Source organism: Raphanus sativus, chromosome 2 (genome assembly GCF_000801105.2).
Source record: "Raphanus sativus cultivar WK10039 chromosome 2, ASM80110v3, whole genome shotgun sequence".
Classification (NCBI taxonomy): domain Eukaryota; kingdom Viridiplantae; phylum Streptophyta; class Magnoliopsida; order Brassicales; family Brassicaceae; genus Raphanus; species Raphanus sativus.
The window spans coordinates 6963784-7035872 of record NC_079512.1 but is presented as its reverse complement, the minus strand read 5'-3'; the positions used below and the strand labels follow the sequence as shown (position 1 = coordinate 7035872).

At 31.6% G+C, this 72089-nt stretch overlaps 4 protein-coding genes, 2 long non-coding RNA genes and 4 pseudogenes across 10 annotated transcripts; 6 read left to right on the top strand and 4 right to left on the bottom strand.

Annotated features, from left to right (window-relative positions):
- Nucleotides 1–13939: 13939 nt before the first annotated feature.
- On the top strand, nucleotides 13940–14965 carry LOC108827788 (sufE-like protein 2, chloroplastic). Its single transcript, XM_018601274.2, is given in 2 exon segments — nucleotides 13940–14296; nucleotides 14299–14965. Coding segments are annotated over 2 exon segments (816 nt in total). The 5' UTR covers nucleotides 13940–14077; the 3' UTR covers nucleotides 14896–14965.
- Nucleotides 14966–16680: 1715 nt separating this feature from the next.
- Nucleotides 16681–17414, top strand: LOC108832480 (uncharacterized). Its single transcript, XM_018605962.2, has 2 exons — nucleotides 16681–16694; nucleotides 16886–17414. Exons 1-2 carry the CDS (start codon nucleotides 16681–16683, stop codon nucleotides 17412–17414), a joined length of 543 nt encoding a protein of 180 aa, XP_018461464.2.
- Nucleotides 17415–38603: 21189 nt separating this feature from the next.
- LOC108840201 (agamous-like MADS-box protein AGL18) lies at nucleotides 38604–40239 on the bottom strand (annotated as a pseudogene).
- A 497-nt stretch (nucleotides 40240–40736) lies between these two features.
- Nucleotides 40737–42335, top strand: LOC130500471 (uncharacterized). Its single transcript, XR_008939101.1, has 5 exons — nucleotides 40737–40920; nucleotides 41009–41228; nucleotides 41443–41509; nucleotides 41801–41872; nucleotides 42049–42335. It is a non-coding gene; the product is annotated as an uncharacterized LOC130500471 (long non-coding RNA).
- Nucleotides 42336–45733: 3398 nt separating this feature from the next.
- On the top strand, nucleotides 45734–47270 carry LOC108840385 (transcription initiation factor IIB-1-like; annotated as a pseudogene).
- A 38-nt stretch (nucleotides 47271–47308) lies between these two features.
- On the bottom strand, nucleotides 47309–48594 carry LOC108840386 (uncharacterized; annotated as a pseudogene).
- A 3522-nt stretch (nucleotides 48595–52116) lies between these two features.
- LOC108835410 (uncharacterized) lies at nucleotides 52117–54871 on the top strand. Of its 5 annotated transcripts, none has more exons than XR_008937720.1 (8): nucleotides 52117–52298; nucleotides 52552–52667; nucleotides 52848–52963; nucleotides 53263–53492; nucleotides 53566–53701; nucleotides 53777–54130; nucleotides 54306–54451; nucleotides 54557–54871. It is a non-coding gene; the product is annotated as an uncharacterized LOC108835410 (long non-coding RNA). The 5 variants fall into 5 exon arrangements; XR_008937721.1 differs by lacking the exon at nucleotides 52117–52298 and adding an exon at nucleotides 52308–52479; XR_008937722.1 differs by lacking the exon at nucleotides 52117–52298 and having other exon boundaries at nucleotides 52308–52667; nucleotides 52854–52963.
- Nucleotides 54872–56150: 1279 nt separating this feature from the next.
- Nucleotides 56151–58048, bottom strand: LOC108839657 (WEB family protein At3g56270-like; annotated as a pseudogene).
- A 971-nt stretch (nucleotides 58049–59019) lies between these two features.
- LOC108843342 (probable protein phosphatase 2C 14) lies at nucleotides 59020–60536 on the top strand. The gene is made up of 3 exons (XM_018616520.2): nucleotides 59020–59386; nucleotides 59459–59620; nucleotides 59694–60536. The coding sequence occupies exons 1-3, from the start codon at nucleotides 59141–59143 to the stop codon at nucleotides 60453–60455; spliced, it is 1170 nt and encodes a 389-aa protein (XP_018472022.2). The 5' UTR covers nucleotides 59020–59140; the 3' UTR covers nucleotides 60456–60536.
- Nucleotides 60537–60639: 103 nt separating this feature from the next.
- LOC108843343 (alpha-L-fucosidase 3) lies at nucleotides 60640–67691 on the bottom strand. Its single transcript, XM_056996402.1, has 4 exons — nucleotides 67408–67691; nucleotides 67106–67315; nucleotides 61434–61606; nucleotides 60640–61342 (listed from the first exon to the last, which is right to left on the bottom strand). Exons 1-4 carry the CDS (start codon nucleotides 67628–67630, stop codon nucleotides 60836–60838), a joined length of 1113 nt encoding a protein of 370 aa, XP_056852382.1. The 5' UTR covers nucleotides 67631–67691; the 3' UTR covers nucleotides 60640–60835.
- Nucleotides 67692–72089: the final 4398 nt, after the last annotated feature.

Below are 72089 nucleotides of genomic sequence, written 5' to 3'. Positions count from 1 at the left end.
TGTAAATATACTATTATATTTTATTTAATATATAATCAACTATGTGAAAATAATTAAAAATAAAATTCTATTGGTTATTTAAATAGAAAATTAGAAATTAAATATATAAAATCACATTAGAAATATATAATGATATTCTATATGAAACAAAAAATAAAATCATAAAATAATACTCTTTATAAAACAGAAAGAATGTATGTTAGTAGTATATGTATTTTTAACAAAACATTATTATAGAATAAATGTATATATTTTTATCTACATCATAAACACTTTTATATAAATAAAAAATTACAAAAAATAATTTACAGCAAAAAAGTAATGAGAATTATTTAGGCGTCCTTTTCCGCTTTGCCATGACTGAAAATCCTAAAAAAATAAGTTGATATATTAATTATGTTCTATGATAATGTATCAAAGGTAAACACTTCATCATGAAGTAAATTAAGATTTTTCAAGTTTTTTCCGCGTATTTTGGTGTTACTCTTGCATTTTTTTCATCTTCTTTTTTTAATGCTATAACTTTGTTTATAAGAACATTTGAGTATTTGAGAGAAGTCCTTACAAAAGATAGATAGTTTTAGAATTGGTTCTTTCTTTCCAAGAATATTTGATGTATCCATTTATCTCTACTTATTTTAAAACCTAAAGCAACAATGATTTTTTAATTACAAGAACCTACTCCAGTAACAACACCGAAAAACCATGTTGACTTCTCTATAATACTAAATACGAATATATGTATATATGCATAATGTACCTAACGTACTTTCAAGAAATATCTTAACATACACTGTGCCTATATTGAGATATATAATAGTAAATAGCGAAATGGTCATAGAAAGTATCAATTCAAGATTTTAAGATCTAACTGAGTGAATTTTGTCAACTATCAAAAACTATTATCACTCAAAATAACTATTAAATAATATAGCAAGATAGATTTGAAATATAATACATTTATAATAAATATTAATATGTTTATCTAAAATGAAGTTTGTTTAACTATTCTTCAAAGGAATAATCTAAGGTAAAGTGATATGTATATAAATAATAAATGCATAAAATACAATATAGTTAAAACAAAGTGAAGTTCATCAACTTAAAGAATTATTAAAAATATTTTAGTATTGTCAATTGTTTGTTGTCTTCCACATTCATAATATTAAATTTCCAAAAAAAAATATGCTCTCCAACCTCTTTTTGTTTCTTTGTTCGTGTATCCCGCAAGTTGTTGTATTATGCCTTCAGATATAATAAGTGTACCCAAATCTATCTTCATAGATTCATTCACGAATTTCATCTCCCCAACTAGGAAAAAAAGTTATACAACATCCAATCAAATCTTAATTCAACTTAGCAATTACATTTTCAATATTTTAGGAGATTTTCATTTTTAAATTAATATGTTTATATAGATTTTCCGCGCGTAGCGCGGACAAAAACTCTAGATCAACATAATAATGTGTTAAGGTTGCTGAGAAAGGACATGTTAAACCTTCAAACTATGGTTATAAACTAATATATTTACCCATATCGATATGGTTATATTTTATTATTTTCAAGACTAAAATTTTCTTTTTTAAGAGCTGATAAATTTGGTATACATATGTTTTTCACATTATTTCAATATTCAATGTAAATAGTATATATATTGGTTTGTAATAAATATTATAATATAATTTATAGTTAGTTATTGAGATAATACAATTTATTTAGTTTGAAATATAATAACATATATAAGACTACCACAAACATGTATATTTCTAAATAATTCTGGAGGTTTTCATGTTGTTTACTTAACTTAAAGTAATTTTTAGTTATAGTTAATAGATTATCTCTTTTGTATTATTTATAACACTAACTATAAGAAATTATATAAGATAAATACCACTTTCAAAAAATAAACACATGAAAATGGGAACTAATTATTTTTAAATATCCTGATAAGGTCACCTTTTCTAAATAAAATGGTAACAAGTCTGGTTTAATTTCAATTATTGCATATAATAAAACTGAAATTCATATTTTTGTGAAAATCATGTAAATATATTAAATAACCAAAAATATGTCATATAAATATAAAATCAAAATTAAAATCAATATAAACTTACTAAAATCAATATTAAAATATGTAGAAAGAGATGAATATTTTTGGAAAAAAATCTATTAAAAATTATATCACAATTATGAGAGGTGCCAAATTATAAAACCAAAGGGCTAAACTGTAAACAACAATAGCTAACTCCAAGTATATAAGTAAACATATAGTAAAGACAAGAGAAATACAATCAAAAAATGAAGACAACATCAACTAAAAACTAAATACAATTAAACATACAGAAGATGACTAAAAGCATATAAACGGTAAAATATAAATCATACAAGAAATAAACTTTCAAAATCGAGGGATAAATGTCAGGGTGGACTAAAGCTTATACCAAAGCAGATATACAATAGAAAATATACGATATAAAAATAAAATTTAATAAATAAAGTCTTTAATAGATCCACATTTGTAAGCTTAATTATATAGGATAAAATAATACTTTCATAAAGTATCGGACATTAAAGAGTAAAATAAAAATTATGTTGATAACGAACATTAATATTAAAATATATAAAGATTCAAAATTCACATTAATTAATCATATTTGTTATATTTTAAAATTAATTTAAAATATATAGAATTCGCCATAGCACCATTACAATATTTTATTTTAACTATTCCACAAACATTACTCAAAGTTTTAAATATAATTTAGCTTACCAAATATGTTATTAATACTTTTATAAAAGATAAATCATTCTTTACACTATCATTCTCACGTCCGGACTTCAAAATAAAATCAAACTAAAAAGATCAACAATGAGCAGATATTGTCGGGCAAATACGCATGATCCAAGATTTAAATCCCCACAATCCACAATCCAAATCAAAACTCATAATTGGTGTACAGCTGAACAGGTAATTTTAACCCCAAAAATTACCTTTCACCTTATTAACATCTAATTATAATTACAATTCTGTTTTAGGTCCACAATAGTTAAGCTCATACTATAAAACAAACAAGCATCAGATTTTAGGTCTCTACAAAGCAAGAAAAATTGGAAATTTCAATTCGCTATCGTCACAAAATAGGAAATTTTAAAGATTCACACCAGTTCAAGGTGAAAAACATTGTCTACAAAGAGATCTTCAAAGATCTTCTATCCCACACATATATTATAATTTAAATTATAATGCTTTCATTTCAACAATATCAAAATGTCTTCTCATAAAAATGAAAAAATCCAACAGATTTATAAAGCACAATGGGGCATTCATTTGAAGATATACAAAGAATTCTTATTCAGCTATATCAAGTATGTATCTTTAACCTATGATAGCAATTGTTTCGTACCCATTTAAATAAAATTAACTGACTTAATTTTTGTCCATTTGAGGCTGTTTTATTATGGATCACATTACAGACTTTATTCTTTAGGATAATTGAAGTCTTTTTTTACATTATTTACGTTACTATAAGCAACCATTTTACTCTTTTTAATTAGTTACATGCATTTAATAACTATCAGATTTCATCTAATTTAGGGAAATATATTACTCTAATCCGAGACAAAATCTAAACTTATGATCTAAAGAAAAATTAACAATTTCAACACTTATCCGCGCGTAGCGCGGAGATTGAATCTAGTTCATATTAAAAACTAAGTATATACAATCAAATAAAAATGTTGATAAATTTTAACTAAATGAAAATAGAAAACATAAGTTATCGAAAGACAGAAAAATTAAAATAAATGATTGCTCATAAACTAATAAACGTTACATATAGTAAGTTATGAAAATGCTTGATAACATTTTCAAGGGTTGCCTTCATGCAACACAGTTATATTTCTTAACTATAAAAAATATTATTGAAAGTTAAGAGCATAAATAAATTATAGACCAAATAAGAAAACAGTTAAATAACTGTTATATAAGTTATTTTATAGTTTATAAATTATATTAAGTAATTATATACACACGATAGCAAAAATTCAATATTTTTACAATATAACTAAATTGAAAATAACATTTAAACAGAATAATTATATTAACAAAAAAATTATTTAAAAAATAATATTAATAATTAAGTTAATATATTTTTACTTGAGTTATTAAATTTATATATCAGTTATATTATTTGATTATATGGTGGATAAGATTGTGGTTCATGTTTTAATAATATTTGCAGTTTTGCGTGTTATCTATAAAATATGCAATAAAATTATCTGAGATGAATTTAAGGAACATATTATCTCATTTCTATTATAAAGTAAAGTTAAATTAAACCAGTGTGAAATGACTTGGGTTTCATATTTTAATTTAAAGTATATTTTGACCGCACTTTAATAGCGCAGAATATTTTATAGTGAAAATTTTACTAATAACTTTACAAATATTTTGTTAATTTGTAAAAAAAATTTCTATTTAAAATATTTTGCATTTATATGAACATTTTTAAATCTGATCCGGACTTGTGATCAAAATGGTTAATTCGGTGATTGGATATGCAATTCAGTTTGGATTTTTAAAAAATATTCATATTTAAAAATCCAATATAAATATCCAATCACCGAGTTAACCATTAAAATATTCTACAAAATTGTATTTCTATATAAAGGTTTCATATGATTAATAATAAACAGGTTTCTAAGAATTAACTTAATCTCTAAAAGAGATTAGGTTAAAAGGAAGTAAACTTTTTGGTTCATATCAAGTTGTGATAACCGCCTTAAGAAGGACTTCTTTTTCAGTGGGATGAGAGAAATTTTCGTGTACCAATTATCCAATTTGGTTTTCACTCTTTGAACTGAAAATCCTCTTTTCTTCTTTTCCCTATATGTTCAGGCAGTCCGAACCCTCCACTTTTGTAATACCAAAGATGTTGGATATGTTTGTATGTGTTGAACAGGGTGATCTGATACGAATTGTCAAAATAAATATGATGGAAATACAGAAAAATAATAAATAATAGAACTATTTTTGGCGGGGACACTTGAGTAAAAGAGTGTAACCATCAGGCGTCAGCTATGACGAAAGAAAACAACTTTCCCAAGTCCCTTTCCGACATCATGGGACCTAAAAAATCAGTATTCAAGTCGAATATGCTTTTGATTTTTTTTCCTAGAAAATCATATTTAATTTAACTTTAATAGAAACTAAAAAGAGTTTGTCATCGTGAAAACTGGAGGAGGTAGGTCGAAAGAGAAAGCGATGCACGTGCCAATTAGATTGGTCACTCTAGAGGTGGCCTCAAACTTGGTTCATCGTATCTTCTCTATTCGATCAACGATCAATAAAGTTGCAATATATTTCGTTAACCAATTTTGAGGCCAACTATCTTTGAAAATGGTTCTTCAGTTGACTAGGTCGTGTTTGAATCATTGACTAAACTCACTTTGGCACTCTTTTAAATCAGTCCACTATATCAGCACCTATTATTTGTTTATGCACACTTAGAATTCAAGTAATTAGAGTGAGTATTCTAGTTAAGTTTTATGGAGTGGTTGGTAAATCCCTATTCAGTAATATGCAAGGCGTAACGCGTATACTCGATCTGATCCTAGCGAGTTATGAAAAAAGTATACGCAGGGTGTTGTAAAACTAAGTGGGGAAACTTGTTTCTATTATTAATCTCGACCAGGGGTCTTACATATATATATACATCAGGTCGTGTTTATCCTAAGTGGATAAGTACAACAGTCGATAAGCATTATCTCCTGCGGTCGGTACGGTCCTGGTCGGTCCGGTTATGTCGATCACAATCTGGTACATAACACTCCCCCTTGATCGACACATCCGGTACTGGTTCGTTGCATGCTTAATGTTGCCTCATTAAAACCTCTCCTGGAAAACCTCAAAACCAATGTGGCAAAATGGGAAACCATGGACAGGAAAAAGAGTACAACACATGAACTCCCCCTGATGAATGCATCACTGTAGTAGACACATTCCATCTGGTATCCGAGTCTTCCTGAACGTTGAAGCTGCATGTGACTTGGTGAAGATGATCAACTGGATTCTCCTTGAATGAACTAGTGAATGTTGGACGTCTTGATGTCTTTGGAACTCCATAAAGATGTGGTCAGGATGTACATCTTTGATGCTGATCACTCCATGTCTTGGTCGGACTGATGGCGCTTCGAACGATGCTCGGATGGACTTTATAGTCTGCAATAAAGCTTTACTTGCAGGTCCTTTTAATGTCCAACGGATATACTTTGGTTATATGGCTTTATCAAAACGTGGACATTCAATATATATTGAGTCTTCTGACCCAAACACATACGAACCACTTCTCTTTATATCTTTTGCCCATTTGGATTTATTTCTCTTCGTATGTGCCAATTGTTTTATCCATTGTAGCCAGTCTTTCTTTATTTCCTTTTGTCGATCAATGTTATGTTATAGACCTTGTCTATACACGTCCATTACCATGAGTGTCTAAGGTAAAACCATAAATAATTATTTGCTGCAATGGAACTCATCAAACTATGAATTCGCAGTCAAATGCACTCATGTCTTTTATACATAGCTATCGATCTTTTCTTGCCTTTAGCAATACTATACTTATTAAGCCACGACCAGGTATGCTTCTGGTCACTATCTTAGATTATGGTTCTCACTTTAGGCGTGCTGACTTAATCATTCACACACTCACACGGCTATGATAATTTCTGCAGTTTTACCATATGTAAGACATAGCCTGTTTAATCAATTGATAACTTGTATCATTGAAATCATTGAACCTCTCTTTAGGTTGGTTTGTTATAAACATAACACAAGGAATTATAATATCCTCTATAGGGATATATGGACTGGTTGTACTAATTATTTTCTTAGTCTATCATTCGCAGCTGCCTTGTTTCAGTCCATGAATAGCTTAGGAACAAAACTATTCTATGAGAATTTCTTCTCATCTTTTTGATACTTTTATCATTTCTTTATCCAGTGATCAATATGCTACTTACTACATTTCTTTCTACTTATATCCAGACCTTTTCGAATTTGTAGTAGCATCCACCACATAGGAGTATATCTCCTTATAATCTGTTCCTTTGGTCTCTGTGAGCATCCTTGTGTAATCAAGCCATTCCTTGATACTTTAAATAGGAATATGAACACCTTAGTCCATGTCTCACGATTTCTTTTCCTTTCCCACACAAAACCTATTTTCACTGGTTTTATCTTATCAGATGATGTTTCTATATATGGCCAATACACCCATCTCTTTTATAGATTCTTTGAATCTTTCTTTGAACCCCCACGGTTTTCTTTAGTCTATGAATGCATTCTTGTATTCTCGTGGGTTCTGATCCTCGCTTATATCTTTTAAACTCAAGTGCTATTTCCTTATGCATATTTATCTTTTATGTGTCGACACTTCTTTTATAGTGTTCCATTGTGTTCCAGACATGAACTAATCGATTAGAGATTTCATTCTTACTAAGAACCTTCATTTACCTTGCAGTTTGGCGTCCCAAACTACATGGTCTGGTATCTTAGATGTTTAGCTGCGCAGCCTTATCTCAATGTCTGGTCTGGTTTCTCTTATGACCTCAGATATGTCATTTCTATGCACCTTTCTTTTCATTTCTGAGGTTCCTTATCTTATGGAACATATTGGTCTATCTTTAGACTCTATAGCAACTTGATTATGTCTCTTCTAGGACATTAATTTCGTGGTGCTTAAGCTGGTATGACTTAGTCATTCTTTTTCTTTTCTTTTCGGGTCTAATCTGTCTGGCATTCTTTTAGCTAGCTTTGTATGATCTTTCTTTGGACGTCTTAAATCATATTCTCTGGTCCGAGGATCTTGCCAAGACAAGGATGGAATTAATATCATTCCATTTCTTTATACTTGTACCAGCTTATTTCTTTCTCCCCCTGATGTTGGATAGTCGGATTTAATCATACAATCCGTGAACCTTGCCTTAATCTGATCACCCATATTTGGCTCAAGGTTTCTTATAAAATCGTGGGAGAAAGCTTTCTCATATCCAACATATATTCCCAATCTTATCTCATCTTCTTATGAGGTTCCATCCTAGACGGCACATATTATTGTGGTGGTCTAAACATAATCTCTTAGGATGGTCTATGTCTGGATCATGACCCTTTATCATCTTTAGATGGGAATATCTATGCTCACTTTATATGGCCTGATGCATATTTTTATTACATGTAAATCCATGTGTTCCCAAGCATTAGCTAGTGATCTTTGTATCACAAAGAATTCGGCCAAGTTCTATCATGGTCATAGACCATATCACTCGGATTTTTAGTGTTGTTCATGTACCACGGGAGTGTCATTTCTCCCCCTCATGAACATGCTTATAAATCTTTTAGATACTTGGAACATTATAGCCTATTGAGTTTCCCTTGTGTACATGTTACACAACGTGAGATTCTATGGGATAACTCTTTTGTGCCTTTTCTCGATATCAATCTTTGCATCAATTTTAAAGACCTGGATGGCTAGTCCAGTCATGCCATAAAGTGTATAAAATTTCGTGGTCAACCTATCTGGTTACCTAGGCCTTTTGCCTTTATCATACTGATATTTTAGCATAGTTTAGATCAGTTGGGAGTACAGTCTCGACCATTTTTATGCCTTGGGCAATTTTTACTTTCTTTATAATCTTAAGGAACTTATATTTCCTTTGCCCATTGGTTCAATGTGGAAACCATTCACTTTTCAAAATTTTATAACTCAAATGGGACTTTTATTTGGGTGAATAATTCATGTCCCTTTTAGGCAATGCCTTTGGTCGGATGATTTTTAATTACTATACTCATTTTCTAAATTTTCATTTGTCATTTATCAATCAAGGAATTATCAAGCCAATCAAGCAAGATAATATAAGACCAGAATCAACTTTTATTATTGCTATATATTTTATAAATGACAAGCAAATCAAATCAAAACATAAAACATGAAATCAGAATGTCTGAATCTTTGATTCTTTAATCAATGTGTAAGCCAACCTCACAATTTATATTTTCCATACGGCTTCCTCAGGTTTTTCTTATATATCATTTTCATCCTCAATGTTTTCAGGAGGTTTCATATCATTGTCTTGTTTCTCAATGTATGTTTACTGAATTTTATCAATCAGTTGATGGTATCTCGAATTTTCTGCTTTCTTTGCTCGGCTGCCAATAGGCATGATAATAAGTCTTTATAGGTCGTGAAACCTTTTAGACTTATGTGATAACAACATATCCTTTGAATGAAATGTGGAATAGTTCATATAAAATAAGTCCTCTTCTGTTACCACTTCAGCACATAGTTTAAAAACTATAGGTGATTCTCATTTGAGCAGAATGATATTTGTCCACGGATTCAAAATCCTAGAACCTGAGAATCTTTCATTCATCTATGGCCTTTTGCCATAATACCATTGAGAATCTGAAGTTTTGTTTTGACCAGAGGTCATAAGGATCCCTAGTATTTTCATACTGCTCTCTCTCAGATCCTTAGTGAGATGATAGCACATAATTGTTATGGCTTTATTTTTTTTCACTTTCAGTTACATAATTACCTTGATTAATACACTGTCTGAGTCCTCTTGACATCAAGACTACTGAAGTGTTCATTTGCCATTTTCAATCAATTATCTCCATAAAGATTTTAGGGTAGTATAATCTGAAGTTTCGAAATTCGACATCTGAAATCACATTATCCAAAACAGGTCTTAATTTATGTTAAGTAATCTTTTTAGAAAATTTTATTATTCATATCAATACTTCTTATCACACGCACCAAAAAAATAATTTTTTTTTTTTTGTTTTTTTTTTAAGTATTGATGCAAGCAAAATAATCGAAGTTATGATGCAATCTTAGAAAACATTTCTAGATGATCAATGAATCAGAGAAGTTTCCCATAAAATTCTATAAAAAGAAATTTCTATAAAAGGAAACTTTCTAAAAATGGAAACTTTCTAAAAATGGAAACTTTATATTTTCGAAACTTTCTATAAATGGAAACTTTCTATTTTCGAAACTTTCTATAAATGGAAATTTTATATTTTCGAAATTTTCTATTAAACAATCAAGTAGACAATCGAATTTCAAGTTGATGAAATCGATCAGATTTAGATTTTAAAGGGGATTGATCGATTTCTAGGTTTTATCGATTTGATCATTAAGATCAAAGAGGTTTTGAGATTCAGAAACCATTGTGGTTTTGATTTTAATTGTAAAACAATCTCATATCGAACTTTTGGTTTAAGAGTTTCGATTTACTCATGGAAGGGTTTGGACCTATTAATCTTTGCTAGGGTTTGATTTGGGGTTTTGCAAAATTTTAATGGTCATTCCTTTATCAATCAACCATGTTCGATTATGAGTTCTTTTAGGTTTCAAAGTTTACCTTTAGAACTTTGAAGTGTAGATTTGGACCACCGAGAGCTGGAACAAGTCGGATCGCGAACTGCATGACCGGAACGGATCAGGAGCTGGTCGCGTGTCTTAGGTTGAGCAAAAACCTCTTGTATCTTTAGAAACCTTAATCAAAAATGAATCAAAACAAATTAGTATAGATAGATGAAGTAAATCGCAGAAAATAACAAAGTATAAAGAGAGGCTGCGGTTTAGGCTTTTGATTAGGGTTTTAGGGTAGTTGACGGCGCGGGTTAGAACGGAGCTTGAGGGCGCGGGTTGGAACAGACCTTGAGGGCGCGTTTGAGATCGGATTGATACGAGGTTTGCGGCGATGGATTCTTCACGTCAAGAGCTTCAATTTGATATATTACACGTCGTCTGGTTTCTTACGGTTTGAGAGAACGAACGGTTTGAAGTCGTCGAATGAGTTTTAGAATTTCAGGGTTTTAGGTCACTTGACGGCGCGTCTTAGAATAGAGCGTGAGGACGCGTCCGGAGTCAGATAGAGGCGAGGCCGACGGCGTTAGATTCGTCTCGTCAAGAGCTTTAATTTGATATATTACTCGTCGTCTGGTTCCTCATGGTTGAAGAGATCGATCGATTTGAAGTTGTGCCGAAATTAGGGTTTTTAGGGTTACTGGCGGCGCGTATTGAAACAGAGCGTGAGGGAGCGTCTGAGATCAGATTGACACGAGGTTCACGGCGTTGGTTTGGTTTCGTCGAGAGCTTCGATTTGATATGTGGCTCGTCGTCTGGATCCTTACGGTTGGAGAGATAGAGCGATTTTAAGATGCGCCGTTTTTAGGGTTTTTGGTGGTTTTGGGTAGCTCGGGTTTTAGAGAACGTATCGTGCTGATAACGTGTTGTAAAACTAAGTGGGGAAACTTGTTTCTATTATTAATCTCGACCAGGGGTCTTACATATATATATATATACATCAGGTCGTGTTTATCCTAAGTGGATAAGTACAACAGTCGATAAGCATTATCTCCTGCGGTCGGTACGGTCCTGGTCGGTCCGGTTATGTCGATCACAATCTGGTACATAACACAGGGATTATTTTTATGTTTTTAAAGTTCATTGTAGTCTATGGGTTAGTGTATAGGTTGTTCAGGTTTCATGTTCAAGAGCTAAAGAGAATGATTTTTGTTTTCTGTCATTAATAACTGTGAAATTACTGTAGTGTATTCATCTTCTTCCTAGGTACTGTCGACAAAATCTTAATCTATGCTCCTCTTTAATTAAATTTTGAATTATTAAACCTAAATGAATATTTTTCTGTTTGTGTTTAGTTTTTTCTTGACTTTTCATTTTATGAAAATGTTGATAAAAAAGTGGAAAAACTAATATTTTGAACTATATCTTTTATATATTATTTGAGAAACATTATAACATTTGAATTATGATGTGTGTTATCCACTGTTCGAAAACTCGCTAGGCGTTACGCGTGCGGCACACTGGGGCCTAGCGAGTTATTAGAAAAGCGGGATAAAATCGGGGAGTAGGCGGGGCGTAATTTTCATAAATTATTTAAATTTTTAATTATTTTACACAACATATACACTTAATAAATGTTTATATCACTTTAGACAATAAATGTCTTGCGGTCCAGTGGTCAGTTAGACCTTCCCAAACGCCCAAACCCAGGTTCAAAGCCCAAGTATGCTGTTTTTTTTTGTTTTTTTATTAATGTAGGGGTAAAATCGTAGTTTTCTTATCATCTTCTTCCTCGAGTCTGAACCCTAATTTTGCAGCCGTTTTTATTTTTTTCAACCTAAATCACCATTTTAAGCTATTTGGTTCAATTAAACTCAGTTTCTCTTGTTCTTACATCTTATACACAATAATTATACTGATTTCGAGTACAAAATCTTCATAACCCAAACTTTTTTTTTCTGAGCCGAGTTTTCAAGCGATTATACCAAAATCGCGGCGGTGAAGCTCGGCCAAGCGGTTTTCCGGGGAGTACTCGGCGCTCCGGCCGCATTTTCGAACAGGGGTGTTATCATTACTTCATTAGAATGATTCTTAGAATCCTTACAAAATAGATTGGTCCATGTAGACATTTAATATATTTTTTATTAAATTAACCATAAGTTATTATTAATGTTAGTTTTTACTTAAATAAAATCTAAAAATTAATCTACTGTGGTTAAAATATATATTACAATAAACGATTTTAAATAAGAAAGATTTGATGAAAGTTTGTGTGGCTTCTATTCTTTTTAATTGTATATTGTGAAAATAAACGAAACAATAACATTAACTATATAATAAAAATTATATTTTGTATATTTTATAATTTGAATTTAAAAAGAACGATAAATTATTAAAACCTTTAAAAATTCCACATATAATACTTTGATTAATAATTTAAATATTTTGTTATAACAAAATACATACGATTATAATCATATGAATAAAAGTCTATTTTAATAGATATTCCGATTATACATATATATATATATATATATATATATATATATATATATATTTTTAAATAACGTTTAAATTAAACTATATACTATCTAAAATACATAAATATTTTAATTTCAAACTTTGCATTTAATTTTTTAAAATTGATTAAAATTACTATAAATATTAAACATCCAACATTGAAAATTATTTTAACAATGATTTTATTTTTTTATAAAAATATACAAATGATCATAAAACCATATGAATATGAAACCTCTTTTAATAGATAGCCAAATTAAAATTATATTATATGTCTATGTTAATATCATTTCAATTTGATTATATATCAATATACAAAATTGATTGTTTGGAATTACATTGACAAAGTGATTGTAAATAAACATGAGTTATTGTTTTGATTTATACGCTAGTGCTAATTTATTTATATACATAACTGTTAATGATTTCTTGTTAATATATATTTAATATTTATAATATGTAAAAGAACATAAAATGATAATATGTAAAATAATTTATACATACAAGTTTATTTCGCGTGATTCGCGAATTTTAATCCAGTTAGGTAATAAAAACAAAATATTAAAAAAGGTTCAAATTCTTAAAATAATGAATCATTTTCTGTCGATGGAAATAGTAAACGTTGTCTTCTCTATGCGAAGAGTTTTTGAAATAAGAGCATGATTAATCATGATTTTTTATTTGGGGTTTTTAATTAATGATTTGACATTTTTACACGTTTTGGTTATGAGACGGTTTTTATATCTTCTATTTAAAAGATGGTTTTTTTAAGTTAAAATCTAAAAAACTAAAAAGCATGTCTTACCCGAATCTAAAAACTTTGTTTAAAAGATCGGTGTTAATCATAGTCTAAGTTTCTAGAAGAAATATGCCAATTATTGACAAAAAAAAAAACGTTATTATTTTTGTCGTCAAAATAGAATTGAAGCTTTAAAATAGTGTATTATTAAATTGGTTCACTATTACTCCATTTATTACACATTTAGAAACAAATAATAACAATAACAGAGCACTAGTTTTGGCGCGTTCTAGAGGAAAAAAAACTCCATACTTTCTAATCTTTTTATCCTGTCTTCGTCGCGTAGTTCAAGGTGCTCTCCTCTGATCATCCTTAAGTATCTCTCCCCCCTCATCTTCTCCTACCTCTTGCCTTCCATTTTTCTTGATCCCTTTTGTCACGGAACATGAACACTTCATCGCCGTTGAAAGTCTTTGCTTCTCCTCCTCTAATTTCTACCTCAAGAACAACTTTAAAAGCTTTCTCTACCCCTAAATTTTCTCCTAAACTCCCTAAAAGGACAAGATGCATGCAAGATTCTAACATCAATCTTAACTTCGGTTCTAAACCGAAACCAAACCACGAGTTCCCTGTTTCTTTCGCGACTGCTTCCGTTGAAGCCCCCTGGCAACAACAACAACAAGAACAACCTCGGCCGACGACAAGCTTCGCCTCCTCGTGTCTGAGTTCCGATCTTTAACAGAACCGATCGACCGAGTCAAACGTCTCTTGAACTACGCGATGGATCTAGCTCCACTCGACGACTCGGCTCGTGTTCCGGAGAACAGAGTCCCGGGATGCACGACTCAGGTATGGTTAGACGTCAAGATGGACGAGTTAGGTAGGATGAGGTTTAGAGCAGACAGCGATTCAGAGATCTCCAAAGGGTTCTGTTCCTGTCTTATTTGGATCCTCGACGGGGCTAAACCAGAGGAAGTGATGAACGTGAGAGGCGAGGACTTGGCGGAGATGAACGTTGGTGTTCACGGGAAGGTCCAGTCGAGAGTCAACACGTGGCACAACGTCTTGATGAGTATGCAAAAACGGACCATGGCTCTTGTTGTTGATGCTGACGTGGCGCACCGAGAAAGAGACAGAGCCCCACCCCATCAGCATGATCTTTTGTTTGGTTATGTTAATGGAGGAAGTTACATGGAATCTTCTAAGGGTCGGCATGATTACTCCATTTCGCTGCTTCCTTTGTATTATGATTACACTATATGAATGTTTTGGTGTTTTCTATAGATTGTTGTAAAGCTTTCTGAAACATAAATTAAAAGTTTGTGTTTCTGTATTCTGCAAATTTAAAGTTTAGTAATCAAAAGCAGTGCCGGTCCTGAGATATTCGGGATCCAATACGAAATTAAAAACCGAAACGCTTAAATATGACATAAAAATTTAATTTATAAACACTTAAATATAAAAAAAAATATTATATATCTTCAAAATATTATATTTCCTACATTTTTTTTGCAAATCAACTTTCCTAATCAAAGTTTGTGCTATTTTTTTTATTTTTCAGTAAAAGTTTATCTTTATAGTTTGGTTTTTCTCTTATGTTGAGTTAGAAAAGCGTGAAAGACAATTACTCATTTATTTTCCATTTTAATTCAGTAACATACTGACTAGCATAAAGGATATACATGATTTAATTGTGCTTGCACTTTATAATTAGTGGTCTCACCACTTTGCAACATCTCAGCAACATTTGTACATTTATACGTTAACCCAACAATGGGAAAAAAGGTTAGGCCCTAAATTTTTTAGACAAATTATGGGCCCCATACAAACGCATCGTCCGTATGCCCTCAAAACCGGTTCTGGCCAGTGCCGGTCCTGAGATATTCGGGGTCCAATACGAAATTAAAAACCGAAGCCCTTAAATACGACATAAAAATTTAATTTATAAACACTTAAATAAAAAAAATATTATATATCTTCAAAATATTATATTTCCTATATTTTTTTGCAAATCAACTTTCCTAATCAAAGTTTGTGCTATTTTTTATTTTTCAGTAAAAGTTTATCTTTATAGTTTTGGTTTTTCTCTTATGTTGAGTTAGAAAAGCGTGAAAGACAATTACTCATTTATTTTCCATTTTGATTCAGTAACATATTGACTAGCATAAAGGATATACATGATTTAATTGTGCTTGCACTTTATAATTAGTGGTCTCACCACTTTGCAACATCTCAGCAACATTTGTACATTTATACGTTAACCCAACAATGGAAAAAAAAGTTAGGCCCTAAATTTTTTAGACAAATTATGGGCCCCATGCAAACGCATCGTCCGTATGCCCTCAAAACCGGCTCTGATCAAAAGCATTACGAATTTTCACTTTCTTGATAAGTTTTATTTTTGGTACCTGTTTTACTTTCATGAATGCAAAATAAATTGAAATTTTGATTCGGATATAAGTTTCTTTTAAATAATGTGATAGCACAATAACTAAAGATAAGGGAGCAAAATAAACAATAACTGTTTTTTTCATTGATGGTTTCTCTTAATACAATTTGAAGATGAACAAATATGTAAAACAGATCTGGAAAAAAAATCAGATCTGGTCTTCACTGACCTGGTTAAACAGCTAGGGTGGGTAGTTGGAACGGGAGAAGATATAAAGGTTAGGAATGATCCTTGGCTCTCCTGCTCTGAGCAAATCAGGCCATATGGACCGGTACCAGAAGAGCTAGCATCGCTAAGAGTGGCAGACTTACTCCTCCCAGGGTCAGCTGACTGGGATGTAACAAAGATCGAAGCCATTATTCCTTTCCACAAAGAGCAGATCCTGCAAATAAGGCCCAGCAAGTTAAGAGCCCCTGACGAGCTAGTTTGGCTAAAGAATTCTACAGGGGAGTACTCAACGAGATCAGGCTACCTTACGATTATGGAGGAGAAAGCTTTGGCGCTGCCACCAGAACAGACTGAAACTCTAGAATGGCTCTCCAACATCTAGAACATTAAAACAGCAGACAAAATCAAGGTTTTTATATGGAAGTCCCTACATGGAGCGCTACCAGTAGGAGAACAATTTGCTAACAGAAACATCCCAGTCTCTACTTTATGTGCAAGATGTAATGTAGAAGAATCAGTGACGCACCTACTATTCACGTGTCCCTTTGCAGTCACAGTCTGGCGGCTTGCCCCTTTCGCTCAGGAAATAAACACCTCTAGCTTTACATCGATGATATAAGGATGGGAAATTGTTAGAAGAGCGCATTCTCTTCCTCCCACGGGATTAGGGCCAGGGACCCTGGCAGTCTGGATAGTCTGGATTCTGTGGCTTGCGAGGAATCAATTCATCTTCGAGAAGCGCAAATTTACTCCTGAAGAAACCGTCTTGAAGGCGATTACAGACGCTAGAGACTGGACGATGGCGCAGTTACCTACAATTCCTCGGCTTTTGAAACCTTTGATCAGATTTGAACCAAACCCTAATCTCGGGAACCAATGCGCGATCTACATGGATGCAGCTTGGAATCCATCGACGGGATGCGCAGGACTTGGTTGGATCGTTGATGATCAGGATTCATCAACACAACATGCAGCGACTTCGACATCCGTTGGGTCGCCACTTATTGCAGAAAATTTGGCGGTGCTAGCAGCCATGACCTTTGCTCGGGATCACGAAATTGATTCCATATCCCTCTTCTCTGACTCTCAAATCCTTATCAAGACTCTGATAAGGCGTGAAAGGAAGTTGGAGATTTATTGCGTCATTAGAGCATCTCCAATGTAAAACACCGTTTTTTCCTCAAAAATGGAGTAAAAGTGATTATGGAGTAAAAATGCTCTAACCCCACTCAATTTCTCACTCCATAATGGAGTGATGAACAAAAAAAAAATAGATTACTCCATTTATGAAGTAAATTCTATTATGGAGTGAGAAATGAAGTGAGGTTGGAGCATTTTCTACTCCAAACTCACTTTTACTCCATTTTAGAGGAAAAAATGGAGTTGGGTTGGAGATGCCCTTAGTGATATCTACATTCTATCTGCCTCATTTAAGTCAACCTTGTTTAATTTTATACCTAGAGCAGCTAATGACAGAGCTAACTCAGTTGCCAAACAGGTTTTATGGGCTTTGAACTTGGCTTAGGCCTTTTATGAAATGAATTTCAGTTTGAACAAAAAAAAAGGTCTTCATTGACCAGAAGACTTTCATGTAAGTTTTCTAAGTCGAGAAGACTTACACCGAAGTCTTATGACGAACAGATCTGGAAAAAATCAATTTTGTACTTTCAACCAGTGAGATAACTTGATTAGCTTCTCCTAACACACAGAACTTAACCACGAAACAAACCCACTTGTTAATGACAAAGAATCATGAGTTTAATCTTACAAAGTTTAGAATCGAAATCTTGATTTGTTTGGATGAATATAGAGAGAAAGTGAAAGAGATGAAGTTTGTTGAGCAAAAAAAAATGAGATATGAGATTTCAAAATCGACTTCTAGGTGTATTAAGAGCTTCAAATTGTTTGTTCACGGTGGTTGGTGTATTGATGACAATGTTAATATTATAAATACTTGAGAAATATGAGGATGATAGAGTAAAACACTCAATTTAAAAAAAAGTGAATTTTTTGTGAATAATCAGAACTTCTGGATAATAAGGCAAATGAAAGTTTCAAAAAAAAATTAAAGGTTAGTTTTGTGTTTGACTTTTTGTGTTAGGTCATACTTGAGAAAAGCCTTAATTCTAATATTTGTATCATGTCTACGTCGCATAGTTCAAGGAACTTTCCTCTGATGATCCTTTAGTATCTCTCTCCCCTTCATCTTCTTCTACCTCTTGCCTTCCGTTTTTCTCGACCCCTCTTGTCACAGAACATGAACACTTTATCGCCTTTGAAAGTCTTTGCTTCTCCTCCTCTCATTTCTACCTCAATAACAACTTTAAAAGCTTCCTCTACCTCTAAATTTTATCCCAAACTCCCTAAATTAGGGGTAGGCTTTCATGTACCCATTCGGGATCGGTTCGGATTTATTCGGGTTTCGAGTTTTCGAAGTCAAAGATTTCAGTCTCATTCAGACATTTCTGATATATTTAGGTGTATAAATCTATTTCGGATACATTCAGATATCTGAAATACTTCGGTTTAGGTCCGGTTCGGTTTTCTAATTTTGAATGGAAAAATATAATTAATTTCGGTTCGAATTCAGTAATGCTTTTTCGGATCGGATTCGGTTTGGTTTTTTGGATTCAGATTTTTTCCCAGCCACCTAAAAAGATAAGATGCATGAAAGATTCTAACATCAATCTTAACTTCGGTTCTAAATGGAAATCAAACCACGAGTTCCCTGTTTCTTTCGCCACTGCTTCCGTTAAAGCCCCCTGGCAACAAAAAGAACAACCCCGACTGACCACAAGCTTCGCCTTTTCGTGTCTGAGTTCCGATCTTTAACAGAGCCAATCGACTGACTCAAATGTCTCTTGAACTACGCGATGAATCCAGCTCCAAAAACTATTACATTTCGATACATATTTTGGTGGAATTAAATATATAATTTCAAAAAATGTTAATAAATAAATAGTAAAAGTTGTAACATAAAAAACTGAAATTTAATTATATATCTAGTTGAAGAAAACTAAGAAACTGTAAATATTATTAAAATTTCATCAAAACTTAAGTTATGTTTATATTGTTTTTTTATTCACATACTCGTCCGTAGAACGGGTTTAAACATAGTTTATAACCAAAAAAAACACATACACGGTCAAAAGGAAACAAATCAGTAAGATGTAGTTAAATTTGTCAATCAAGGTGGAAAATGAAACAAACTTTTGGAAAACTATAAAATCTACCATAATTAAATATTATTGTTATATAAAAGAAATAAATTTGTGTAAAACAAGTAGGTCTATCAAAATAAAATAAATTTGTAATAAAATAAAATAATTTGAAATCAAATCAATATTATTTTCTAAATTAAAATAAATATGTCACCAAATCTATATATATATATACATATATATATACATATATATTGATTATTTGAGAAATCTGATTAAGAGTATCAAATTTAACTAAATTTGTGGAATACAGTAAATCTATTATAAGAGTTTTTTCCTTCATATAATTGATAAAATAGATCTTATCGTAGGACAACTTAATATTTTGAGTTGTAAAACATTCTTAGAAATTTTATATGAATAAGATTTCTGATAACAAAATATTAGGAATAGAACATACATCAAAAAATCAATAATTGAATAAAAAAATAATTTAGTAATAAAACGATAAATTAATGACAAACAAAATTTTCCCTGACTTTATTCAAATATAGTTTGTTATTATATAATCAGTTTTAGCCAAACTTCATAACAAAGACTGACTATTGTTTTTCATTTGGTTAGTATGGTAGGTTAGACAAAAAATCTATCTATAATTGGTATGGTGGAATATATGTATAATTGCTTTGTTGTAAATCTCGAATTACCTTTGATTGTAATAACAGTTCCATATATTAGTGCCAATAGATATGGAATAAAGATTTAAATCATGCTAATATACAATAAAATATGAATATCTTTGAATAAATGATTATTAGCAGTATAGATGATATTGAAGGTAAAAATAATAATAGAATTAAAATAAAAAGATTTTCAAACTTTACCAGGCAAGAGACCTCATATAAATAGAGCTCTATTGAAGAACAAGAACATTATATAAGACAATTATATATATTGTTTTAAAGAGAAAATAATATATTGTTAGCAAAAAAACTATATTTTCAATAGCTTTATTACTAGAAAATATGAGTGCCAGAAAGCATTTTGTTACATTTTTTCTTGTAGTAGTGTTAATATCACTGTCAAAGAACGACGTTTTGGCCTTTAAACGTACGCTGTTTTTTTACAAAACTAAATCCTTTTTTGTTATGTAAACAACAAAATAACCCTTCAAATATCATTTCTAATTGATAATAATTATTAACCACGTACATTCATGTCTATAATATATTTATAATATTTTTTTTTAATTTTGATATATTTATATACATTATATAATATCATAATACTTTACACCAAAAAATAAATTAATAGTAATATTTATGTTTGATTGTATATGTGTAGAACGACAAAATTGTCTTGACATCTAATGTGGGCCAACTGCACACGGAATATATGGACCGTATGAGTGCCGGAAGGATTGCAAAGGCCGAGGATTCTTTAATGGGGCTTGCTTTATTATTTCTACACATAATACTCAATGTTGTTGCGTAAGTGATACAATAGTCAATCACCTGTTGCTAAAATAAAAGTCAATCCCCTAATGATTTGAAATTTCCATGCTTAATGCATTTTTTTACTTTAAAAGATGAATCTCTTATTGTAACTTTTAGTAGTTCTTCGTAAACTTATTGGATCAATAAAAATATGAGCAATATCTTATAAACATTTTCATGTTATATTAACGATAAACTTATATATAATATATTGACCTACGTAAATTTATATCACAAAATAAATTCAATAAGATATAAGAAAAAACAACCTTAAATTATCTTTATATTATATTATATTATATTATTTAATATGTTTCATCATTATATGAAACTGTTTTCAAAAAATTTATAATATATATTCCTCGAGTTTTTTTTGTGTTGAACACAACCGACTACCATTTTCAAAAAAAATAACTATGTTTACTTTTTCAGAAAAACTTTATTTACTATGAAAGTCCACGTAGGATAAATATTGATTAACAATTATTAAATTCATAAATATTTGGTGGTAAATAAATATATAATTTCAAAAAATGTTTAATAAAATAAATAGTAAAAGTTGTAACATAAATGACTGAAATTTAATTATATATTTAGTTGAAAAAACAAAGAAATTTTAAATATTTAATAAAATTTCATCAAAATTTAAGTTATATTTATATTGTTTTGTCTATTCACATACTCACTTGTCTGTAGGACAGATTTAACCAATAGTATGTAACAAAAAAAGTAACACATATGCGGCAAAAGGAAACAAATCAGTCAAGATGTAGTTTTTTTTTTTGCAACAAACGACAATTATATTACTCAAACTTGAGGTGGTTTAGGTAACCAGACCGGAATAGAACAACCAATAAAAAGAGATCTATGAAATGAACGAGCAGTCAAGATGTAGTTAAAGTTTGTCAATCAAGCTGGAAAATAAAACAAACTTGTTGAAAACTATAAAATCTACCATAATTAATTAAATATTATTATTTTATAAACGAAATAAATTTGCGTAAAACTAGTAGATCTATGTAAATTAAAACAAATTTGTAATTAAATTAAAAATTGAAATTAAATCATTATTATTTTCTAAATTAAAATAAATATCTCACCATATATATATATATATATACATATATATATTGATTATTTGAGAAATCTGATTAAGAGTATCAAATTTAACTAAATTTGTGGAATAAAATAAATCTATTGTACATAGTTTTTTTCCTTCATATAATTGATAAAATTGGTCGTATCATAGAACAACTTAATATTTTGAGTTGTAAAACATTCTTAGAACTTTTATATGAATAAGATTTCTGATAACAAAAGATTAGAAATAAAACATATATAAAAAATAAATAATTGGAAGAAAATAAAATTTAATTTAGTAATAAAACGATAAATTAGTGACAAACAAACGTCTTTTCCCTGACTTTATTCAAACATAGTTTGTTGTTATATAATCAGTTTTAACCAAACTTCAACGTCAACAAAGACTGACTATTGTTTTGCATTTGGTTAGTATTGTAGGTTAGACAAAAAAATCTCTCTATAATGTATGTTGGAATATATGTATAATTGCTTTGTTGTAAATCTCGAATTACCTTTGACTGAAATAACAGTTCCATGAATTAGTGCCAATAAATATGGAATAATGATTTAAATCATGCTAATATACATAAAATATGAATCTTTGAATAAATGATTATTAGAAAATATAGATGATGTACTGAAGGTAAAAATAATAATAGAATTTAAAAAACAAAGATTTTCAAGCTTTACCAGGCAAGAGAGACCTCATATAAATAGAGCTCTATTGAAGAACAAAAACATTATATAAGACAATTACATATATTGTTTCTAAAGAGACAATAATATATTGTTAGCAAAAAAAAAACTTTATTTTGAATAGCTTTATTACTAGAAAATATAAGTGCCAAGCATTTTGTTACATTTTTCTTGTAGTAATGTTGGCAATATCACTGTCAAAAACATCGTTTTGGCCTTTGAACGTATGTTGTTTCTTACAAAAATAAATATTTTGTTTTTTTTGTTATGTAAACAACAAAATGACCCTGCAAATATCATTTCTAACTGATAATAACTATTAACCATGTACATTCATGTCCAGAGCCGGCTGAAGTAGTCGGGCGAGAAGTGCACCCGCTCCAAGGACTACAGATAAAAGGGTCCAAATATTTTTTTCCAAAAAATAGTAAATCTAATATTTTAAAACAAACAGAATTTAGACATATTTATATTCTCTAACAACAACACAACTACCTTGCTAAAAGACGAAGAGTAAAACATGCCAAAAGCTGCATTGGTAAATAAATTTGTGCCATTCATGCACAATGTGTCTTATGAAGTAAAAGAAAAGACAAAAGTGTCTAATAATGTAATTCACTCTTGTAATTTTTGTAACCGAACACACACACATAGGTAGTGTATATATACGTATAATATTAGAATTTCTTTTAAAATGTATTACACAAATAATATAAAATATTAAAATAAATTTTATATTTTAGATATGTAAAATAAGAAAATCTATTAATAAATTTTTAAGGATTAATTTTTGTTTCAAAATATATGTAGTTTCATTTAAAATTTTCGAGGACTACAAATTATAACTGTTTGACTAACAAAATTGATCTAGGAAAAAAATTGAGCTAATGAGACATCAGAAAGAGAAATAACAGCAAGCAAGAAATAACAATTTTATCTAAACTTTACAAAGATGTTTTTTTTTTGTAAATTGGCGTTCATTAATATATAAAAATAAAAGATACAAACTCATAAACTAATGTTAAAAAGAAAAGGCCCAGTAATTTGACATTAGAATTACATTAGGTCAAGCCCATGAATCTCAAAGTAGAACTTTCTTGTAGTTTCTGTAGCCCAAACTAGGGGTGAAATTGAAAGGGTAAACAAAGAGCGTCTTCCTCGTGGAGATCAGTTAAGAGAGAAGATGGTTAATGATCGATTGATGAGATACTACGGCCTGGTGGAAGAGAGATCAATCCATTGCTGCATCATCTTGGAATATAGAGTAGGGCTTGAGTTTCTAAAGCTCTGAATTTTGTTTCGGATTTGGTGATCAATCAAGGAGAAGATCGAGTCAACTGATCGGAAAGTGTTGGAGTGAAGTCTAACGTTATGTGCAAGGCGTACATTATTAAAGAATGTTAATATATTAAGAACGGTCTAATACCGCGCAAGGCACATATCTTTACATATATATATATATATATATATATATATATTATATATATATTATATATATATATATATATATATATATATATATATTGCACTATAAATATGTTATTTATAGTTTTATAATAATATATTAAACATAGGAATAAAATATATTTTTATACAAATTATATTTCAAAATTTATTCTAAAGTTAGTTGTAACATGTAATATTGTTTGGAATGTTTTTAATATAATATTCTTATAACTTACCAAACGCTACAATACTAATTAGATATAACTGGAAATATTAAATGTAGGAAAACCGAGCATTGATGGCACATTTTCCTAAAATATGATTTGTTAACACCATTTTTGTTAAGTATGATTTGTTTGGCTATTGATATAAGATTATTTGTGATTTAGTTTCTTTTAGAACTGAATTAAATAAATCAAAAATAAAAAAGCTTTGGACCAATGAAATTAAAACGATTAATTAGAGAGTTCTCATACGAGTGACACATAATCAAAATCACTAAAATGACTTCTCAATTAATATATATGAGCATGAGGATTTTAATATTCTTTAAATTAAAATATATGCTATATATATTGATAAAATTAAAAGATTTACCATTTTTGTTTGATCTAATCATTAAAATATATTTGGCATATAGTTGCTATTATTAAAGAAAATCTAAAATAACATGTTTATTATATAATATTTTATAAAATATCACTATGTGCAAGGCGTACATTATTAAATAATGTTAATATTTTAAGAACGGTCTGACCCAGCGCAAGGCATGGATCTTTACCTAATATATATATAGTTATTATAGTTTTATAATCTTATATTAAACATATGAACAAAATATATGTTTATACAAATTATATTTCAATTTTATTCTAAAGTTTATAATATGTAATATTTTTTAGAATATTTTTAATATAATCTTCTTATAACTTACCAAACGCTACAATGCTAACTAGAGCTTGACCCGCACACTCGCGCTGATATTAGGTCTTATTTAGGAAATCAAATATTTGTGGAGGACCATATTAATTAAATGGAATATAAACAATATGTAAGATTGGATTATGAATGTGACCTCTAAATTTGGAAAGTGATTTAAACTATGTGGCAGAAAAAATCAAAATAAATAAATAGTTTTGATTATATTTTGGACATGAATTATTAAATTTATCTGAAATTGAGTTATTAATTAAACAAAGTGTGAAAAAAGGAAGTTAGAAACTCTATGTAATCAGTTAAAAAAAGGCAAGAACTTGTCCGTACTTCTGTTTTTTTTTGATGACCCTGGTATCCGAATGCCTCGAGAGGAATCCGACTAGCGCCTAATGACCGTCTCGGAAATCTGGGCATTGCCCGCCAGAGAGCCCGCCCAAGGCATCCAGGAGGGCTGGTGATCACCCCATGTTAAGCCACCAGTGGCCACGTGCAGCAGATCTGGGCTTCTCCGTATTGGGCCCAAAGGTCCCTCAAGATAATCACCACAAATCTACAAGAGGTAGCCTCGAACCCTCGACCTTGCGGACAACAGGAGGGAGCACATACCACTTGACCACTGACACGTGGTTTCCGTACTTCTGTTTTAATATAATAGATTCAATATAACTGAAATTATTAAATATAGGAAAACCGACCATTGATAACACAATTTCCTAAAATATGATTTGTTATTTTTGGTAAATATGATTTGTTTGGCTAATGATATAAGATTATTCTTGATTTAGTTTCTTTTAGAACTGAATTAAATAAATCAAAAATAAAAAACTTTCGACCAATCAAATGAAAACGATTAATTAGATAGCTCTCCCATGAGTGACATATAAGCAAAATCATTAAAGTGTCTTCTCAATTAATATATAGGAAGATGAGGATGAGGATTTTAATAACCTTTAATTTAAACTATATGCCATATATATATTGGTAAAATTAAACATTTTTACCATTTTAGTTTGATCCAATCATTAAAATATATTTTTCACATAGTTGCTATTAGTTAAAAAAAAATTCTAAAATCACATATTTATTTTATAATATTTTATAAAATCTCATTATGTGCAAGACGTGCATTATTAAAGAATGTTAATATTTTAAGAACGGTCTGACACCGCGAAAGGCACAGATCGTTACTTAATATATATATATATATATATATATGTGTATTACACCATATTTATAATCATATATTAAACATATGAATAAAATATATTTTTATACAAATTATATTTCAACATTTATTCTAAAGTTAGATATAATATTTAATATTTGAATGTTTTTAATATAATCTTCATATAAATTACCAAACACTACAATACTAATTACATATAACTGAAAAAATTAAATGTAGGAAAACCGAGCATTGATGACACAATTTCCTAAAATATGATTTGTTAAAACCATTTTTGTTAAGTATTATTTGTTAAGCTATTGATATAAGATTATTCTTGATTTAGTTTCTTTTATAACTGAATTAAATAAATCAAAAAAAATTCGACCAATGAAATTAAAATGATTAATTAGAGAGCTCTACTATGAGTGACACATAATCAAAATCACTAAAATGACTTCTCAATTAATATATATGACGACGAGGATTTGAATATTCTTTAAATTAAACTATATGCCATATATATTGATAAAATTAAACATTTTTACCATTTTTGTTTGATCCAATCATTAAAATATATTTTGCATATATTTGCTATTATTAAAAAAAAATCTAAAATCACATATTTTTATATAAAATCTCACTCCGTGCAAGGTGTACATTATTAAAGAATGTTAATATTTTAAGAACGGACTGACACCGCGCAAGGCACGGATCGTTACCTATATATATATATATATGTATATATATATATGTATAGTTTTATAATCATATATTAAACATAAGAATAAAATATATTTTTATACAAATTGTACTGCAACATTTATTCTAAGGTTAGTTATAATATGTAATATTGTTTGTAATATTTTTTAATATAATCTTCTTATAACTTACCAAACGCTACAATGCTAACTAGAACTTGATCCGACTACCTGCACGGATATTAGTTCTTATTTAGGAAATAAAATATTTATGCAGGACCATATTAATTAAATGAAATATAAACAATATGTAAGATTGGATAGTGAGTGTGAACTCAAAATTTGGAAAATGATTTAAACAATGTGGTAGAAAAAATCAAAATAAATAAATAGTTCTGATTATATTTTGGACATGAAAGATTAAATTTATCTGAAATTGAGTTATTAATTAAACAAAGCGTGAAAAAACGAAGTTAGAAACTTTAAGTAATCAGTTAAAAAAAAGGCAAGCATTTTTCTGTACTTATGTTTTAATATAATAGATTATATATAACTGAAAATATTAAATGTAAGAAAACCGACCATGGATGACACAGTTTCCTAAAATATGATTTGTTAAAACCATTTTTGGTAAGTATGATTTTTTGGCTAATGATATAAGATTATTCTTTATTTATTTTATTTTAGAACTGAATTAAATAAAACATAAATGAAACATTTTCGACCAATCAAATTAAAATGATTAATTAGATAGTTCTCCTATGAGTGACACATAAGCAAAATCATTAAAGTGTCTTCTCAATTAATATATAGGAAGATGAGTATGACGAATTTAATATCTTTTAAATTAAACTATATGCCATATATATTGATAAAATTAAATATTTTTACAATTTTAGTTTGATCCAATCATTAAAATATATTTTTCATATAGTTGCTATTATTAAAAAAGTTCTAAAATCACATATTTATTTTATAATATTTTATAAAATATCATTATGTGCAAGGCGTACATTATTAAAAAAATATTAATAGTTTAAGAACGTCTGACACCGAGCAAGGCACGGATCGTTACCTAATATATATATGTATTACACTATGAATATGTTATTTATAGTTTTACAATCATATATTAAACATATGAATTAAATATATTTTTATACAAATTATATTTCAACATTTATTCTAAAGTTAGTTATAATATGTAATATTTTTGGAATGTTTTTTAATATAATCTTCTTATAACTTACCAAATGCTACAATACTAGTTAGATATAATTGAAAATATTAAATGTAGGAAAACCGACCATTGATGACACAATTTCCTAAAATATAATTTGTTAAAACCATTTTTGATAAGTATGATTTGTTTAACTAATGATATATTAAAAATGATTAATGAGCTAACATTAAAAAAACATATAAATTTAATAATTTAGATGTTTTTTTAATAATTTAAAACCATATAAATTTAATAATTTGATATTAAACATATAAACATATATAATCTCCAATGAGCTAATATTAACAACTATTTTTTTATGAACTACTATATTAAAAACATATAAATTTAATAATTTAATATTAAAAATATATATATTAATAATTTATAGGTTTTTATATGTTTTTATAATTTAATAATTTTATATGTTTTATATGTTTTTATGATCTATTATAATAATAAACATATAAATTTAATAATTTAATTTTTTATATGTTTTTATGAACTATTATATTAAAAACTTATAAATTTAATAATTTAATATTAAACATATAAACATATATAATCTCTAATGATCTAATATTAAGAACTATGTTTTTTAATAATAGTAAATCTCTAATACTATTTTGGATTTTCTATTTATTTTTAAAACGATTTTATATTAAAAATAGAAAATCTTGATTTATAAAATCAATTCTAAATTAAAAAAGTAAAAAATCATTTTTGGGATTTAAGAAAAATAGAAAATGGTGATTTATAAAATCAATTTAAAAACGATTTGCTATTTTTTTAAAAAATATTAAAAATCAGAAAAATCGATTTTTTAAAAAATTTAAAATTGGTTTTCTAAAATAACGATTTTCTATTTTTTTTTAAAAAAAATCAATTTTTCTATTTTTTTAACGATTTTCTATTTTTCTATAAAAAATCAATTTAATTAGTAACTATTATCTTCCCATATTTTTGGGATTATTCTTATCCATAGAATATGTATTCTACCATATGTAGAATACAATAAACAAGTTTGAAATCGATTGCAACTTGTTTTAGATTTATACCAATATGTTGATTCTGATCTCTACAGGTATTAGATTTATAATAATGTGTAGATTCTGATTTCTACCGATTTTAGAACTATAAGTTATGCGCGGAATGTGTTTAATATTATTTACGTAGAACACATACTCTAAACATAGTAGATTCAATGAAAAAAAGTAGATTATCTTTTTTACTATGTAGAATGTCAATTCTACTTTTTAGAACAAATATGAAATTATGATTTAAACATTTTTAGAACTGAAAAAATATATCAATAAGTTGATATAAGTATTTCATCAGTATTTACTATTTTTTGAATTTTTTTATTTGTAAAACTATTTATTTGATTTATTCTAGAAAATACTAAAGGATGCTAGAGAAAAAATGGTAAAGAAAAGAACTTAGACTAATAGGACATACAGTGAAACCTCTATAAATTAATAATGTTGGGACTAAACCAAAACTATAATTTTTATTAATTTATAGAGATTATTAATTTATCGAGATACTAATTGAACCAAAAATTAATTTGGGACTATGAAATTATATTAATTTATAGAGATATTAATTTATAGATTATTAATTTATAGAGGTTATACTGTAGTTGTTATTTTTTGGCTTAAAAAAACAATTTCCCTAAATTTCAAAGAATAAAAGAAAAATTTAATTCATTTAGGTTGGAATAAGAAGTAAGGAGAGACGAATTGTGTTAGGAGGATATATTGGACATTAGCTATAATGTGTCTGGAAAGTGGAAAGTGCTTTTAGTGTTACTAGAGTCTCTCTCCACGCTACGCGCGGAAAAGTGTGTTGATAAATGTGTTGATAGTTTATTTATCGATCGTATGTTTCAATGTTTTTGTTTGTAATGAGAGCTTTGTATTTTCAAAACAATGGGAAAGTTGGTGAACATCAATTTTTCAAAAACAAAAAGAGTAGATTGGGTAATAAACTTGATTTTCTAATTGTACGTGCTACTGAAATTATTTAGGAGTGTTTTAATCCGGTAAAACCAACCCACTAAATTAAACCAAACCGAGCTAGAGAAAGTGGATTAAATCTGGCGATACAAATATACCGAACAAATGTCCTTTTTTAGAAATTGGGATATATGGATATGCTTTGGTATTTAAACCGTTCAAACTGAGTAAACCGAATAAACCAATCAATTAAAATATAATAGCATAAGTACATGTAAATTATATAATATAATTAATAGTATATACTTGATTTATTTTGTTGATATGAACCTCATGTTTAAATGTTTATTTCATTAATTCTGTATTTTATTTTAAATAGTTTAGTAGTGTATCTAAACCAAATTAAATTATTGTATAATAAAAGTGTCCACGGATAGGCATAAACCGAGTCACTAAAACAAATTATGTTATGGTCTATTTTTGATTGTATATTCCAATATATTAGCCAAAAAGAATCTGAGACACATTCATCTAATAGAAATAAATTTGGATGCATCAAATATATTCTTCTTTTTGTAGGAAATAGTGCAGGAGATTACATATTTACCTGCGCGTTCTATGGTAAATGTATTAGCTTTTCAAAATGTTTGAGTTATGAATGTATTTAGCTTACACATTTTGTGGAGGATAGCCTTGTAAAGATGGCAGATAATGTTCCTCAGCTACGTGCGGATTTATGTTAACTACATAGTTATATTTTATAATCATAGTAGATTATCTAAAAATAATTGTTTATAAAATATTTAGGGAATTCTAATTTTGCTAAATTTTAAATTTTTAGTATCATCATTCATTTTTACCTGATTTTAATAGACATTTTCATAAATACCTGAAGTATGAAGTTTCACCAAAGAAAAAAAACCTTTGATCTTTACTTTACAGATATGTTAACATAAATAACTATTTAAACAAATAAAAAATCTAAAAACATATTTTTAAAATTTTTGAATTATATGTCTCCAAACCCGAATTTTTGATTATTTTCTTTTTAAAATAATTTTTTGAAATTCAAAAATTCTTTTTAAAACAATTTTTAAAAATATGATTTTAAATATTAATTATTTATATATTTATTTATGAAAATAATAAATTCCACCCCTCGTCTAAACACTAAGTCTAAAATAGTTAACTCTAGAATTATAAATATTTATTCAACTCTTTTAAACTGAAGATAAATAAAATTAAGATAAACATGAAAAGTACTACTAAGTATGTGGTAGTTTAAGCAATTTCTCAAAATGTTTCCTTTAAATTAAAAAAAAAAATTCTATTTTGTATTTATAAATGTATAAACTATATTTATAATATATTTATCTTAATTGGAAAATATAAAATTGTACATTTTAAATAATATACTGTATAAGTTTTTCAATACATATTTATTGGATTTGAATATTAACATTTTTCAGTTCTCATTTAACAATTGAAACCAAAGATGACAAAGAAAATAGATAAGAAACGGTCTGACTTTATGTTTTTCTTTTTTTTCCCGACTAGTTTTTATATATATAAAAGGCCAAGCCCAACGACACAAACCAAAGTACAAACCCAAACTGACAAGAAGCTAACAATGTCAGCAGCCCAAAAACAACGGACAAGAGAACATGATTAAAAAGGGCCAAGCCCACACATGAAAAGAAAAGCAAAACTCTTGTCCGCAACAAACGTCGACACTGTCGACCACCTTCAAGCATATGTATCTCCATCTTCAGCACAGAGGACACGCGTCACTCAGTCCCTCCATCTTCTCAAACAGCCGGCGACCTTACCGGCGATTAACCGGATTCGCCTCTGAAACGCCCACATCATCGAGTCTTCGGACCACACCTAAACCCGTGAGCTACAACCAAACTTCACCGCAAAAGCCTTTTCCTCAAGTGATTACTATATGGGAGCGAATCAATCGTTAACACGAGATCTCCTCCGCCACCGTTTGAGCCCATACCAGAGGAAAAGACTTTGCACCGAACCTCACCATCTTCTCCACCGAAGACATCTCTCCTCCTACTATGAGGATGCAACCACCGAAACCAGAACGAAACCGCAAGAACATAAATAAAGCTAAAATTAAAATCAAACCCCAAGATAGATCTAGGAAACCAAAAGCCAATGGTGTAAAGCCAAGAACGCCTTCACCTTTCGGACAACAAGGCCGACGACGATGAAGCTTCAAAACCCTCCACCTCCCGGAATCTTAGCCGGCGGTGCAGAGCTGAGGGAGCCTCCGCTCCCCGGAAGCTTAGTCGGCGACGACGGAGCTAACGTAGCCTCCGCCTCCCGGAACAAAAACTAACTTAAACGATGACCGTCGCGACTAGCCGCCGTCCTGCTTCCTCACCACGAATCCAGAAAAGGAGAGCTGCCACCGTTCGAAGCTCGCCATAAGCAAAGCTAATCCCAGAGCAAAACCCTAGCCCAGATCCGGAAGTATATCGGATAGGAAAACAGATCGAACCACACAGAGTGAAATCTAGGCTGGATCGACAAGGAAGAGAGCCACCGACGCGGGCACGCGCTCGGACGCACGGCCGGACGTCGGGGCTACTCTCAACGCGTTTCTCTCTCATTTCAATAAGATTTTTTAGTTTAAACTTTGAAGAAAGAAAAAAAAAAGACTTTATGTTTTTCATTTACTCAATTACCAAAAAAACACTTTATAACTGAAAATTGGTTGCTTAGAATAAAAATGACCGATCGATTAACAAAAATTGTAAGAGAAATTCTTGGGTTCACCCCTAGAGTGAACCTTTAGGTTCACCCAACCAATAGAATTTCGATATTTCATATTCAGTATCTTTTAAAAAATGAAATAAAATATTTTCAAATTATATTATATTTTTAAACTAAAAATAAATAAAAAATAATTAATTGCAAACAAAAAAAACGTTTTAAAAAATATATTTTTAATACCGTCAACCAAAAAACTAAACCCTAGACCCTAAATCCTAAACCATAAACTCTTGGGTAAATCCTAAACCCTTGGTAAATCCAAAACACTTGGATAAATTCTAAATCCTAGGGTTTAAGATTTATCCAAGGGTTTAGGGTTTACCCAAGGGTTTAGGGTTTAGTATTTTGCTGACTGTGTTAAAAATATTTAAAAAAAATCCAAAGATTTAGGATTTATCCAAGGGTTTACCACGGGTTTAGGGTTTATGATTTAGCATTTAGGGTTTAGTGTTTTGGTGACGGTATCTTAAATATAATTTTGTTTTTACGATTACTATTATTTTCTATTTATTTTTTATTTTAAAAACATAATAAAACTTGACAATATTGCGTTTCCTTTTTTAAAAGATACTGAATATGAAATACTGAAATCATATTGGTTGGGTGAATCTAAAGGTTAACTCAAGAATTACTCAAATTGTAATATTTGATACAATAAAAACTTTTTTTGGAAACATTTTTTTAATTGACATTTATCTCAATCGTTCTCTAATTGACATTTATCTCAGTCGTTCCTACGGGCCGGGTTGAATGAAGGATAAAATTTGTATAAATGTGTTTGTAAGAACTCTAATGTTTAGTTGGGAGGTAGATGTAATTTCTTCACTGAACCGGACATAGATTATTGGTTAAGTGCAAATGTCCGTAGTGTTCGTTGCTTGGACATGAAGTTATACATTGATTTCTTTTGGTTTGTTTGTTTAATTTGAAAAATTTACACACAGAGTCACTTTTTGACTTATCAATTACATGGAGAGTTACTTCTCACTTGAGACATACTTTTTCGCTGTGTATTGTCTATTTTGTCCTTCTTAAGCCAAACGCTGCAATTACGATATCGGTTTGACTTTACCATTCCAACTGCAACTACGATATCGGTTTCACTCTCCCATCTCCTCTCTCTCCCTCTCTCCCCCACCTCATCAACCCTAATCTCGCCTAAAGCAATAGAAACATAATTCACTTTCCCACTCTCTCTCACCTTAGATCTGTGAAGCAAGCCTCCTCCAGAAGTCGTGCGTCGTTATCTTGCCGCTCCGTTTGGATCTGTATGCCCTGTAGCTGCTTCCCCTTTTGTCTCACTGACCTCGTCGAGCTTCTCTTCTACTTAGGAACATGGCGGCATTGAGGCTTCCGTCGAGAACATCTCTCCTCTGTCTCAGAAGACAAAGACGGCTTCCATGGCGAAGCTTCGGTGGGTCGTCAGGTGTCTCTCTGTTCATAATCTGTTCTGCTAACTTCCTCGGCTCATGAGGACATGACCACAACAGTCGTTCTTCTGCTGCTGTCGGAGCTACTTCAATTCAGTAAGCCCCTAGCACCAACAGATTGTAAATGTATTGTGGCTCTTTGTAGTCTTCATAAGTTATGTAACGTGTTGCAGGTGTATCATGTGAACGTCAAACAAGATGCTTGGTTTATATTACCAAACGCTCTCTGATCTTCTCAGTTTTAAGACATGTTGCTCTCCCTCTCTCGGATGGATCTGAGTCTTGTCGATTCAATATTCTTCAACATTGGGGTAAGTGTTTTTTATCTGATTCAAAAATCTGATTTTTCCATGTGTATTCAAAAAACATCATTGCTCTTTACTATATGATTTGTATCTTTTTTGTCTAGATGATTTTCTCTTAAAGCTTCATTGTATCAAGTCTTTTAGGAAATGAATTTTCCTTTGATTGAGGCAAAATAATGTATTTTCTAGAAAAGATACCCACAAAGATTTATTGATTCTTTGCCTTGAAAGTTTTTTGTATCGATGTTACTGTTTTACGAATCCAATTTTTCGTATTTATAGATTTGTTGGGATTGAAAAATGATTAAAGTGTTCATCTTTACTGCAGTAATACAATTTGTCGTATTTTATGGATTTTCATTGTTGTTTAGGAATTGGATTGTTATTGGCTCTGATACGAGCAAATTGTGTTTCTTTATGGCTATATTTTAGGTTTGTTTTTAAGAATGACTGAGGCATCACCATCTTTGAGGAAGCTTGTGTTCACCAAGGTTTAACGAGTCATGACCAGGAACCAATGGTCACTCACAGAATGTCTTGTTTGTGATTCCTCCTCTTCGTTGTAGACTTTGGATGCAGAGCAGTACGTTTAAAGATGGAGATATGTGAAATCGTGGTCCACAAACATCCATGTGTCTATGTCCACACCTACTTCAAAGATGGAGATCGGCAAGTTAACGAAGATACTTGTTCACGAATAGCCAACCACAAACATCCTTGTGTCCATGTCCACATCTACTCTGTTCACAAACTTTCTCCATTCTCTTCTCTACTTACTATGCTCCACCCTTCCATAATCACTGACAAGGGTGTGGACCTTAGAGCATTGAGAGTCTAATTGTTTGGCGCATGAATATGTTTGTTTGAAGTTTTCAAAGAGAATTTTTTTCATTGTTAAGAGACTAGACAGTTCATGTACTATATTGACGTTAGGTTTTTGTTCTTTCTTGTTTGCTCACAAATGTATTTGTGGACACTAGCATCGTTCCCCATCCACAAATCTGAGTAACCATAACATCTTTACATGGACATGAAAGCATCGACAACCACAGAACATGTATTACGGATTTGATAGCATCCACATCCACGAAATGTGGACTCGTGAGCAGTAGGATTAACATTTTTAAACTATCTTGTAGTCTTTATAAAAGCTCAGCTATTTAGACACCTAATAAAATAAATGCTTAAAATCTAATAGAACAAAATAACACTTATGAAACAGTTAAACAGTCAAAATAAATGCTTAAACAAATACAAACCAAAACCACTTGTTCGTCTTATTATTGTTAAAGGCAAAATAGTCAAAAAGTTCTCTCGATCTCTGTAAATGTATGCTACAAGTGGGAAGTGACCCTAGGTGTAAAGTAAACTCAAAAAGTGACCTATTAAGTAATCAACTCGTTTAATTTTGGGTGCTTTTTCTATTTTGAGATTATTTGTTATAGCGTTTCGACGTGCCAACTGGTGCAGTTGTTGTGAAACACCTCAATCTTAAATAGTGTTTTGAACTTTTTTTATAATTAATGCTAGATGTATGGTCGATATATTCGAATCCATGGTCGTGATGGTATGTTAATATTTGCGTGAATTGAAGTTGTGGTTTTCGTGTAGAGTAAGTGAATATGTAGATTTGTACTTGGGCCTTGTTATTTTGTGGGCCATGCGTGGTTTTTTTTTTTTTTTTGATAAAGGGCTTCCATGCGTGGTTTTGTAGAGTTAGTTTCCGTATAGTAGTAGATAACAATATTTAAGGTATGTAAAGCTTTTTTTTGCGGCAGTATGTGCAAAGTTAAATGGAGTTTTTTGTCAGACTATTTAATAGGACAAAGTAGAAAACATAGTTGACGATTCTCATGTGCAAAGTAAATGTATACGTTGATTCATATTGTTGTTGCATTTAGTCTCGGGCCGTTAACGTAGTCTCAAGAGTCAAAGGAAGGATGTGAATTTCTTCATATTCTTGAAGTGAAAGCAAAGCTTGCAGTGGTTCTTCATGTCATTGATATGGCAGCTTTCTGAGTGGTTGGAGATTCTGCATGTTTCTTCTGAATATGCTTATGATGATGTTGATCCAGCGTAGTGATTTCATGTTGTTACTCAATCGATGATCGAGCCTTTGTTGGTATATTTCCCATTTCAGAACATCTTGATACGTCTTCCCTTCATTCATATTTCCTATGGCTAACATTAAAACACCATAAATTAAAGTTGCAGTTTCGTACAAACAGCCCGTTGAATCCATTTGTAAGTGAATACAGAACATCAAGTTCAAAACTTTTAGCAGACAAATAAATCTAGTTTTTTTTTAATCAGTCGAATCTTAAAAATAGTGTGTGTACGCAAATAGAGAGAGATGGTGTCATAATCTACACAATTTGAGAACTGATATACAGCAGCTTGTCTATGAGGTTGTGATATGTTATTTTAGATGAAATACTACTGCAACATGCGAATATAAGAGACCGAATAAAGAAGATACTTGAAGTACCTCTTTTCATCATTAAGAACCAAGGACTCCGATCCACATGCTTAGGGCTGGGCAAATAAACCGAACCCGAAAATCCGAACCGAATCCGATCCGGTAAAAATGAATCCGAACCGATCCGAACCCGACATAAATACCGAATGGATCTTGTTTTTTGGTATTTCGAGTTATGGGTATTATCCGAATCGAATCCGAATCTAAATGGGTATTCGATAGAACCCGAAACATTCAAAATCCCTGAAAGATCTTAAACTAAATATGATCTCAATTCCTAACATGTATTCAAAATACATTAAGATACATTGAACATCTAAAATATTTATTTATTACATAAATGTTGGTGGTTCTATTATATGAAAGTTGATGGTTAAAAGTGGCTGTTGAATTTTGAAATATTTAGATTTAGATTTTGTTTTCATTAGACAATGTTTCTCATTTCATGAGGTCGTGGTTTTCGTTTTGTGATTTTATTTATTTGGTTTTCTTTTTATCGATAAACATGTTTCCCTTACGTTTGATTTTGAATGATCATGATTGATGTTCATTTCTTTTTTTTAAATTGAACTTTTTATATTTTGGTTACAAAAATGTACAAATTAGATATTTGAAACAAAAAAACAAATTTTACTTATGTTTTGGTTGCAAAGTAGGTACAAATCATATATTTTTAAACCGAAGAACCGATTGGGACCCAAATCCGAAAGTACATTGGATTGTACCGGTTTTTTGAAGATTTACTAACCCCGATAGAACCTGATCCGGTCCCGAACCGAACTTTCAAATAATCCGAATGGAGCTGATTTTTATAAACCCGAAAAATCGAAACCCGATTGGATAAAACCGAAACCCGATTGGGACCCGAATGCCCATGCCTACACATGCTCAAGAATTTGGAAAGAGTACATTTAACTTTCATCAACACTTATCACTGCACCTAGCAAGCTGTCGATCAGGAAAAAGTCATAACCATCCTCTACAACCTGCGTGAGAAAAGAAAAAAAAGTTTGTATTACAAATTTCGCAACGTGTTTACGGTAAAAGAAACATGAACACTGTGTAGTAGACTAATCTGTTGAACATTACAGATGAGATAAATATCTTTTTTATAAGAAACTCAGCGACCTTTTCAGGTACAAACGTTTAAGAGGCTCCAAGGTGGTTCATTCACCAGACTCTGACCTCTTTGCTTGATCAGATCAAAGAAGACCACAGAGCTGACCAGAGTCTGGACCATCGGTAGGTCGCTTAATGTTTTAATCTCTAGAATAAGAGTTTTTAGTAAAGTAGATTAAAACGGTGGCCTTGACACATTTGAACTTAAATCTTATTTAAAAGCCCAAGAGCTAAGACGAAAACACATTGTATGGTCCATTACGCAGCTGACCCAAAAATATTGGGCTGAGCTTTGAAACTTCGTCTGAACCTATTTATAATCAAGCAACCTTGTTTAGGCCCGTTTACCCTTCTTTTAGAAGTGAAATAAAAAAACTGGATGCAAGTTTCTTCTCCTGATTCATTCTCAACTTCTGTTTCTTCTCTGTTAGAAACTTTTAACAAGAGAAACTAACATTTGATTACCTAAGAACATAAAATTCTACTTGATACGATGTACACCAAAAGACCAGGCATGAAACAAAAGGAGAATGCACAATAAAACCTCTACTAAACACCATAACTAGGAAAATACTAATTGATCAATCAGAAGCCACTTGACTTCCAGAGTTGTCGCAGAGAGGTTCAATCTTTGGCTTCTTTCTCTTTGCAAAGTACGCTGATGAAGCCAACCTAAAAAAAAAGCCAGAAAACACAAGTTCTCTCAACAGTCTGGAGCAAAAAGCTTGGTACACAAGGTAGGGTTTTAGTTTGCAGCTTACCCCAGCTGCAAGGAAGTGTTGGACTGCAGCTCCTCGTTGTCATTTTCGTCATCGTCGTCTGATGAAGAGCTCTCAGGCTCTTCTTGCGGGCTAGAGAATGGAGTTATTTCACTCAGCGGTTTGGGTCCTGATCCAAACAACTCTATCTGAAGGTACATTAGCTTTGAACTCAGTAAATATGGTGAAGACAAGACTGAACTAGTGTAAGGAAGTTAAAGTAAAATCTTACCTGTTTGCGCAAGAGTTGGTTCTCTTCTTATGCTCTCTTCTCCTAGCTGATTATAAACAAATGAAACACAGCTCGTGAGATGTAACTTAGAGTAAGAACTGATGATGGATGATACAATCTGAGCAAGCCTTGTTCTTTACTTGTAACCTGGATCTTTCCACCTGGTTGAGCAGGATTTGTGTCTGAATCAAAAACAAAAACTTTGCAAGTCAGAGATGATTCACACAACAGTTTCAACCTCCAGATCATAAAAAAAAACACTTCACCATCAACCCTAGAGAGAATATACACATACCACATCGCCATTTTCTTGAGAAGAAGAACAAAGTAGAAGTTGTTGGCCTTCTTCTCTTTGTCTATGACCAGCCGTCGTCACAGCACTGTATCCATATCTAGAGAGAATGTGCTCCATACTTGAACACATTTTGAAACAAAAACAAAAACCTCTCCTTTAGTTAGTTTCTTTCAACCAAAATCACCAAAAGCCTCTAAAGATTGCTTCTTTATCCTCAATCTCTACTAATCTCAGACACAACCAAACCCACATAGTCACAACCACTTTGCTCTGTTTTCAAATCGCACAGAAAGCCATAAAGCTATAACCTTTTTACGAAACCAAACCCACAATCTCGAACCCAGAACAAACACTTCACCATCAACCCTAAGAAACATGCATATCGCTTTGCTCTGTTTTTTTCTTTCAAATCGCTTTCTTTAGACAGAGAAACCCATAAAGCTATAACCTTTTTACGAATCTCAAATGAACCGAAAAACAACAAAAGAAAGCATCTTTTTCTTTTACCTTCCGCTGGAGAAATCGTAAGCCTTGCCGGTATTACCAAAAATTAGGGTATTGCATAGAAAAAAGATAGAGTTACTATAAGTAGCAGTTTTCCATTTTTGGTGGCTTTGCTAATTTGCTTCTTCCTTCTTTTGGAACTTTCTTTCCCCTCCCCGTTTTATAACGCCTTGTTTGGTTTGGCTTCTTTCTTCTCTATTGCCAAGTTGCTTTTCTTTTTTTTCTTTATTCTTGTTATATATAGAAATGATACATATGTAGGGTTTTCTTTTCTGCTTGCTTTAGTTGATGCTTTTATCAAGGTGTTAATTTAAAAAAAAAAAATCACAAGGAAATGTAATTTCTATTTTCTTTACAAAAATTGACGTGTTTCAAGAAAATATTTAATCTAGAATATATCACTGTAAAATAATTGTTCTAGCTGTTTTTGGTCATAGTCAACCGAAAATTCAATAAAGTGTACGAATAACTTAATTTTTCTTATTTTGTATTTTTCGCAACATGATAAGTCGCATTCAACACTCATATCCTAGAGATTATATACTGTTCATCTTTTGGTATTACCTATGCCATGTCTATATAATAGTAATTCATATTTAAATTAAATAAATTTAAATATGATAAACGAAATTAACTAGTATGTCTTCTTGTTCTTTTATTTCAAGATTAATAAAGCAAAAACCAAAAAGCAAAAGCTGTGGCTATAGTGCTGTTCGTTTGGTCGCCGCAGGTACCTGCGTCTGCGGCTGCGACGATTTTTTCCGGAAATCTTGTTCGTTTGATTGACGCTGGTACATGCGTCGATCTGCTGCGTCTGACGCTGCGTCTAACGCCGAAGCCTGCGTCTGACGCCGAAAAATCTCGCGTCCGCGACGTAAATGATGCGGCTAGACTGGTAATTTACAATTTTGCCCTTAATATTTTTTAATATTTACTAATAAACCTAACCCTAATTGACGCATCTACTTCTCCAATTGACGCAGCGTATCTTCTCTTCTCTTCCATTCACAGACCACAAGCTCTCTCTTCCATTCACAGACCACCACCACGAGCTCTCTTCTCCGATAGATGCAGGACACAGATCTCGAGCTCTCTCTCCTCTCCGATTGACGAAGACTTCGAGCTCTCTCTCTCTCTTCTCCGATAGACTCAGACCTCGAGCTCTCTCATCTCTTCGTCCTCGAGCTTAGACCTCTCTTTGCAGTAAGCCTCGTCTCTAGCTTCGTCTCTCATCGTTAATCTTGTGTCGTTAACCTTTTGTTAGTTCAAAGGCTGTATTATAAGTACTGATGTCTTATCAATCTTGTTGGTATGGTTTCTGTCTGTACTTCCGAGAGTTTGTCTCATTGACATGAAAAGAGCTTGTTGCATTACCACTGTACTTAAAGTTTGTTCCTTTTCTATTTTTTTTTTGCAGGCTCTCTCTTCTCAAGCTCACACTCTCCAGCTCTCTCTCTCTTCTCCCACGCCTCTCCAAGTTTACGGTGAGAGACTCAGCTCTCTCTCTCTCAAGCTCACACTGTTTCTTGAGACTGATTCTCTGTTCTAAAGCTTTGTCTCTCACTCTATTGTAAGAGCTTTGGGTCTCACTCTATTGTAAGAGTTAAGACTGTTTTATTTTTTCTTCTAGTGATCAGGAAGATGGACGAATGTTTAAGAAATGTTTGTATACTATTTTGGTGTTTCCCTTGAAGTTCTGTATGTTATCTTTGCTGTTCTTGTGATTTTTAGTAACTTTTTACTTGTGTCTTATGTTACTGTTTTCTGTGCTGCAGATTCATCCTTGGTAAGCCATCCGAGTATTGGCTCTCTCATATCAAACTCTCTCCAAGCTCAGACCCACTCAAGTAAGTTGTTTCTTCTTGTTTGCTTTTTGTTTAGTAAGTTGTGGTTGCTTCTTGTTGAGTATCAGACTGTTTGATGCTAGTGATGGTGTCTTGTGTTGTCTTTGCGTTTGGTTCTGCACTTCTTCTATCAGACTGTTTATTTAGTCTCATTGCATATTTTTTCTATCTTTTTACAGGTCTCTCAAGTTCAGACTCTCAAGCTCAGACCCTCTTAAGCTCAGACTGCTGCTCGAGGTCTGTTGTGATAGTCTAGATGTTTGAATGGTCTCAAGCTTGCCCAGACTACCATTGTTCTTCTCCAGCTTGCTCAGACTATGTGATCTTTTTTCATTATTCTCTTGTTGTACAAAGAAACTTGTCATTGTATTGGAAAATCTGTATCAAAGAACATAATTTTGTTTCAAATCTCATCTATTTCTTTTTAGTGTATGTGTATCCCATGGAAACAAATTTAAAATACAAATTTTTCTAATGAAAAAGCAAATCAGACTGACATTGGAGAGAACAGATTAGTATACAAACAGATACAAATTTATAAATTTTTAACATTTTTATAGATGTAAATATATTTAAACTACATTTTATTTATTTAAAATACAATTATAAAAATTTATAACTATATATGATATTTTTTTGTTCTCTTGTTTGTTTGAACTAAGTTTGGTTTATGTAAAATTCCCTAAACTAAATTAAATAAAATCAGTTAAAAATTTCACATTAAATATATATTTTATGGATTTTACCCAAATTAAATTTCATAGTTTTAGCATTGAAAATGATTTAGTTAAAATACTCAAAATATTAATATATTAACTGTGATTAATTATTTAGTTAAATTTTATTTTATTATTTTAATATTTTAACTCATGTAAATGTATGATTTAGTTTTATGACAAAAATATTGTTATATTTGTATATTTGAACAAAAATTTATTACCAAGTAAACATAATATTTTTTATGGATATAAACATATTTAAACTATATTTTATTTATTTAAAATATAATTTTACAATTTTTAAAATAAAATAATGAATAAATGAAAATAACCGCAGCGTCTATCAAACGAACATCATTCAAATTTGTTTTCTGCGTCGGCGTCAGCGTCGGCGTCAGCGTCGGCGTCAGCGTCAATTATCTGCGTCTTCGAAACGAACAACAATCTACGGCTGCGTCAGCGTCGGCGTCGGCGTCAGCGTCTACGAAACGAACAACAACCAAACGAGTTTGACGTTGCCGCTGACGCCGACGCCGACGCTGACGCCGACGCAGAAACCTGCGGCAACCAAACGAACAGGCCTATTTATTTTTATCTATAACAAAGCAAATTTCCTTTTTAAAGATAACTTTATATTGTAACCGAAAACGTATATAGAGAACGTACATTGTCTTTTGGAATTATCCAAATAATAGGAAAATACTAAAAGGGTAAGTAATAAATCTCTAGTTGGCATTTTTGTCAATAAGTTGAATGGAAATATATTTTTACAAATTTGGAAGTATTTAAGCAAGTACTTATTAATACAGCTCAGCACTTTTGTTTTACAATGTAAATGACAGTTTAAGTTTAAGATATGTATTTATAAATGAACTTTTAATCCATTTAATTCCTTCCATATCCAACTTTAAAATTTTAATTTGGGATAGAACCATTTAGCATGAATGAAAAAATGTCCCAAAGTGGGTTTATCAACTCACCGCCCTTGAGTTAGCAAAATGTTCCACATTAACAATTTAAATAAATTTTTTAAAAGTATCCATACCACTGCAAAATGGTGTCATGACATAATTGATGGTACACACACCAAATTTCATGTTTTTTCTCATGTGCATAACCAAAATAGATGTAATTTTTTCCTTTAAATTCATGAAACTCTTTTTGGTAACCTGCCAAAAATAAGAGAACCACACCTGTCTCAATTACATGCAATTTCTTTCGGACTAGCTTTAATCAAAACTAGATTCTAACCCGTCCTTAAAGGACGGATATATTTTTTCGTTTTAATATTTTTTGAAAATTTTAGTTTTTTATATTTGAGCTTTTTGTAGTCATATTTATATTTAATCTTAATTTAATATGATAGAACAATCCCTTAAATAAAAAAAATATATAGTTGGACATAAGATTTATGGATAAATAATATTCTTGTTTTAATAGAATAAATTGTTTACTATATGTAAGAGTGTGCAAGAAAATTCTCCACCGCGTTCAATTATTAAATGATATATACTATAAGTAAATGAAGCTGTATAGACTTATTGTGATAATATATTAATTATATTAATATATTTTGGTTGCTATAATAGAGGTTAGTATATAATAGGATGGACTAAATAATGATAATGAAAGGGTCTAACGATTTTATTTATATAGATTTTTTCGGAATGATTTTCTTTTAATAATATAGATATAATAAAATAATGCTTAGATTTGGCAACAACAAATTGGTATATTGTTTAGATTCTTTGTTATTATTGATAATTGTTTAGATTCTTTGTATATTCAGTTATTTAGTAGTTTTTTGTTTGATAATATCACTTGATTTGGTAACAACAAATCGGCACTATTGTTCAGATTTTCATAATCAATACAAATTATTTAGATTTTATCATTTAAAACAATTTAGTTCTATTTTAGACCTATAATAACATACATCAACAAATGTATTATAAAATATATGTATGTTATTTTGAACTATAACATAATATTATTATTTTTTTGATAAAACATAATATTATTTGAAAAAGTTATTTATGTTTATCTGTTGGAGTGTTCTTTTTGAAAAAAAATACAGATCGTGTAACATGGCTGTAAACTGATGCAGGTATCACCGATCAACCACGCTAGAACAAAGCACACCTGCAGACATGAAAATAAAAGGCTATACACTACTGAATTTCTGATCGCTATTGTAGTCTCTCGTCAATATACATGAAAGGATTAAAATAAGTTGAAAAGTTTGAAACAGATAAACTACTATCTTAATGATGTTTGTAACAGCAATGCACATGAACATGATCAATCACTTGTAAGTATCATGTAAAACCCCCATTCTCTAGTTGCCCATCTTTTGGTGATCGCAGATTGAGATTCTCTTCACCTTCGAGTTGTAAACCCAAGTTGGAAATATCTATTTGTTTAATTTGTTTGCATGGTGTCGTAGAGTCTCGTAAATCTAGTTGAATATTAATTAAAGTATATATATTAGATATTTTAATGATACATAGAAATAATAGATGTTAGCTAATTAGTCACAACATTTTCAATAGGCCCAAAAAAAAACATGCCATGGTAATTTTCAAATAGGACTCTAAATTAATATAGTAGATATATTTCCAGAAAACAATAAAACGGAATGATAATCACAAAATGGTAGATAAGACTAAAAATAGAATATTCTCCTTATAGAGATATGAAAATATTTTGTAAGTAGAAACAATGAATATTGATGTATTTCGAATATCTACTCGTAATATGAATCTTGGTGATTTAATAACACACTGTTAAAATAAGGTAAAAAAAAGAAATGAAAGGAGCAATCATAACAGAAATATTTGTAGGTATAACGAAGCAAACTTAGGCTTTTAAGGCCCAGTACATACTTCTTAGGCCAAAAAATACGTCGTTGAGTGAGACGGTAAGAGTTTACTAAGGTAAACGGCACTGGTTCTGGTTACGTAGCCATGAAATGGCACTAAGTTCTCTCCTCCAAATAGACGCTCTAATAAAATATAGAAAATATTATGAACCGTCCAATAAATACGTAGACGGTTCCTACTCCATTGTACGCTTACATTTATGGTGCACCATCACACAGCTGAATATTCTCACCCCTTCTCAATTTTGTCTATAAAAAGGGGGATGGAAACGGTTTATTCTGTTAACTCTCTTCCCTCCACTTCTTTCTTCTTCAAAATCTCACCTGACTCCATTGATAGCTAGCTTCTAGGGTTTCGACGATGTGGGGCTTTAATGACAGTTGCAGTCGCTGTAAAACTAATGACGCAGTCGTGTACGATTACGTGACGAAGAAGATAACTTGCTCCGATTGTGGTCACTTCATCGCCTCCACTGACACTGCTTTCTTGACCTCCGATCTTGGAACCTCGCGTAACCCTAGCTCTATCTCCGTAGCAACCACTGAGCCGAACAACGCTTCCTCTGATGATCATCTCTCCATCTCTGATCCTCAGAAGCTTGGCTTCGATCCTCTTGCCGTGGCCACCACGCAACAGACTAAAGCTTCTTCCGATGATGCCACCATCATCGCTTCTATGTCCGATAGGTTAGCGTTTTTTTGTTTTCTTTCTTTTATTTCTTTCTATTTAAAGAAGTTAACTATTGTCTTATCCGTTTGTTTTACAGGTTGAATCTTCTTGCGACAGTCAAGGTAAGTTTGTTTTTGGTACCTGATAGTTAGTAACTAGTATACAGATCAGGCTTGAAATGGTGTGTGTGTTCTTGATAAGTTAGTATACCAAAAGCTTGAACTAGTGTGCATGTGTGTGTTCTTGAACTGTAGAATCAGGCTACTGAGATCTCTGAACGAACAAAGGGACAAATAAAGGGAAGAAACGTCCGTTTCGCTGCTTCTATCTACATAGCCTGTAGACAAATGGCATGGCTTTGAGTATCAGAGGTACCTGGAAAGATTATTGTTACTGTTGCTTGATGTTGAATCTGTTTTTCCTTCAAAAACTTTTTTTTTTGTTTTTTAAATGTAGAAATATCTTATGTTGCCGATGGAGCAGAAGAGTCCAAGATTACCAATGCAGTCGGATCTGTACTTCACAAACTTGGCCTCCCGCCTCAGTTGATGCACATACGAGCTGCTGAGTTTGCAGTGAGTTTCTGTGGGCATCTCCTAATGGTTGACAGCTTCTCATTTACTGATGCTATGTATATTCATCTGCAGAGGCGATATTCCACTGACCTTAAATTGGATAGCCAAGTCGTTAAAGCTGCTGAAGAAGCTGCGGAAAGGTGTAGTGACCATGTTAACAGGTATGGGCAGTTCTGGAACTTAAAATGTATATTGAGCGATGCTGACTTAAGAATCGTATTTCTACTTATTGCAGCGGCAGGGCACCGTCAACAGTTGCAGCTACAGTCGTCTATATCATTGCGCAACTTTATTATGAGAAGAACCTGGTCAAAGGTTGCAATTCAATTTTTTTTTTCCATCTAAAACAACAGTCTGTTTTCGGACTCTTTTCTTTACCTAACTTATGTTAACACTTGATGAGTTGCAGATATTAAAGAAGCTACTGGAGTTCAGGAATATACGATAAGAAAAGCATACAAGGATATGTATCCATATCTGGCAAAGATAATACCCACGTGGTTTGCCAACGCAGATGACCTGAAAAAGCTTCAGAGTCCCTCCTAGTGTATCTCCTCCATCTACGAGGATACAAGCTCATCACACAAAGGAAGATTCTTACTAAATGCCTTGTAGAAAATAAATAAGAAGTTGTAGTACATATTCCCTCATGAATAAGCATCATCAAGATTACTCAAAGTGTATGTAAAACTCTCAGTTACTTTGTCTATTATTCTAAAGAATACAAGAACATTTCGGTTTTTCTTTTTTTCTTTTTGGTTACATTTTTATGGTAAGACAGGGAGGTTTATGGAACTGAATGAAAAGAAACTAACACGGCCCTGAGCGATATGACAGAACCTCAACGGTGCAGCTATGCGGCTTTGCAGGACTCTGACATCTTCTTTGCTTGGTGGAGAGTCCCTGTGAAAAAGATAATTTAATGTAAAAAAACTTGCTTTAACAGTTGGAGCTAAACTGAAACGCTTACCCTGATAAGCAAGCCAGCTAGGTTCACCAGGAGAAGACTTCTTGAACCGGCTGTTTGGCAAATACACGTCAAACACGGCTCTTGCATCACAACAGAGTTGCATATCTCCCAAGAGTTTAGTGACAGTATCATCCTCTTCAGGACATTCACCACCACTTGGTGTCATGATAGCATCACCCTTTGACGTCCAAGGAACCCCATGCCTGCCTAGATGTAACCAAGACCCTTCAAGTATCTATAAACCTCATAGCTTTCCCAACAGCATCCACTTTTTTCCTCTGCAATCATCTCATACAAACCCTTCAACGAGATCACTACATCATCATCATCTTCATTACCCAAGATCTGCAACTCTCCTATCTCACTCAAATACCTGCAAAAGGAAAATACTTTATCAGTTCACTGAGTAAAAACAAAAAACAAAACAAAACTTTGCTTGTCCACTTACAAAGCCTCTTCAATGAAACAGTATGTCTTCCCGCTACGAATGATTCCAGTTGTTGTCCAAAGCTTCCCTCTTTTAACCTCAACTTCTCCCATTTCTAACTCAGTGATCCAACGAGCCTTTGAAGATCCGACTCTACAACATAAAGCAACGAGGATGATTAGGTTAACATACAGAAACTAATTGATGAAGTTAGATCCACCTGAATTGTAACTTGGGTCCTGATTGGAACTCTTCGTCGTCATCAATCGCAAAACCAGCTTCTTCTTTCTCGCTTGAAGAGGATGCTTCCCAGTTTTCTTCCTCCATAAGCCTTTCTGTTTTACAAACTCTCCGGGGCAATTCGTCGAACAGTTGGTGTACAGCTTCAAAAAGACCTCAAAGTTCAAATGCTTTTTTTTTTGGTAACACAACCTCAAAAGGTCGTGCAGTCTAGTGTGGTTTTGACTTTTGAGTTTTTTTTTGGATTTTTAATGCAAAAACTCCTCATTTATGTTTTATTCGGGTATAAACCCCTCAATTATTAATTCAATGTATAAACCCCCAACTCATCTATACTATTAAAGTACAAGCACATTTGGATTTTTACTCTGTTTACCCCTATTAAAGAGGTTTTCTTTTGTATTCATTAATGGCATTTTGGACATTTTGCATTGGTTTCTTTTTTAATTGTTTTTGGTTTGTCATTAACCACCGGTTTCCTAATTCAATTTTGGTATGTGATTATTCTGTGTTTGATACTGCATCATTTTAATATTTTTCCAACCGGACATGTTTGAAACTGCATCGTTTTTTCTCAAACTATTTATTGGTTTGGTTTTAAACCGCTTTTTCCTAAATATAATCCCAACTATCTAACAAAAATTATTTATAAAAAAATAAAAATTGTTTATTGGTTCAACCAGTGGTTCAACCGGTAACTGAATTTCGATTTTAGTAGTTTTTATTGGATTTTTAAATTTTGTTTTTTTTTTCAAACCCGAACTGAATTTATCTTTGATCAACCGGTAATCCATTCAACCGCAGGTCTCAATCGAATTTCAAAACACCGATCAAAACTATAAAACTGTTATATTGATTTATATTTAAAATATCTAATTCAAAATTAAAAACCTAAAAATACATGTATAATATAGTTTTACCGAACATAAATCTGGACATAAAATACATATATGAGACGGATTATATAAATACATATACAAGACGGATTATGTAAATGTGATTATATAAAATTTTCACCAAACATAAACCCGCGCTTTGAAAGCGCGGGTCAAAATCTAGTTTATCTTAATGTAACAACCCTTCTGTTAGTTTTACCGTTTAAACAAAACGCTGTGTTTTGATAATTTTTAAAACCACATGATTTCTTAATAAAAACAACAAAGCATTTATTTAAAACATCATGTAGTTTAACTTATGACTTACGCTTCCGCTAACCCTAGCTATTTCTAAAATTTAGGAGAGAAAAAGATGACGACTCTTACCGTCTTACGTTTTCCAAATTCTGGGCTTTTTGAATTTCATTTGTGAGAATTATAAGAGGGTTAATAGGACAGAGGCTGAGAGAGTTGTTTTGTGTTTCGTGTGTCCTGTGTCAAAATCAAAAAGGGAGAGTGAAGGAAGGTGAGACTAACTGAAGCAAGAGGGTTATTTTAATGTTTTTGTTGAGGACTATCTAAGCTTAAGGTCATTGGAAGTTTAGAACCATGTTTTGTTGTTTCACTTTGTTGTTTTATTTTGTCTCGTCTTAAGGTCACTATAACTTTTTTGGTATTTCAAATTACCTCGTAATTTGCTTGATTTTTTGTTGGTCAATGAATATTTTGAATCTGTAGATTGAAATTAAAAGTAATACACAATTCCAATTTTTCTGGATACTTAAAATATGGTACTCTTCCACAAATCACTGTTTCGACAGTAATATGTAATATTTTGGGATTCTTTATCAACTACTTAATAATCTGAATGTAAATAATTATAAAGAAATATCAAAACTTAAGTATTTATAGAATTATTTGCTAAAAGTGTATAAGAGTCTATATATATTATATAAAGGTTTATAAAATCATTTCTTAGAGTTTTAAAATTTTTATAAAACAAATTTAAAACGTATGTCGAACATTTTTGATAATTTATAAATCATATAAAACACACAGATAAATAATGGTCTTTTATATTGGCGTTATGATGGCTCATTTTGACCAGAGTGAGGTGGTTGGGTTCATAGATGATGATGATACTGAAAATGAATTAGGAAGTGGGAAGAGGAAGAGTTCAGGGATGAGGATGTTTGGTGACTTGTGGAAGAAGAAAGGGCACAAGTGAAATTGCAAGACTATGTTTTTGCTTACCATTTGTATTTGTATTAATCTCTGAGACTTTTGTAAGTTGGTTGGCTTCATCCCAAGCTAACTTATCAATTCAAATCATGTTTAGCACCTTACATAACTATTAGAAATCGGGTCCTACACAGATCACTCTTTGTAATGGTTCTATGATCTATAAATTGGTCGCGTTTGTAATGGTTCTATTATGATCTATAAACTGGTCTCTGTTTGTAAACGGGATCCTTTAAGGAACTCAGGTTGAGATTAATCCAAAACAATGCCTATAAGAACAACATTACAAAAACAAAAGTTGACTTAAAAAGAGAGAAAAGAGTCTTCATCATCTCTAAACATTCTTGAGCTTTTTCTTCTGAGAAGGTGGCCATTAAACCTTCTTCCTTAATGAGCATTGATGGAAAGGTAAGTTGCGGTGTGTTTTGCTTTCTAACAGATAAAACTCGGTTCAAACGACAGACTTAAGCTTTCGTAGTAGGCAAATGTTGGTTATTGTTTTTTTTTTATAAAAACAAATATTGAGAATATAATTTCTCTTTAAGCACATTAATTTGTACTAAAGCGTGTTTGATATATTGATTGTCAGCAGAAAAAAACCTTTTATATCGTTGTCGTATTTTAGCTGTATTGAACTCAAGAAATAAACATATCAATAGAATTTATCTATGTTTATGCGTTAAATTAAATTGATTTAAATTTTCTAAAATTACACTCTCCTTGCTTTCAAAATTAAACTATAACAGAATCATGAATTATTTTTTTTTCAAAAAAACAAATCATGAATAAAATAAAATAATTACATTTTCTTGAATTATTTTGATAGTCAAACAAAGATGTCATTTATAAAGGCAATAATTAAAACAGTAAAAGTTGTTATAGAAAATAGTGAAAATAACTATTACATATAAAATAAATTAATTACTTACAACATTTTCATTAAATTGGTTTTATTATAAAATAACTATGTTGTACGTATTGTGAACACGAAATGTAGGATTGTTGTATTCACATAAATGTGAAAAATAAATATTATATAATAAAATAATATAGTTCAACCATAATTTTAAATTGCTGTGAAAAAATATTTTTTTAAAAAATATCCAACAAAGCCTGACAGAAAAAAAGAAAGCAGAAGTAAAATTACAAACATGTTATATATCTAAACCGGTATAATAGAAATACAACCCAATTTCTTCAGTAATCACAAAATTTTATTAGAAAAGTTATTCAGTAGTAATGGAATTTACAGCAAAAGTCAACAGGGAAGCTGATTTTTTTTAAAGAAAAATTCAAAGATAATGATCCACTCAAAATATGAAACAAAATCTTTTACAAAAAGTGTTAAAAATATAATTAAATAAAATCATGCGCGAAGCGCGGACTTACCCTAGCACAAAATAGTTGAGTTGCGTTTATTCATTATGATCAATTAGACAGTTAATCTAACCCCTTTTATGTACATATCAGTACTATACTAAAAGCTAAATATAATCAAAGGAGAGGCTATCTACGTTGCAAATTAAATAGGCCAATAGAGATGCTGCTTTCCGCCACGTCATCTCGACTTACAAATTACAATCGGGCCACATTTGTGTGGACTGATATAAAATGAAATGACCCATTTTAAACCCTTCTCTCCTCTCCGACTCTTTCGCTCCATCATCTTCTCCGACTCTTCGCTCCATCATCATCATCGTTTTCAATTTCTGAAACTCGCCATTATTGTGAAGTCATCAAGCCCCCACCCATCAATCATTCATTTATGTTCTTTACTTCTCTCTTCATGAGAGATGGGATATGCAGTGATTAGTTTAGTAGTCCCACCTGGTAAACTCTCTGAATTCCCCCTTCTCACACTATAAATACCATGACTCTCTCTCTCTCTCTCTCCAAAAACTGTAGATATCAAAAACCGTTGATATTACTCATCACTTCTACTGCACAGAGATTGACGAAGCCTACCACTTTCGTGTCTTCCAACACTCACATATGCTTTATTACCGTCTCTGTAAAGTTGTGTTGCAACTCTTAAATACTTCTTCTGTCATCACTTTTTATATGAATCTTTTTGTTTGTTTAGTGTTGTTGCAGCGTGAGTGCTACTACCAGATGATTCCATTAGAGATGGATCTTAATTCGCCTCCTCATCAACGACGGTTTGCAGCGGGGACGTGCCTTAGTACATCAACCTGAAAAGTGAGCAAATACTTAATTTCTAAATACTTAATTTCTAAATTAATGAGTTCTATCTAACAAAGAAAATGTGTGATTTCTCTGCTGTCAGATTCTATAAATAATAATTTACTGGGCTCGCTCTATTTTAGTTACTACAAACTGACGAGTTGTCAATTTTATTTCTGAAACAAACGTCTGAAGTTTCAGAGTAGAATGGAGTTAGGGGAAGAGATCAGGAGCGGTCTTTTTTTTTATAACACTTGCTCTGCTAAGTTCAAGAAAGAGAGGCTGCTGTTAAATGCATCCCACAATCTAAGGTCAACTTTAAAACTAATACTTTATGATGTTCTCCCAAGTTTTTATCTTAAGGTTTATGCTTCCATTGGCTTTAGGTTTGCATGCTCTTTGATGACTGGTATATTTTGACATATATATTACTATAAACCACGTGGATAGAGAAAATGGTCTTCTGCCCACATGAAACTCGACAAAGCTCTTGACTGGAGTTGTGTGATATACAAAGATTAAACTGTCTCATAATTTTTAATTTCCTTCTCCCCCCCTCTCTCTCTATTTATGACATTGTTGCTTTTTTTTGTCTTGGTTTTTGGGTCAGATACTCAGATGAGGGGTGGGAGGTGAGGGATGAAGATGGCTACATGAGAGGATCAGATGCAAGGAGTCGAGCGGGAGAGAAGAGAAGATTATTGTTTCTGTTAGTTTGAAGCCAGTAAGTGAGAAAGATAGGCATAGCGGATTGGGAGTGTATCAATGATGAAATAGTCCAACACAGGAGCCATCTTTCCATTTCTGAGCGTTCCATGTACCCCACAACATATAAGTTTGGTAAGACTTGCTTACTCTGGTAGCTTCTTGATCAAAATTCTATTTTGTTGAGTTTTCTTATGCCTCTAGACAGTGTGTTTGGCCTTGATTGTTGTACGAAGGAGGTGTATGATTAAGGGGTGAAGGAAGTGTCTCTCTTTTTTTCATTGGGGTTCATGGTAAGGCATGTTGCTGAAACAAGAGAGCCGAAGAAGGATTTAACGAATCAGGTACAATCTTCATTTCATAAACACAGTCCTTGGTTTTGGTTTTGAACGTGTTCATTGTTTCAAATTTTCATGAAGCGGCTTGCTACAACCTAGGATCCATGGCTTTTGGTTCGCTCATTGTCTATTTTGTGGAGTCTGTTCGGTCATTCTTGAAGCAATTCGTCGAAGAACAAAACTAATCGGGACGACACTTGATCACTGGTTTTCCAGAATAATGGGTAATTACACTTCACGTGGTTGTCTCAAAAACATTGAATGGACTATCAGATTGGTTATCTGCAATTCCTACATGATGGTAACAAAATTTATTCCCTTCGAGCAAAGGAAAGCCTATCTCTTTGACCATTTCTTGATAGATTGCTGTCTCTTGGCTTCTTATACAAATTGCTATAACAGGGAAAAGCTTCTGCAAATTGTCTGCAATCGCAGGTTTTAAACCTTGGAACTAGGGAATTCCTTGTGTTCAAGATTGAAGTGTTAACTGATATTTTGTTGTACTCGAAATTAGTTTGCTGTTGTAAATTCTTAGTGAAATGCTGAGTTTGCATTGTCCCTGGTGTATGTTATTGTTTCTCTTATCATTTTAGTATTATCTTTGTTTTAGTTGAAGACTTGAAGCCTGAGGAAATCAGTGGCATCAACAGCTGTTTTACTGAGCCTGGAACGCTTGCTGCAACGGGATTGTTCATCGGTGGCACAAAGTACATGGCAATTTAAGGAGAGACACATGCTGTCACTCGAGGGAAGAAGGTACCATGAATGATTCTGATGAATCTTTTGCCTTTTTTGGTAAATATCTTTTGCCTTTCTGTTCCCAAGGCTTTTGTTTTTAATGAATCAGTGCTACTTTTGTAGGGAGATTGTGGTGTTACAACCAAGAAGGCAACCCAAGCCTTGGCTTCTGTGACGAACCAATGACTCCTGGCCAATGCAATATGGTTGTGAAGAGGCTTCGTGACCACCTGATTGAATCAGGGCTCCGAAACCCATATTTTCTTCCTATTGAGGGGAAAGCTATTTATGGAGTGTGATCGATGATTTTAATATTTCAACTGTGTATTACCTTCTACCATGTGATGAATATTGGGGTTGTAAGATTCTAAAACAGTCTGGTATTGTCTTCATTTGTCAATTGTGTCAAGTTGCAAAATTTTAATTAATGGTAGTGTCATACCATAGCTTTTTAGAGTTTATGATTATTCTGCAGATTAATCTTTCTGTAAATTACAATAAAAGATTGATTCAGATCACAAGATCATACGTAGATACTTGCATTACAGTTAACAAATAATCTCTGTACCACAATTCCTCTGAAGGAAGAAGACAGAATCTTAAAATGTAACAATTGGTAGACAAAACCATTGAGGAACATATCTTACCTTTTTGTACTATTGCTATATTCATGCTGAAAGTACGTCAAAATATACAGAAAAGATATATATTACAATAAATTAGATAAATAAAATCAAAATGACTAACCTAATAATTAAAAAATAGGATTTGGAATCAAGAGAATTCTCCGTCACCGGGACATCAGTGGCAACAATGTTATCTTATGAGCAAGTCTTGACTCTTATGTGTTTATATTATTAATAACTTCTTTTCAAGTTTCATCAAATAACATCTATAGAGATGTTATTTCACGAGTACTATTTTTAACTAAAAATGAATGTCAACTCTCTTAAAATTTTTATTAAAAAAATTTCTCACTAAATATTGTTTACAGCTGAATAACAATTGATTTGATACAGTTTTTACAAATGGTTAACTGAATAACATAGGATTGCAAGTGAGTTTTATTGAATTTGCAGAAATCTTATATTGAATAACATTTGATTTGAATTTTTTTTCTAAATCACTAATTCAATAACATGAGATTTAATAAAATCACAAAATCTCCTAAAACACTTAATTCAATACACTCCCTTAAAACAAAATATGTGTTCGGTTTTGTTGTTTTTATCCTACTAATTTACAATTGCAAGAGGCTAACTTATAACTAAACATAATTGGAAAGAATGTAGCTATCAAAGGACCATTATTTCTCTGTGTATCTAAACCATTTCACAAACTTTTCCTTTGCAATTGCTTCTTAAAGAGTCTCATTTCCTACTAGCTAACAATAGTTGAGCCATCATAACATGCTATAGATTGTACATTTTGTGTTAATATATTATGTAATTTTCGGTTGAATTGAGTAAAATATCTAAAAATTTCACAGAACTTTAAAAATTTATAAAATTTATAGCAACTAAAATTTAATATATTTATACGCATTTTCCGCGCGGACAACGACTCTAGTATTGATTAAAGCTCATAAAATAAGGACGTTGCTCACACCTAAATCATAGTATAAGCAGTGTCGTTCACTAACCCCAATACTCAATTATCATTGCAAAAAGCTTTTAGTTTTTTTTTTCATAATATTTTTCTTTCTTTTGGTCCCATATTTGTAATCAGAGTGATACATTGCATAAAATAATTATGGTTTGTTTATGATAGAAGCAAACAACACTCATATGTGATCAAACGAATTAAAACCAAAATATAAATACAAAAAAGAACTGGAATGAGCAAAACATGTTTTCATCAAAGGCTGAGATTTTGCTTTACTATGTCTGTTCAGGAACCGTGTGTGAATGAATCTAAACTTTCTCCTCAACTGTTTCTCGTCAATGTTAAGGGCTTGTTTCCGGTTTAGGCCACTTCCCACTGAAACATTACGGTTTAGCATTGGCTTAGGGAGATCGTCAAGCGGCTTGTGCTGGTTCACATGGCTCAAGAAGGAGCGTCGAGGAATGTTATCATCACCTTTCATCGACCGCTTTGCTCTAATAGCTTTCTGATCTTTCCATGACTCAATTTTCCACAGGCGAAATGCATCTTCTGCTTCAAGATGCTTCACATTAGAAATTTCTACCCGGTTTAACGCAGCTTCTAAGGCTCCTCAAACTGTTAAGCTCCTCAGCTAGAGACGCCGCTCCAAGAAATTTTTTATGTTCCAGTGTCTTCATATTCAAAGATTCAACGTAGGATCGGATGATCGGATCATAGAAAGATCGTCCATTGTTTTACCAAGATTCATACTGGTTTGCTTTAGTTCCGTGACGACCATATCTGGAGACCTCATGGGACTACGATGGCTACGCTCATCACGGTTCATCTCTTCTGCACAACAGAGACGTGATGACTTACCCTTCTTTTCCTCTTCGAATTTGGTTCTGAAAAGATATCAAACAAACAATAAGAAAACAGTACTCAGCTAAAATTTATGAAACTATGAAGATGTAGAATAATAATTAACTGTGAACTCAAGCACAAACAATATAGATAGCTCAATTCTATAGGGGTTAACGGAGATACAAACAGGTTGCTCTGTTCCAGATTTCATCACAAAAGGGTTTGTTTATCTTTCTTCACTTCTGCCTTTTGGAGTGAACACTCCTATTAGTTCATGGACTGTAACTTTTTTTTTCTCCTTTCTTCTTCACATGCTCCCTGCAGTAAAAAAAACGACAGCCTTCAAATTCAACCATACCCATTTTCTAGAGCAAAGATAGATTACTTGTTCAGTCATAAGAAACCGAAAGCGGATTCCTCTTGGCGTTCAAATTCAACATGAAATGGGACAAAAGAAGACTGGAAGGGCTCCAATAAATCATTATGCTCTTCCGAAGCAATGAGTGGGAAGGTTTGACCCAGTTCTCAAATAGTCTGGATACTGGGATGCTTTTATATTAAACAAACGAACCATAAAGAGTACAAACTTACATTCAGTTCTTCCGAACAGTCCTTGGTCCATGGTTGAGAAATCCTCTTCAAATTCTGAATTCTACAATGAAACCGAGAAGTTTATCGTCGACAATCTTTGCCGGAGATTCGCCTCCGACTCATCACAGGCAGCGCGTCTCATCCCCAGATTCTAAGGCCTAGCTGCTGTTGCCACGAATCAAGAAATGGAGACTGGTCTGTTGGTTGCGTGATCTGGAAACGAATAAATCAAAATTAGTGAAAGAAGAATAACAAATTAGTTCAACCGTGAATAAGGCAGTAGTGAAAGGAGTGGAGAAGTTATATATGGTCAGGCTGGGAAATTGAAGAGTTGATTGATATTCGGTGTTACACTATTATTGAGAACTTTATTAATGAATGTAATTGACGTTAGTAGAGCTTCTCGATGGTTAAAATTTATTATGTTCTTGTTGAGATGAGGAAGAGGAATAGCTAGGTGGCTAAAGCGGTAGCAGGGAACGCGAATAGATTTCTTGGCCTGGGCTTTGACAGAAACAAATTTAAACGAAAACTATATTTGGCCTGATTCAAATGAACGATTGTAATTATAAGTGGTGACATGTACGATATCTTGTTTCTCATTGGTCTGAATTTCCATGTCTACGTGGACACTCTCATTGCTCTAGTTCAAGAGCTTTTAGTATAGTTTTGATATATATATATATATTATATATATATATATATAGATTTATTGGTATGTCTGGGCGTTTGGGTATCTATTCGGATACGGGTCGATTCTTTCGGGTATCGGGTTTTTTGGATTTGGAAATTAAAATCCATTCGGGTATTATAAAATTTAAGGTCGGGTTTGAGTCGGGTCTTTCCGGGTCCAGATGGATTCGGTTCTGACGTAAAAGAACCTAAAAAACCGAATAACCAATGTATCTGAAATAGGTTCGGATAAAAATATCCAAAGTAACCATAATACATGTATTCGGTTCGAGTATTTTATATCCAAACTATCCAAATATACCAATAAACAACCAAAAAATACTCATTAGACTCGGTTTTGTTTAAGTATTTTTATCTAAACTATCATATTTTATCTGAAAATACACAAAGTATTGAAAATAACTAATATATTAAATTTATAATTATAAATAAAATTATTATACATATAATTGTAAATAATATTTTTAAATACATTTGTATATTTCGGATATCTTCGGATACTCATTCGGTTCTCGGTTCTCGGTTCGGGTTGGGTCGGGGTAAAATACCGGTTCTTCGGATATAATAGTTTAGGACCCAAACAATTATTTCTGAAGAACCGAATATACCCGATACCCTGATTTTTCGGTTTGATTCCGGTTCGGGTCCTCAGATCCGGTTTTTGTGTTTAGGCCTAGTTATTGAAAAGACAGAAAGTATATGTATATGTATATGTAATTTTCTCAATTTACAATGTACAAGTTGTTTTGTTTTCTCCATTTGAAGTGATATGAACGTTTGGAAAACGAACTTTTCTTCGTTTTCGACCGACCCAAAAACCCTAAAGCATCCATTGACTTTACCACTGACTTTTTCCGCCCCACATTTTGTTTGTAGCCGTTGCGTTGCTCTTCCTTTCACAATATATGTTTACACTAACTAAGCACATCAGAAGAAAGAAACAAAAAAAAAAACGGCTTGACTTTTTCTTCTGCCATGGAAACTAGACTAAGCAGCACGGTCCCAAAGCTTCCGTCTTTGAAGAGAAAGAGACCTCCCCAGATAGAAATCCCAAACATCCTCCAAGAAATCCAAACCGATGACCTCAGATTCAGAGACTCAGCTCACGGAAACGACGCCACCGTGTGCTCCGGAGGAAACGGGTTCGGTGTTGTCTCCAGAAAGGGGAAGAAGAAGTTCATGGAAGACAGTCACAGAGTTGCTGTCGGAACCTCAAACACGGTATGTTTCTTTTTCTTTTCGCTTTGAATTTATTTACTTTGGGTTGAATGGGTTTTGTTTGGTGGGTTGCAGAGCTTCTTTGGAGTTTATGATGGGCATGGAGGTGGTAAAGCTGCAGACTTTGTAGCTGAGAATCTGCACAAACATGTTCTTGAGATGGTGAAGGATTGTAAGGATAAAGGAGAAGCCTTTAAAGCTGCTTATTTGAGGACTGATCGTGATTTCTTAGAAGAGGTAACAACAAAGCTTTGAAAGATTTACAATCTACTTGAACTTACTGGTAACGGAGTTGAAAAAATTAATGTAGGGTGTAGTGAGTGGTGCCTGCTGTGTTACAGCTTTGATACAGAACCGGGAGATGATTGTCTCTAATTTGGGAGATTGTAGAGCTGTTCTTTGCCGTGGTGGAGTTGCTGAGGCTCTTACGACTGATCACAGAGCAGGGAGAGACGATGAACGTGAAAGAATTGAGAATCAGGGAGGTTATGTGGAGTTTCATCGAGGGGCATGGCGAGTTCATGGGATACTAGCTATCTCCAGGAGCATTGGAGATGCACATTTGAAGAAATGGGTGGTTGCTGAACCTGAGACAAGGATATTCGATTTGGAACAAGATATGGAGTTTCTTGTCTTAGCTTCTGATGGGCTTTGGGATGTGGTTAGTAATCAAGAAGCGGTTGACACGGTGTTGACTGTAAAAGCTCAGAGAAAGACGCCTAGAGAAAGCGAGGAGGATGAGAGTTTGTCCAAGGGGCTTGTTAATGTAAGTCCATCTTCAAAACTCCGGCGAGTTTCGCTTGTCAAGCAACGTAAGGAGCTCTTGCCAGTTCAATCTCCCAGATGTGCAAAACCATACCACTCAGAGAATGAATCACCAACCTACCATGAAGTTGGGAGTCCACCTCCAAAGTCAAGGAAGATCACCGCGTTGAAGCGGGTAAAGATGAAGAAGTCTGAGTCTTGTTGGGCCAAGGAAGCTTCCAAAGAGCTTGTGAACCTTGCTGTTAGTAGAGGTAGTATGGATGATATCACAGTGGTCATTGTAGATCTCAACCACTACAAATGCTGAAAAGCCTCATCACTCCCTTCACATATACCTCTCTATGCTTGTATTCTATGTTTGTTTCATGTAAATGCTTGTTGACAATGATGAACCTATCTCACCAACAACAATCTTAAAAAAAAAAAGGGTTGACCTTTCTCCGGAGAGAGAATGTGAATGCCCTGGTGGCCACACAGCGGATTCGAACTCGGATTTGAACTCGGGTCTTTTAGACATCTACGGAACTCCTTGTGCCATCCGACCACAGATGCGTGGTTCAACAACAATCTTATTACCAATCAAACAGCCAAGACACAGGAGACTCACACAAACTTGTGTCCTTAAAGACACTATAGAAATAAACTCATAGAAAACAAAGAAAAGCTTCTCTCTTCTTCTTGTTTTTGTCACTGCTTGTGACAGGCCATGCTCAGCCCGGTTGCGATCTTATCGAAGATGATTTTATTAGCAGCCTGAGTGAAGTGTATACCGTCCCAAACAATAGCCTTGTCAGGCTCATCGCATGATTTTCCAATTAAAACCTCATTGCCATCCACAATAATCTTCTTCCCACACCCAGTCTTCCTGTTGTAATTGTATTTCCCTCCGTAGCCACAGCAAGAAACCAACGACTTACTGAACCCATATTCCTGCGCGTGAGCAAACAACTCGTATTTGATAGAGTAGATATCTACGTAAGTAATGGCAGCTTCAGACAAAGAAGCTCTAAGCTCGGTCACGGCTTGTGACAAGGCGTCGTTGAACTGTTGAGCCAAATGGTTCAAGGGAGAAGCACATCCGTGTGCGTCAAAGTCTGATGCTGGGAGCGGGAACCATTCGATCACGTAAGCTAAACAACCGATGGGTCCTGTGTTGTGAATCCAGAAGTATCTCCCTCCTTCTTTGTATATATTCTGTCACCCAAACCAAAAGAAACCAAGAAAGTTATGATAACCACCTTTCACTGGAACAGAGTATATAAAACAGAGAGGCTAGACCACCGACCGTGACAGCAGTCTTGAACTGGATGATGAGCTGAGGAACATCGCTGGTTCCAATTTCTTGTACGCTCTTTTTGGCGAAGTAACCAGCGGTGAGATCGTTTTGTCCGATGTCAATAGTGTACAACGCCTTGGAGAAACTGTTGGCTTCAGGCAGAATTGTCGTATATATTCCTCCTGTCACATTTTGACGTGGTGATGAATAATATAACAAATTTTCACTTTTTTTTTAAATATGAAAACGCTATTTCGTGACCATCAGATACTCAGGGTTCGGTTTAATTTTGACTTTTCCAGTTTCTGAATTTCAAAAATTAAATTCCATTCGGATTATATAATATCAGATTTGGTATGGAGTATTGTTGATTCGAATCAGATTTGAGACTTGCAATCTAAAAATATTTTAAAATCTAAGATTACCTTAAAGCTTAAATATATAAAAAATTTAGAAACCTTATTCATTAAAAGTATGACTAGAATATTAAAATATATATTACAGTGAATATACAAGTTACTAGGGGTGGGCAATCAGGGTTCATTAAGGTTTCAAGTAGGGCCGAGCGTTCGGGTACCCATTCGGGTTTCGGTTCAGTCCAATCGGGTTTCGGGTTTTCGGGGTCAAAGATTTCAGCCCAATTCAGATATTTCTAAATTTCGGTTCGGGTTCGGTTCGGATCTTTGCGGGTTCGGTTCGGTTCAGATTCGGATAACCCATTTAAAATGTTTTTAAATTTTCAAAATTCATTATATACTTTAAATTTTCAAAATCTATAAGAAAGATAATATATTACATATAAATTTTCATAACATATATGTCAAAATATCTTAATTTAATATATAAATTGGTTTTCTTTGAATATTTAGATAAAGAATCAATAGATATTTAACTATTTTGGTGTTTTCAGTATACTTTAGCTATTTTAAACATTTACTTTTGACTATTTGCATATATTTTCCGAGTATTTTGGAAAACTTAAAGGTATCTTATATATTTTTAATATTTTTAATATACATTATATATAAAAATAATGTATATATTTAAGTATATAAATTTATTTCGGATACATTCGGGTACCCAAAATATTTCGGTTCGGATCGGGTTCGGTTTCGGTTCTTTAAATACCGAAATTTTGAATCCGTTCGGATATTTAATCAATTTCGGTTCGGGTTCGGTGCTATTTTTCGGATCGGGTTCGGTTCGGTTTTTCGGGTTCGGATTTTTTGCCCAGCCCTAGTTTCAAGTTTTCGGATTTATAAATTTCAGTCCAATTTAGAAATTATAAAAATTTGGTCGGATTCAGCTCGGGAACAATTCAGATTTAATTACATGTCTAAGATCCAGTTATCCGAAATAGTTTTGGATGCAGATATTAATCGGGTTTTAGGTTTCTGATTGATTTGTACTTGACTAAACTTAATATATTTTGGGAAAATTGCCAATAGAGAACAAAAAAATAAGGGTGTTGTCCCTTTGGTATAAATTCTTTTTTGTCTAATTTTTCTCTTTTCTACCCTTTGTATTTCTGAAAAATAATGAAAAAAATACTTTTGTGAATCAAAAAAAATATTAAAAATATAAACAATTAATAAAACACCTATATACACAAGCTGGTATTTTTTCTTTTTTCAAAAAGTTAATAAATAAAAATTTGAAAATACGTTCTACTAAAGGTAGAATGTGCCTTCTACGGAAAATTGTATAGTAGAAAGCGATTTCTAAAATAAACACGTTCATCTAATATTTTTAGAACGTACATTCTACTATTTACTAATTTTCTAAAAAAGTGGAATGCGCATTCTACTAATTCTAAAAGCTATCTACTTTTCGTCCGGAAGCATCTTCTACTTTTATTAAGTATTCTAAATTTCGTGGAATGTATTTTCTAAAATGTACTCTTCCGTCTACTAAAAGTAGAAAGCGTGTTCTAGATTTTTGTCAATCTTCTAAACTTTTAGAAGGCGCCTTCTACGGATAATATTATCTGATTTTTGCGAAAATTAATGAAAATTTCAGTTAAGGAAATATTCTAAAAATCTCCTAAAAATATTCTAACTTCCTAAAACGTGTTATTTTCGATTTTACTTGTCAAAAGTTTTAAAAAAATGATTCTCTCTTGTCTTCTTCATTAATCTATGGTTTTTCCATTTTTTTTTTTTGATTTTTTTTTCACAAATTCTTGTTCTCTATGATACATATCTATACAATATGTGGTGTTTTGAAATTATTTGCAATTTTTTGTAAAGTTTTATTTTTATTTTTATAAAGTTTACAAATTTTATTTTCATTAAAAGTTTTATTAAAAACATTTTTAAAAGTTCTATTTTTATTAAAAAGTTAGATAAAATTAACAAGGTTATAACTGTTTTAAACTTTTTATAAAAATAAAACTTTGTAAAATGTTTTTTATAAAGTTAGTTTAAAGTTTTTATGAAATTTTTTTGTAAAGTTTTATTTTTATAAAGTTTAATTTTTTATTTAATTAAAGTTTTATTAAAAACTTTTAAATTTTTTTATAAAAATAAAAATTTGTAAAATGTTTTTTAATAAGTTTATTTAATGTTTTTATTAAAATTTTTTGTAAATTATTTTTATTTTTACAAAGTCTATTTTTATTAAAAAAAATTAGCTTTTTATTTTATTTTCCCTTTTTAAAACGTTTTAAATTAAATTTCTGAAAAATTCTTTTAGTTTAATATGTTTAATAAAAATTTACAAATATTTTAAACTTTTTATAATAAATAAAACTTTTTAAAACGTTACAAATATTTTAAACTTTTTATAAAAAATAAAACTTTGTAAACTGTTTTTATTAGGTTGATTTAACATTTTTTGTTAAAAAAAAATTGTAAATTATTTTATTTTTATTAAGTTTTACAAAGTTTATTTTTGTTAAAAAAAAATAAAAGTTTTTATTTTTATTTTCCCTTTTTAAACGTTTTTAATTATTATTTATTTTAAATTATATTAGCTTAATGTGTTTAATTAGATTAATCAAGGGTTAGTTTTGGGATTATGAAAGAAATTATACTAAAAGGACAACTAAATGATGGTTTTATACCATAGGGACAACCATGCTGAATTTTTGTTCCGTTTTGGCAATTTTCCCATATATTTTCATATTTTCAATAAATTTGTATATGTAACTTCCTTAAACCATATTGTTGTCCTTCAAAATACTTTTGGAAACTCATATATCAACCATATGAGACTCACCCTTGAACTATACGTGACATATCAGATATACCATGAGATACAAATTTTTTGTACAAATAAGAATCATACATAATGAAACGTAAACAAATTACAATTAACAACTAGCAATTCTAAAAACACAAGAGACATTTTTTAAAGAACATTGTTTAAATTTTAAAACCGAACATATTTACTATTGAACTTCAAAATGCAATTGTCAAAACATAAAAACATCAATACTGATCACCAAAAACCAAAAATATATACTTCTTTCATTTCAAAATAATATATATATATTAGAATTTTCACGTATATTAAGAAAATACGTAAAATTTCAATTATAAATGCATTACTTTTGTGTTTTACTATTTTCTATAACTTTTAGCTAATCAAAATTCATGATTAATGTTTTCGAAGTTTACAATTTATCATTATTACATACATTAAAAATGTAAAATATGGATTTTTTAGAAATAAAATTTTATGCCTAAAACATGGATTATTCTGAAACAAACCGAAGGAGTATTAAACTAATTATTTGAGTTAATTACTCATATAATAAATAGTTATTTTAGGTACTCAATAATATTTTAATGTATTTTGAATATACTAAGGACTTTATCTGATTAGGCACAAATTTTTTTTTGAAATTTTGAAATTTTTGGATTTTACCAGAAATTCATTTTGCTTCGGATAAATCCATAATCCAAAATATTGTAGAACAACATTCATTCAATATTTATGTCAGGAATTCAGATTGGTTGGAGCTCATTTTTATCGGTTAGGTTCAGTTTGAATTTTCGAATTCTATTTATTTATCCAACCCTACAGTTACTTATTCATGTTTATATGTGATGCAGAGAGATATTTAGATATATTCTCAATATATTAATTATCTAGTTTATTATTTGTTTTGATATTTATTTTAATTAGTTATAATTATCTTAAGGATTTTAATAGTTATTAGGTTATTTGGTTTTCATATAAATAGGCATCTTATGCCTAGAGTTGTATTCAGATTATTGATATTGATATTTTATAAAGAGAGGTTTGAAACCCTTTTATTTCCTTGTTACGGCTAGAACTCGAGAGTTCTCAACGAATCAAGAAGACTTTGATCCTAGGTATTCTCAGACTAAATAGGATTCATTGTGTTATCGTAGCTTGCGCTGCATCAGTTTGGTATCAGAGCAAAGTGTTTTGGTTTCTTAATCAAAACTCGATTCTGAAATCATGGAGAATTTATTTCTCGAAAGTGAAGAGATCGGTTACATAGATATTATTGGTGATCCAGTTTATGATATCTACGAGCAAGATAACATGAACTTCATCAACTATCAATTACCAAAGGACGTGATTATGAATCAAAGTCAAACCGTGATATCAAGAGAAGACGTCCACGGTGGCAGCCACTTTAACCCTATTAAAGAAGGCTTGTTCGTGAGAAGAATGGAGATAGTGGAGGTTTTGTCATCTTATACTAAAAGGCACGTGAAGGCAAATTTTCAATTCTTTTGTTTTTCTACGGAAGATATGAAGATTAAAGTTGTAGTGCAAAAGAATTATATTCTTTTATTTGAAGGATATGATCGACAGAAAATTAGAGGAAGAGACAATTATGTTTGTTATCGACAAGATTTTGGGATTGAAGACCACGGTTAAGATTCGAGGACGAATCTTCTCCAACCCGAAGAGAATGATGCAGAGAGATATTTAGATATATTCTCAATATATTAATTATCTAGTTTATTATTTGTTTTGATATTTATTTTAATTAGTTATAATTATCTTAAGGATTTTAATAGTTATTAGGTTATTTGGTTTTCATATAAATAGGCATCTTATGCCTAGAGTTGTATTCAGATTATTGATATTGATATTTTATAAAGAGAGGTTTGAAACCCTTTTATTTCCTTGTTACGGCTAGAACTCGAGAGTTCTCAACGAATCAAGAAGACTTTGATCCTAGGTATTCTCAGACTAAATAGGATTCATTGTGTTATTGTAGCTTGCGCTGCATCAATATGCTAGTTTTAATTACTCATTATGATATTTGAATGTCTTTAGATTTCGAGTAAAACCTAAAATCTGAAATAGTGCAGAACAAGATCCTTTTGGGGATATTTTTGTCATTGAATTTGGATTCATATTTTTGGTTTGGTTCGTTCAAATTTTAGGTTCTGGTTTGTTTGCCCGCCCTCTTTTTCTTTTTTTTGGTCAACACCCACCCTCTAATTATGTTTTTTTTTTGTAAAAAGAAAGGGTTAAACCCGGGTCAATGATGACACAAGCCTAATCACCGGGTGAAGGTATAGCCCACGGATAGACCATCTCCTGGACATTCAAATGAGTCGAAAGCAATAGTTCATATCCGTGTGGCCGGTGGAATTTGAACTATTCCACAATATACTCATGTAACATATCAGTTAAACCGGTTATCTCGATCTTCTCATAGATTCAACGAGTGAGTGAGAGGGTCGCACCGCGATTGCGAACTGCTTGTGATCTGTTTCGGAAGTTGGAGAATTGTATGGCCTGAACATCGAGTGAAAATGGACTGTATCCAGTTCTACGAAAAGTGGTGTTGACAGCTCTGATGGGAGATCCTGCCGTCGCGAAGTTAGCGCCATGGCTGAAGTTTGAACCGACCGAGTCTAGGAACGGACTTAGATACGGAAATCCAAAACTGTCGGCTGCGTCAAAAAAGGAAGACAAATAATCACTAAAACGCTAACGCAAAAGAATGTATTTTGATAAGAGTATAACATTAGTTAATAATTATTACCTATGAAGTCAATGACGAGGCGACCGTCGCAGTACCTCCCGGCAGGTGAGCCGGGGAAGGAAATGCCGTGAGGAGGACCAACCTGGCCAAAAGCGGCAGAGAGACCTCCGGTGTCGGAGTTAGAGTCGCCGAAGTTGAAGATTGCTGGGAAATGGCATGGAGCATGGTCTGATGATATTGAAAACAAAGAGAGAGCAAACAATGAAGATATGACTGACGTCATATTGGTAACCAAGAAGAATAAGAGGTAAGGAAGGATCCTAAGAAAGGTAAAGATAATATAGCTTCAAGTAGGCCTAGCTTCAAGCATCGAATTCAGTCACGTGGCTTTTATCCTCCAAAGAAATAATAGAGTAGGAGATACCAACAAAAAAGATATTAAAATTTGAAAAAAACACATTACCCCACCAAAAAGAAAGTGAAAGCTGGGGGAAAAGATTAATGATGACCCTGACATGCTAAAAAAACCTATCTTCTGCTGCTATTAAATTCATGCTTTTATGTATGAAACCGGGTTAATACGAAAACTGATGGTGGTCAAAAGTCACCTTATTGCTGCTTACCATAAAGGTGTTACATCAGTGCAGACGCAAATGTATTCGCTAACACCATTTGGAGCAGAAACTCATGTCGGAGAACATGGTTGAAGACAATATGACATGGAACTTTTGTGACGTGTTAAAAATAGCAATAATTTTTGTTAAATGAGTTTTTTAGAATTTTTATCAAAAGGATGTATTTGAAATAATCTTTTTAAAAAATTCTATTTTAGAAAGTTATAATTTTTATAGAGAAATATTTTGTCTTTGGGATTGTGGTTTATAAATTATGATAACATGAATTTTGTTAATACATGATTATTTTTTTTACAATTTTAGATTAATAGTTTGTATTTTTAAAATATTTTTTTTAAATGATATTTTTAGAATTGATGATTTGGGATTTTATTAATAATTTTGTGAAGAAATATTATAGATTTAGGATTTTGATTTTGAAATAAGGATAACAACATTTTTTGTAGATAAATAAGTATTCTTTTAGAAGTTTTGATCAATAGTTTGTATTTCTTAAATAAACTTTTTTAAAATGCTATTTTAGGAAAGTTATCATTTTATACAGAAATAATGTTGATTTTGGATTGTGATTTAGAAATTAGGATAACATGAATTATTATTGATAATTGAGTATTTTGTAAAAAGTTTTGATCAATATGTTGTAATTTCTAAATAAAGTTTTTAAAAAATTTTATTTTTGGAAAGTTATAATCTTTACTGAGAAATATTGTAGACTTGGTATTGTAATTTTGAAATAAGGATAACAAGAAATTTTTTTTGATAAATGAGTATTCTTTTAGAATTTTTTATCAATAATTTGTATTTTTAAAATAAACCTTTTAAAATGCTATTTTAGGAAAGTCAACATTTTTATAGAAAAATAATGTAGATTTGGGATTGTGATAAATTATGATTAAAAGAATTTTTGTGGACAGTTGAGTATTCTGTAAAAGAGTTTTGATCAATATGTTGTAATTTTAAATACACTTTTTAAAAATGACATTTCGGAAAATTATCATTTAATATAGAAATATTGTAGATTTGAAATGTGATTTAGAAATTAGGACAACAAGAATTTTGGTTGATAGATGAGTATTCTTTTAGAATTTTTGATCAATAGTTTCTATTTTTAAATAAACTTTTTAAAATGCTATTTTAGGAAAGTTATCATTTTTATAGAAAATAATGTAGATTTGGAATTTTGATTTAAATATTAGGATAACAAGAATTTTGGTGGATAGTTGAGTATACTGTAAAAAATTTTGATCAATATGTTGTAATTTTAAATTAAAAATTTCAAAAATGATATTTTTGTAAAGTTATTATTTTTATAGAAAAATATTGTAGATTTGGGATTGTAATAAAAATTAGGATAACAAGAACTTTTATTGATAGATGAGTATTCTATAGAATTTTGATCAAAAGGTTCTATTTTATAAATGCACTTTTTTAAAGAAAGTTATATATTTAATTGAGAAATATAGTAGATTTGACAACTGTGAACAAATAAGAATGAGAAATTGTCACTAATACCATTTTTCTTATACCACTTTTTAACTATACACTAATCAACTATACCACCAAATTTTTAATGATCAAAATACTATTGTATCCTTAGATAATTAAATCTAAATTGCTTTTCTTCTTCCCCACGACTGGTTTCTCAGACCGGAGGTTTCAGCTCTGATCCTGTTGGTGACTGTAAGATCTGTGATTGTGAGATCGGTGATTGTGAGATGGTGCCTCTCATTTCAGGTAACGATGACGACTGAGAGTATGAACCCGTTGATGTTATTGTTAGGTCAATTCACGATAACCCGGAACCAAATCGGGACGCTGCGTGCGGCGCCTGCGGAAGGCCGGAGTCGATGGAGCTCGTAGTAGTCTGCAACGGTTGTGAGCGAGGGTTTCATCTCTTCTGTGTTAACGACGGAGTAGAGGCTGCTCCTTCCGCCGACTGGATGTGCGGAGACTGTGTTACCGGTGTCGGGAAGAGTAAATTGTGGCCGTTAAAATAACATGCTAATTGTTATTTAGACTCCATTGATGATCCTAATTGTTTCCTTTATGCTGTATAAACTTGATTTAGATTACGTCGATTCCATCGCTGTTACTTAGAACGAGCTTTGGATTCTCAGTTGTAACCATTTACATCTGGTTTTATTTGTAGGATATATATAATTCGTTAACGATGGATTTGACCTCGAGCTCTCTCATCTCTAGCTTTGACCTCTTATTGAGCTTCGACCGAACCCACCTCTTCCTATTCTCGTCGTTATTCTCCTCCGATTTGGGTTTCAATCATCGTTGAGTCATTTCTGCTAAAGAACAAAAAAAAATGGCGACTTTAACTGAGCCATTATCATCTTTAAGCTTCACGTCTTCTCATTTCTCTACTGTCTCTGTTGGTTCTTCTAATCATTTCTCACCGAGCTTAGCTTCTAACCTCGAAGTTGTTAGTCTAAGCAAACGATCAGCTCCAATCTTGAGCAGCTTCTTAGTAACCCTGATTGTGATTACACAGATGCAGAGATCATTGTGGATGGTGTTCCCGTTGGTGTCCACAGATGCATTTTATCCGCTAGAAGCAAGTTCTTCCAGGAGCTGTTCAAGAAAGACAAGAAGAGTTCCAAGATTGAGAAACCAAAGTACCATTTGAAAGAGGTGTTGCCTTATGGAGCGGTTGGGTATGAAGCTTTTGTTTATTTCCTTAGTTATATCTACACTGGGAGGTTAACTCTGTTTGTGTTGACTCTGTCTGTGCTTATGATTCTTTCCGACTTGCTATTGATTTTGTCGCTGAGTTGATGTATGCTTCATCTATTCTCCAAGTGCATGAGCTTGTTTCATCTTTTCAGGTGTGTAAATGAAGCTTTCTCTTTGTTTTCTTGATTCAGAGATTGTTTAATTAACAGTTTATGTTGTGTGTTTGCAGCGGAGGCTTTGTAACTTTGTGGAGAAGTAAAAACGTGTTGATTTATAAACCCTTATAAACGATTAAGTTAACCCTTAATTGATTTATAAATAGTTTTGTCTCTATGAACTATTATAAATGGTATGTGTGTTATACCAATTATGAACTTTTATAAAAAAAAACTCTAAACCAATTTTTAAAAACTAGTTTTATAGTTTGTAAAAAAGTATTATTTGTTCTTAACCAATTTGTAAACACTTATAAATAATTATAAACTTTTATTAATGGGTACACTTTTATAAGAGTTTATAACTGAAACACAAAAGATTTAAATTCTTACAAAGGAAATGCCAGTTTATATATACTTATAAATTTTTATAAATTAATTTATAAGGCCTTATAAACTGATTTGTGGCTTATAAAGTGATTTTGAGGCTTTAAGTTAATTTATTATTGTTATTGACTAATTTTAGTTTTATAAGTGTTATAAACTGATTTAGCAGAATAGATATTTTTCAAACAGCTCAAGAAGACTCTCTAAACAATTTTCATACCTTTTTATATTTTTTATAAAGCCTTTATAATATTTTTATAAATCTTTATAAACCTTTATAAATGGTTTATAAACTCTAAATAAATATGTTTATTTACTTTATAGACCTGTATAAATTATATCTTTATAATGTTTTATATAAATCTTGATTCTTAACCCTTATTAAATCTTTTATAAACCCTTTATAAACTCTTTTTAAACTTCTACAAACATTTATAAACTTTTATAATTGGTTTATGAAGCTGACCCTCTAGTATTTGATGATTTTCTAGTTTTGTATCTGATATAAATTATTTATAAACCCTTACAAAGTTATTTATAAGCACTTATATAGTTATTTATCACTCTTATAAACTCTTAAAAAATTTCGTTGTAAAAAATGTAATAAATCTCTCAAAATGATTTATAAACTCTTACTACTACACATATATCCATGATGCTTTTAAATTTTCTTAAGCAATTGAATGGTTTTGTACACCCTTCTAATTTTCTTTTTAATAAACTCTTACAAAACTCTTAAAATGATTATATAAACTCTTACAAATTGATTTATAAACTCTTATAAATTGATTTATAAATTGATTTATAAACTCTTATAAATTGATTTATAAACTCTTATAAATTAATTTATAAACTCATACAAGTTGATTTATAAACGGGA

Excerpts from the sequence above, each read along its gene's own strand:
- LOC108843342 (XM_018616520.2), top strand. The coding sequence starts at position 59,141 with ATGGAAACTAGACTAAGCAGCACGGTCCCAAAGCTTCCGTCTTTGAAG. Across the intron at positions 59,387-59,458 it reads CTGTCGGAACCTCAAACACG|AGCTTCTTTGGAGTTTATGA; the intron begins GTATGTTTCTTT and ends GGTGGGTTGCAG. Across the intron at positions 59,621-59,693 it reads ATCGTGATTTCTTAGAAGAG|GGTGTAGTGAGTGGTGCCTG; the intron begins GTAACAACAAAG and ends AAATTAATGTAG.
- LOC108843343 (XM_056996402.1), bottom strand. The coding sequence starts at position 67,630 with ATGACGTCAGTCATATCTTCATTGTTTGCTCTCTCTTTGTTTTCAATA. Across the intron at positions 67,316-67,407 it reads CCTCGTCATTGACTTCATAG|CCGACAGTTTTGGATTTCCG; the intron begins GTAATAATTATT and ends TTTTTGACGCAG. Across the intron at positions 61,343-61,433 it reads AGTTCAAGACTGCTGTCACG|AATATATACAAAGAAGGAGG; the intron begins GTCGGTGGTCTA and ends TTTGGGTGACAG.